Here is a 72,089-nt window from a genome sequence, read left to right on the forward strand (position 1 = left end):
AAACAATACGCATGAGCCGATGCTCATCACTGCCATGTGACATATACCTGTAGGTACACAGCACACGAACTGACTTACTAACATATATGTCGGGATATTTTTAAATGGACCTTTATATCTGAAAACATCTTATCTTCCAATGCACCTAAACTATCTTGGAAAAATGTATAGGCTAAAAATATATAGACTATCCACAAGCGTTATTAGTAATTCCATAATTCACTGTTGTAAACTTAATAAAAAATTATGTTTTCAAATGGCACTACGTCAAATTACTAAATATTCAGAACGCCTACATATTGGCGTACATCTCTCACATGAAGTTGTATTGCAAACTTTAAAACACAAGAAGGCGGATCATATACTCCGTAATCACGTTTGCAAAACAAGGAGATGGATAAAACCAGTTCCCAAGAGGATTCTCTTAAATTGACTTACACAAATACTGTATATGTATATGGGCTGACTAGACAACAATACTAAATATGAAATTTTATGCGTAATTATTCTAAACTAATACTTTACATCTTTCACACTGAAATATTCCAAGCATACATATTGCAACATCAGTTTTGGAATATTTCAATTTGAAATGATTATCTACAAATTTACTGATATGATGATCTTTTTAAGATTAATAGACACTTTGATTTCATCTAAAGATATTATTTTACGTTCAGACATTAAAAAGCACTCGAGTTAAATTTTCTCAAATCGTTGCAATCAAATAAAACAATAAATATCATAACAGAAAATGCCTTACTACTGAGAGACGTAGTACATTTTTAAAAAAAAAAAAAAAAAAAACATGATTTTTCATTTTTATATATTTTATTTTATATCCTAATAAATTCTTACACCAATATTACATTATTCTTCTACACAACGAAAACACATTTGAGTAAAAAATAAACCATACAATTGAAGCCAACATTAAAAATGATCTTATAAAAATCAGAATGATTCTTTAGAATTTTCAAAGAGGAAATTGTTTTTAATACTTCTTCCACAAGATATTTATTCCATGATTACGACGACATAACTGTTTCTTTTCTTCCTTTTTTTCTTAACCACATAGTACACAAGGCTGAAAAAGCATGCCTCTCTATCTTTAAAGAACTTTCTGTTTCTTTAACAGAAATTACAAATACGATAAATATTTCCTTAATTGTAAATTACATAACAAAGGCAACATCAAAAAGGAAATAGACCAACATTATTTGTATAAACGTATAATTCTTCAAAATCTGTACATATAAAGCATGTGCATATGGTCTGTCATGGATCCTGAAAAGCACATTACCTGTGCTAAATATTAACGGTAACTGATAAAACCATTTATTAAGTTATTCCTCAGATGAAATTGATGAAAGTCCAGTGCTTTTAGATCATTTAGTTTCAAAATACTTCATAACGTATTTCTTAATTTTTATCCTCCTGACAATTCTACCAACATATGAATATACATGTAAGTCCGCATTTCAACACATAAGACTATAACTGACATAAAAGCGCATGTTACACTGTGTACCTCGAAACATACACTCAGCTGTAAAATTCATACGCTTACAGTTTAGCAGCTTTTGATCCTTATTTATAATTATGAAATGAAGTGAGATTACAAAGCTATATAACGTATCATTAAACAAAGCACACAAATATATAATTTTAGAAATATGGCAACAGTGTATTGTGACTTAACAAAAAAGGTGCTTCACAACTATTCCAAAAAGTACGAAAAATATCTTAAGAAAATAATAGCCTACGTTTAACTTCTAATTTCTACACAACTGCATGTTACCTTGTTGGACATAGACTAGACAAGTTTCACTCCAATTCTTAGCTCATTTTGCACAGTATGATTCAAGTATTTTCGTGTGTAATAATCTTCCTGATTGGTAACTTCGTACACACAGCCAATAAGTTTACAGTTATATACAACGTATTGCTACGTTACTTCGGAAAGAAAAAAGAATCTCTTACGATTTTAATAGACAACAAACAGAAAGGTTATGTAAAAACCTTCATTTAAGGAGAACAAACCAGCACTGTGTCATGTGCTCGGGGTTTTATTTACTATAAAAATTATGTACCATTTTATTTTCAGTGTTATTGTAAAGGTTTACATACAGTATTGGGATTCATATAAGACTGATATGTCTCGGTGAAGTATTAATGAAAATTAGTGTTAAACTGAAAGAAAGAAAAAAGACGTTTGATTGTAATATAAAACAGTTACCTACACTTTAAACAGCGCAAAAGAAATCTCAAAATAAGTTGTTATCCTCATGGACACAAATTCTCGAACATTACACCCACCCACCCACACACACACACACACATTCACACACATAACATTCTAAACAAGCCATTTTAAATAAAATTATAATCTATTTCTTTTTACAATATATGACAAAGCTTTCAGTGAAACCACACACCTACTCACAGAAATATTCAGTCTTAAAGTACTAATATAAAAAAAAAATTGCAACAGGAATGTGAACTACTAAATTACCATACATCACATATGCCAATTCTCATTTAAAGATTCCGAAATACATAAATTCATATAAACCACGGGCATCATTGTATCTCTATAGAATGCAGAGCCTGTGACGCCTGGAGTGAAAAATGTGTCGCCTGCAAAAGTGTAATACTCATTCATTGCCCATTCGACCGCTTTTTTATAGGACATCTTAGTTTCTTCCTACTGTCACTTACCCTTACTTAGTGCAATACCTAGTCCTAAAAGGCCACCAATAGCTAATATGGCTCCTCCAGCCAAAGCCATACCTATAAGGCCTTCTGTAAAAGAAAAAAAGATAGTCATAAGTAACAAAATATAAGTTCCTTTCTTTACAATAAATAAAAACATTAGGTTCTACCTTTGCATTAATATTAATTATTATGATTACTACAGAAGAGAGAGGTATGAAAGTATGGTTACACTGAGAAGTTAGCGGTAATGGAATACCTGATTGTAGGACCTCACATATATTATAAATAGCTATCTGTGGTCTTTAAATAATGTAAGCAATTTCTGCCTGGGGACGTCTAACGTCGATATGGTAAGAAGAGAGACAGGTGTCACTCTAGATATTACGGAGTAGAATCACGATCAATAATGGTAAGGGTTTACGTCCCATATTCGTTAAAAGAAAACTGACTGCTTTAGCTAAATATCATGGACCTTTCTTTCGTGACAGAAGGAAGTATTATTCCAACAGAACATTGCCCACTCAAATACAACAGATAAAATGCAACGTGCTGTAAATGATTTATCGGTTTCCATAACCAGTAAGCTTAGTAAACTCGCTTTGATGCGTGTATCTGAAACTGGATGGGAAGCGGTCTCATATAAGAACTGGAAAATCACTCTCGCCCAGTTACGTTTCCAGATAGACAAAAAATGGTGATATATTTCTCAAGAGGACATGTAACATCTATACATCACTAATACCAGTTTAGTAGCTGGTGCTGCAGATAATTTTAGCCACTGAGAATTTGCAAATTATTAATGTAGTCCTTCATTCTAATGTGTATAATCATTTTGTCATTCCAATACATTTTTCTTCGCACTGGAAACGCTCTTTATATACTCTTGAGTGGTTACTAACGAACACTAAAAGCTCTTTAAGTTGATTGTTTTTTTCCCCAAATTTCTTGGGAATCAAAAAGTGGTTTGAAATTATACAACAAATTAACTTAGCAATGCCGAATGGCAGGATTTCCTATCAGTCGTTTCACCTGCCACCCCTTGAAAACAAATGGACCGTTCTGCCTGTCCTTATCCATGTTTATTCTTGGATGTATTTTCTTTCGATTTGTGTAGTTTTGAGTAGACATTAATGGTATAATAAAGCGGCTGCAGAGAAAACACAACGTTGTGCATCAAAAGGCGATAAAATGGCTTCGAGTACATCAAAGAAAACGTAAGTAGCAATACATTTCTTATTCTTATTATGATGTAATGCATGAGTAATGTTTAAAAGAGATTAAAGAACGTGTGCAAGTTGAAAGAGTGTGAGTATAAATAAAGGTTTTATTTAAATACAATAATTAAAATACTATGGCAGGAAATCCTGCCAGTCGGCATTTATGAGAACGAATTTTTAAGCTTTCTCCAAATTTCGTGCTTTTTTTCTGAATTCATGCTCTTCTTCGTATGGTTATCTCTTGTTTCCCCAAAAAATAAAAAATAATCAATTGTCTGCATTGCAGTAGCTGTGCAGGGACGGCGTTAAGGGTGGGCGGGGGTGGGCAACCGCCCACCCATCCGCCCACCCCCACAGAACACGGGTGTCATTAAGGGGGGACAGGAGGGGGCAATTGCCCCCACAAGAGTTTGAGGAATACATATACTTTATCGATTGTCTACTAATATATTAGTACAAACTGTGAAAGTCTTATGTTGTTGGTGTTCTTGCCCCCTCAGCGAAGTCTGAAATGACACCCCTGCAACAGAAGTAGAATAATGAAGGTGACCAGTGCCAGATTTAGGTTTGATGGGGCCCTAAGCTATTTAAGTTAATGGGGCCCTTTTATTTCTAGCTTTCTTTTTCAGCGACAAAATTTCGCCTTTTCTGTTTGAATATATGCTCTATGGTAATTTATGGATCTAATACATATCTAAATACATTTTCGTAAATATTTCGTTAACTTAACTTACTGTTTTGAATACATTACAGAAAAACTGTAAAATTTGTAAAATTAGCGTTAGTTTAATTTGGTACCAATAAAGTCCCTTGCCGGTCTACTCTGTTTTCTTTTTGCACCAACTATGATCAACGCTCCACGCAATGCTTCTACAATATGTGGAGACCGCATCATTTCTCATTTCAAGTTGTTTCTATTCAGTTGGGTAAAAGTTTGAAACGTTTCCAGGGATCCGTGTAAGTAAATACAGTCTAAATATTATCCAGGGTTGGTAATTACTGCCTAAAGCTCAACTAATCGTGTGAGCTTTTTCCAGGTCAGGTTACTCGAGTAACTCAAAATGGAATGCAACCCTCGAAGATTACGCAAGGTGTAACACGACACAAATTCGCTGGAAGCAGAGGCGAACCTAGAAGTTTAAAACTAGAGAAGGTCAACTAAAACCCAGATTATGATAGATATATCGTGAGTTTACTATAAACTTTCAAAAATATGTAACTAATGGCTTCAATTACTTTTGTCACAAAAAAACTGGGGTCTTAGACCTCTCTAGCCCCTGGCTAGATACGTCTCTGGCTGAAAATCATAAAAAATATCGTTAAAAAGACCTAACTGTTGCACTAAAATTATTATAAGACCTATAAATGTAGGTAGCATGTTTTTACTGCGACGTGAAAAGATGTTGGTATCTTGTCTTGCTATGTAGTAACTAGTGCCGATAACCTAACGCATTCAGCCTGCTGCATACTAACTTACACAAGGTAAATTCGGGTAGTTCTGAACGTAACAATACATAAAATACTGTTAATATATACAAACGAACGACTCATATGCCTAGAACGAATGGATGAAATCACTACTATTCGTGCTCCTATTCTTTCCTTTAGTCAGGGGCGGATCCATTCTGAATGTTTGGGGGGGGGGGGCAGTCGTTCGAAGTCAATAAGTTTTATTTTACGTTATAATACAAAGGTGGAAATTCTTAGGATAGGTTTTATTTTTAAAATAAAAACATATTCAATTCTGGGAGGCGATCGCCCCCTGGATCCGTCCCTGCCTTTAGTGATCCATTATTGCACTCTATAGATCACTATATGAGCTCCTCCGTGGCTAAGCGGTTAGCGTACGCACCTTTGGCGTGGGAAGTCCGGGTTCGATTCCCAGTGGGAGCTCATGTGGTTCGGATTCCACGTTAATCAGTAGGTCCCGTCTCATGTAGCCTCGCTGCTGAAAGGGACGTTAAACTCAAAATCAACACAACTCTATAGGATCACTATGAAAATCAGTGCCAAGTTCTGAAAGTTATGAAAATACTTCTGCACACTACTTTTCATACTTACGTACAGCGAAATAAAATAGCTATAATTTCGCGATGTAAAGATTATTGCCGCTTAGGGCTGTAATTCCTTTATATTTTACTATTATTTCACGAGCTTGTCGTTTCATGCCTTCTTCTTATGCATCCACTGTTACCAGACTTAATTTCTTATCGAATTCCAAATAGTACGTGAAAGGTAGCACTAGAGTTCTATCCGCATACAAGATACTGTATCACTTATGCTGTGAAGTCTTATTAAAGTAGCTAAGTGTAATGGCTGGAAAACAGGGCCCCGACTACAAATGGGGCTCTGAAATAAAATCCCCATTACAAGCGGAGCTGGTAAACGAGGGTTCCATTATAAGCGGGGCTGGGCAATAGAAATCCCATTGCAGGCGGGTTGGAAAACAGGCTCATGGAAAACTTGCTTCATGAGAGCTTAATACATAACAGTACAGAACACCGTTGTTGTATGTGCGTTTTATCTTATTTGCTCTTTCTTATTATTTGGAAATGACATCACAGCCACTTTTTCTTTTAAATTTTTGGGCTATAGCTTGTTTAGTTTATATGCAAATCCGGCACTGAAGGTGACATCCTGTACTTCAAAAGCAATAGGTATTACTTTCGATTGTAATGTAATAGGTTCTAAGATTCTGTTTAACTCTGCAATGCACAATGATTTTAAGACAGATACTTATAGTAATATAATGATGCCAAAAGTCGTGATTAATGAATTGAAGTTTAACACACACGCACAATCGTGCTATTGAAACGCCAGTGTTTGTATGTGCTGCACTGAAAACAAAAGTACTCTAAGTGCTTTTTAAAAAGTCGACTAAATAATGGACAGGACTGGCCAGTATCGTCTATTGTCTCATTTCAAAAATTGAGGGAGGAGAGTAGTGCTTTGTGTCAAGGGGGGCCCGAGGGGGCACGATTCTGGGGGCCCAAGGAGGCCCGGGCTCCCCCAAAGCTTATGTGCGCCCCGCATTTTATTTATGAATATACAATATTTGGCATAATTTGAATTAAATTTGTCTTAAAATTCTCATACATGCCTTCTGCATCTTAATTACCCCAACCCCCCCCCCCAAATTTACAGAGAAATTGGCGCCCTTGCTTTGTGTCGGCGCGATAGCTTCTTATAAGAGGGTTGCAACTTGCAATTGTTTATAGCAATGTACCACATGTCTTACCCGTGTGGCATTAAACAGATTTGTAAAAACCCTTATTATAGAATTGTTGAGTTGATCTCTGTTGCGTTCAGAAGTCTTGGCGGTCGGTGCTTGTTCAACTAATATGTCGAAAAAACTTATCAGCGATTTCTTCTCAGGCTCAGTGTCACTCTCGTGTTCAAAGAAGCGCGATTTTCAATCCGTTGACGTTAGTGATAATCCTTCTTCTTCAATGGGGAAAAAGACAAAAAAATACAAATACATGTGACAACCAGGATTCGCAATTTGAAGTGTTTGATTTCGAAGAAAGTGAAAATGAACTAGATGTTGGAGAGAGCGAAGACGACAGCGTTGCTTCTGAAGTTACTCATTTAAATATATTTTTTGTCTCTTGCTTTCTTGTAAAAATACTTCAAAGATAAAAATGTTTGCAGCAGCCTATTTTATCCTTGTTTTACTTTACCTACTTATTGTGTATTTTATGTTATTAACGAAAAGTAGAGTATTATCTGTTAGTCTGTGTTGTTTGAACCTTCTTTTATTTCTATGCATTCACGTGCATTCTTGGAGGGAGAGGAGATAAAGCTGTCTTGAACTTCATCGACTACACAGTACACACCGTTATTATTGTTTAAAACAAACTGAAAGTAGAGGTAGTGTGTGTGCCACGCGGAATTCGGTAGGTCGAGCATATTGCCACGAACTCCCGCGGCCCATCCTAAGTCCTGCATTTCTTCAGTCTCACCAGGTGAATGCTGGAATGGCACCTTTTATAAGGACAACGCAGCTGTTTTCCACATCCTTGTTTTTCCCCTATTTCGGTCTGAGCCTTAGCTAACTAAAGAGTATAAAAATTGAAATTTAATTATTGTCAAAAAATGTCTACATTGCCCAGTTCTCATTTTCATTGTCCGCCCACCCAGCAACTAGGTCCACCTCTTTCCGCCCACCCCATCAAGCGTTCCTGGCGCCGTCCCTGTGGCTGTGATATCATCACTCAATAGTTCTCAAAGTGGGGTTCGCAACATTGGCGAGTCCTGCGGACATTCAACCCGTGAAACTTATTCTCAGGTTCCCTGACATTCTACTCTCGAAACATGTTAAGACTAAGTTTGAACAAGTTTTCCAATGTTCATCTGTCAATTTCTTACCAGCATAAGAATTGCTATAGGCTTGGCGAAAATTTCTCTGAATAATACTGGTTCTCTTCTGAAATGCAAATACTTAAAGAAAGATATACTGTGACTTTGAAGATGACCGTGAAATTACTGATCTATGGAAAGGTCAGGCGCATAGCTAATAAATTTGAGAAAAAGAAAACGGTATTTTAATTTATGAAGTCTTATTTAGTGCTAGATTACATGTTAGTTATTTCATATTTTTAAGACTACTAACTTACGTACAACAAAAACATTCCGTCAATTGTTACATATTTTACTACATTCTCGCTAGAACAATAATGAACAAATTCTCAATTATTTGCTTTCCGAAGAAGCACCCTAGCTTGGTCTAGTGGCCAGTATGCTTGTCTTCGGTGCACGTGGTCACGGGCACGATTCGAGGGGGGGAAGGGGGGGGGACAATTGAACGAAAACCGTGGTTCGGATTCCACTCTAATCAATAGATCCATGTCTCCTTTAGCCACCACCCCGGTATAACCGGGGCACGATAAACTCAAACAAACCAAAAAAAAACTTTTTTCAAAGAAGAGTAATTAGTTTCACATCATCATGATTTTGTTAAAGTGTATAATTTCTAAACAGAATAGTCATTTTAAAAAAGTACTGTGATCTTCAAATAACAAGATATTCCATGTTTTATGTAGCTTGGTACTGATTTAATTTTTGATTCTTTCCAGACTTTCTCTCAACGATATTTATGATATTTTGATGGAAGATTTTGACAATGAGAACACGCAGTGCAGTGTAGCTATCTCACCACCTGCAAAGGATCCTGGAGGTGATACAGAATGAAGATTCAGATAAAACTGATATTGAGAATGAAGAATTACCCGAACATCTACCAAAGCGTGTTCTAGAAACAGAAGTAATGGAAAAACAACAAAAGAGTGACTGTCGCCAGTAACAAAATAAAGACAAATCCATTTGCTTCAAATGGAGCAGAAAGGATAAGAAAATAGAAATACCTGTTCCACGGCAAGTAGCAATATATATAATAAACATAAGGGAGGAGTGGATTGCAGTGACCAATATCAGGCATGGTATAGAGTTCGATCAAAGAAATGGTGATGGCAGTTTTTTGCATGGCGCGTTACCATCTCAGCTGTCAATGCTGTAGGAGAGAAAACATTCCACTTCTCGATTTTGTTATGGAAATAGCCCAGCAATTTGTTTTGTAATATGGAACGCCAAGAACAATCTGAGACCCCTGGGATCGGCTGAGAAAGTACACAGTTTTATGAAATATGATGGTCTTCATCATTGGATTATCAAATCCAATCTGAAAAATTCGAGATGCAAAGTTTGTTGTGGACGACCAATTTATAAGTGTTAAAAATGTGTTATTGGTCTCCACCCTGAGTACTTCAAGAGCAACCATATTGTGGTGAAGTGTACACAAGAATTCAAGATGTGTGAACTTAAATGGAAGGAAGCAAATAATGTGTAAAAAATTTAATAAATAAATAAATAATAATAATAATAATATTTTACTTTCAAAAGCATTCTACAGGGCGGAAAAATAACTACAAAACCGTGACGGTTCAAGTAAAAATAATAATAATAATAATAATGTTCATATATTTGTCGTGTGGCACGAAATCCTGCCAGACCTATTTAGTGTATTTTAGGCATCGGTGAGAAAAAGAACCACACAGACATTATTATAGACAAGGATGGGACAACGCTAAAAGAAGAGGAGCGAATAATAAGAAGATGGAAGGAATATATTGAAGAACTCTACAAAGGAGACAGAGAGAACGAAGAAGAGATAGAAAAGAAAAAGACGTCGATGAAAATGAATTAGAACCATCAATTTTCAGGGTGTCTACTAAAATTCCAAAATGAAATTTCGTGACTTTTTCGTGACCTTTTCTTTACTAAATCATAAAATTTCATAACATTTTCAAGAGCGAATTTGGGTGCGAATTAGGCCGATTTTCATCCATGCGTTACAAACGTACTTTGCTTGCGATTTGGTAGCGTCTAAAGTCGACCATAGACATTTTTGGTGGTGAATTTTGATGTTTTATAGAATACAATTTTCCAATCTCTACTTACATTTGCACAGATAAAACATCGTGATCCAAAAGCTAAATTTCGTGACTTTTTCGTGACTTTCATGACCGTTTTCTAATTTCGTGACTTTTTCGTGACATTCGTGACCGATAGACACCCTGATTTTACAGTGCGAATTTGACAATGCTTTGGAGAAAATGCAACTTGGTCAAGCCCCAGGAATAGATCAAATACCAAAGGAACTGATTAAGAATCTTGAAATAGCAACAAAGAAGAAACTATTTAATCTTATTAATGAAATGTACATTTCGGGAAAAATACCAAGAAACTTCGACAAAAGCATATTGGTGTCCATCCCTAATGGAAAAGGCGCACGGAAATGCGAAGAACACAGAACGTTAAGTTTGCTTTCCCATGCATCAAAAATACTGTGCAAAATTATCGCACAAAGAATAGAAGGAAAAATCGAAGAACGGCTATCCAAGGACCAGTTTGGATTCAGGAGGAAAAGCGGAACAAGGAAAGCAATACTGAGTCTGCAGTTGATCATGGAATAGCATATCAGAATAAACAAACCAATTGTGATAGCATTTGTTGATATAGAGAAAGCTTTTGACAATATAGATTGGAATATTATATTCAGAGCATTGAAGAATTTGAAAGTGGATTACAGAAACAGAAGAATAATATACCAACTTTATAGGAACCAGACAGCTGTTATAGGAAGAAATCAGAAGGAAGCAAGAATAAGTAAAGGAGTGAGGCAAGGATGTGGACTTGCACCTCTTCTGTTCAATGTCTATATAGAAGAGGCTATGAAAGAATTCTTTGATAAAAATAAAAAAGGCGTAAAAGTAAATGGCCAGGTTTTCAGCACAATAAGGTTTGCTGATGTAGTCGGGAAGCAGAATCTAGAAAAGTCTTCAAAATAAGGAGTTAGATCAACCCGAGAGTAAAAGCAACCGGTGGTCCTAAATCATCAAGTCCACTATCCTGATCATTTCTAGACCGCCGGTCACTTGATACGAGCGGAAAGTCCCTCCCGTACACCCCCTTCTCCTCTACTGAAGCTAAAATGTTAGCGTTTCTAATAAAAAGCCATATCTCCGAAACTAATCAAGATATTAATGAATTTCTTTTTCCGGTTTTATCTCTAAGGTGTGCTTTACGATTTGTCTATTCATGCTTTGGATAGATCCAACGGTTTTTCGGAAAATTTAACATAAACATTAAAAACTGACATATTTTGTTCTTAATTTTATCTTTTTTGCTCTGTATCTCCCAAATGAGTTGAGATATAGTAAAAACATCCCTAATTAAATTTGTAGAGTATTAAATTATCTTTCCAATAGTACCAATATTGTTAGGTTTACTTCCAGAAATAGCTGTACAGCGAGATAAGTTTGAAGGCAAGTGCGCTTTGATCGGAATTCTGATACTCCGAATGGCACCACTGAATTTCAGCTCACGTCTGTCAATAAAGATTTTGTTTCCGAGATAAAAACTTATTTTTTTTTTTTTTTTTTTTTTTTTTTTTTTTTTTTTTTCAATATTTGAAGAACGGTTCTCACCCTTTTCCCTTGAGCTCTCCTGCACTGTCTTGATCGATTCAGGATCTCCGGTCACTGGATACGACCGTGCGTTAAGCATCACAAAATTTTGAGATAAGTAGAGATATCTTTTATAGTGATAAAATCCATTTACAGTTGATATTCAGGATGATTTCTATTTTTCAACTCTATTTGTGTGCGGTATTTTCGCCAGTCGTTGAAAATAGTTCCTTGTTTCTTTAACTAAAATGTTTATCTTATAATGCAGGCATCAGAGCGTCAATGGCATTGAAAATAGCTATTTGAAGACCAAATGAAGCACAAAAGAAGACTTCGTAAACTAAATAAAATAAAAAAGGAGACTTTGCAGACCAACTCGCCTCTGATGAGGAACTTCACAAATCAACTTTCAGTCATACGTCAGAAAATGTAACATTTTTTATAGTGATTTACTCCTATCAAGATGCCGGTTAAGATTAGAAATAAAAAATATATTTATCTATTTTCCAATCTTCACAAATGATTAAAAGACATTTTTAATTTTCGAACATATATAAAGAAAGCTGAGGGACAACTCAACTGTAAAGTCTTCAGCAGAACAAAGCTTTTATTTCTGGTCCTGGATGGGAATATTCGGTAAATCTTGCTGTCTTTCTTGTGAATCCAATCATTCCTGAACTTACACTTCCCCATGGTATTTTACACTGTTTACTTCCCGACACATGAATTATTATAGTATCTATTGGCATCCGTTCCTGGAATTTTTCTAACGTAACAGCACAATTCATCACAAAAACACGGGTTAGACTTCAATAAGCACTAAAATATAAAATCTGGACTGAATATCGTAGGATTCAACTTCATGCAGGTTAAATGTACATGTATGATTTTTTTTATTTTATTTTTTTTTTATTTTTTTTATTTTTATACGTTAGATAATATGCAAGAAAGGTATATCATAAGATGGTAACAGAACGTACAAAATATGCCAACAAAAGGACTGTTTTAGAATGTTCCTACTTGCTACAACTCCATTGAAGTAATACAAGAACTAGAAATGCCCTAACAGGGAAATCTTGATGTTATCGAACTCGCATACATCAATAGATCCGCCATTTTAAGTGTGGCAAAATGCTAATGGTTTCGTAAGCCCCCTTACTAATCTTTTAGAATACACTGTTCAATTGTTTAAAAACATGCGAAAATTATACGTTTAAAACATTCAACGGCACTTGTAACAAAATATGATAAAAGTGAAGTGATTTCCTCACTTCTGTTACCCTATAATAGTCAATGTCATCATATGGATGTTGTTATTTAGTAACATTGAAGTAATATATACATGTACAATCAGGGACAAAAAAATCGAGCACTCCCCGTATAACATATACGAGGAGTGTCCGACGTTTTTGTCCCTGACTGTACTTATATTTGACATTCGTGTATCATTGTATAGTCACGGAGACTCAATAGGTGTCTTCATTTGTTTACTCATGAAGATCGGATATATGGATTTTATTTGCTCGTACACATCAGTTAATTGAAACTTACGGAATACATCACCTTAGAGAAGAAATTCTCAAATCGAAGGCTACAATGAGACTACACTCGAATTTACACTGCGACATAGCGAAAGGTATATCTAGTTCTTATATTACCTCAATTTACAACTAATTAAATTAGGATTCCCAGTTATTTTGCAAGTACGAATTCCCTTAGTTTTCCAGATCATGATTTATAAATTTCCGATTCTACATATAATTTAAAAAGGCATCTATATTTTCCTCTTGCTACGGGTTGATTCTGCATGAACATTTCGACGCATGAGAACCAGAGGAACGTAACTCCATTTTCGTAGGTTTACAGGTGAGAGGACAAAAATATTATTTTCTTAGAAAGATGTGTTTTTAATAAGATGGTAATTGAGCTACATTACAACAGATGATCGACAAGGAGAACAGATAGCGTTACGTTTCATTTACACCAAGTGAGGCTTTCAAAATTGTGTCCAAACATGAAAACGAAAACCCTATTTTTGGAGTTACGTTCCTCTGGTTCTCATGCGACGATTTATATAGTCGCTAAGCCGTAACATTATTTTTAAGTCGGAATGTTAAACAAACAAAGTCTTCTGTAGCGAAATAAAGGTTTAGAAACTGGATTTGAGAAGTATAAATCCATATTTAAAATTCTTTTAGTTTTCCAGGTTTTTAAAGGTTTCTATGGCTATGATCAAATTCTATGACTTTGAATTTCCTCACTTTCCGGTTTACCAGGTCGATGGGAACCCTGTTTAATAAAGAGAGGTGGTAACCTGTTCCCTTGTAGTTAACAAAAAAGGTAACAACACAGAAGGGTCACCCTGGCAACCTCCTTCTAGGGAGACAGAAATCCCTCCAACCTCCCACACAAACACACACACTATATTTATTGCCTTGCATTTATGTCATTTTCTATTCATCATCATTATTATTTTCTTTTATTTAATTACTGACGTTTTCCAGTACATTGGCCACAATCCAAACAATATGACTAAGTAAGGATAAAAAAAAAAAAAAAAAAAAAAAAAAAGACTAAGTAGACTAATGTTTCAAAAATAGAGACTGATAGACACTTCGGCCAAAAAAAGATACTTTTAGATGAAAACGAGACTCGCTCCGATGCCTGTATAATGAAAAAGCAGAAAATATATGCAAGAACATATGTAAAGATGTCTTAAGTGAGGGCAAACACAATTACCCCCTGAAGGGTATTTCTAAAATCAAGAATGGGCCTGTATTTTCTCAATTGTCACTTTAAAAAATGTTTTTGCAGAAGCCTCAATAACTCTATTTGTATGTAATTTATGAGAATATTACATCGAACTTCATTAAATATTTACTAATTACTGGAAACAAGCAGAACTATAATAATATTCAACATTATCATATCAAATCTGCGCAAAATATTTGCAAAATTACATATTTCTTTAGTATTTTGAATCCTCATCAGATGAATCATTTTCTGTTAAGTAAATAAGTGTTCATAAGTAAGTTATAACGCTTGTTACCATTACAGCTACAGGTTCTAATGCACTCCACTAAAGCCCGCGCACACTTGCAATTGTCCCACGTATGTTTACATGTACAAGAATTTAACTCTGGGCAACTTTTAGGCATAGATTCCTGAGTGCTCCTCGTAGTTCGCCAACCAAAATGTTCGGCTTGAAGGAAGTCAATATTCGAGTCACTGGCGTGTCGTCAAATGCATGTTTGAAGATGTGCTCGCTTGATGTTGAGCGTGGAAGAAGGTCTGCTTGTTTTGTGACCGACCACATCAGCACAGACAGCACTGATCGAAGATTTTTGTGAATCGGTGTAGAGCGCTTTCGTCTCACCTACCTACGTTGCCAGATCCTAATTTCGTTAGCAAGTATGATTTTTTTTTAAATATACATTCTATGCTTTCTTTTTTCCAGTTTCTGCGAACTGACTGGTGGTGATTTGGTTGATATTTTAGTAAAATGTGTGCTGAACTTTCTAAACAGGGCGTGCTCACGAATTGATGGTTTATTCGACCATTTCAGTCCATGTTCTATTAAAGGAGGGACAAGATTTAGGCGAACAGCAAGCACTTACTGACTGATTCGGAGAAGTATTGAAGGTCGAGATTGTCCGCTTCCTCAGCAGTGGAAATGTTTTATTGATTTGACTGAAAACAAATCTGACCTTGCAGCATTTCTTTCTTTAGGTCTGATTAGGTTCTATAGGTAACGACGAACAGAACAGTTAGTTATGACATCAGGATGATTTACAGATTTATTTCACGTGGAGTCATCACAAGAAGACCTACCATTTCGAAAATTTAATCATGAACAGGCTGATACGAGGATAGTACTTCACGCATACCATACTTCAGGAAACGGTTATACGCAACTGCTCATTGACTGCAAAGACATCAATGTTCTTACTCCCTTTATACATTTTTAAAACAATTAAGGTAGAAGAAATATGGATGTCTACTAGAGCAGCAATAAAATTACAATTTATTCGAATCCACACAATTGTGAATGAGCTCAACGATGAAATATGACATTCCTTGCAAGCATTCCATGTACTTACTGAAAGCAACACCACCAGTCAGTTCGCAGGAATTGGAAAAATGAAAGCATGGAATGTATGTTTTTAAAAAATCATACTTGCTAAGTAACATCGGATCTGGTAATGTAGGTAGGTGAGACGAAAGCGCGTGCAGAAGAATTTGTGGTGAATCTCTACACCGACTCACAATAATTATCGATCAATGCTGTCTGTGTTGAAATGGTCGGTCACAAAAACTTACACCAACGAAGGATGCTCTAATGCTCCACATCAAGTGAGCACACCTTAGTAAGTATTTAATGAAGTTCGATGTAATATTCTCATAAATTACATACAAACATAGTTATTGAGGTTTCTGCAAAAACATTTTTAAAGTGACCATTGAGGAAATACAGGCCCATTCTTGATTTTAGAAATACCCTTCAGGTGTACAACGATGTTATCAATCACCCTATATATCACCTGTAAATGGTGTTTGCCCTCACTTAAGACATCTTTACATATATTATTGCATTATTTATATTTTATGCTTTCTCGTTATGGTAAGATAAACATTTTACTTAAAGAAATAAGGAATTATTTTCAACAATTGGTGGAAATACCGCACACAAATAGAACTGAACAAGAATTTTAGGAATGATACAAAAATGCATCAAAAAATTGCTATCTTGGCCATATTAGTTTTAGGATCAGCGGCCAGAAAAGTCTGGAACGACCCCTAAATCGAGTTTTCATATTTTTTACGGAATAAGCACATCATTTTGAGTTAAGTGATAGTTTGGGTTTGGCTACATTATACGTACCGGTATGTAGTTCTTCAGATATAAGGCGTACAACAAAATGTTTGATTAAATAAATATATTGAATTTTGTGGATAAGGGGCTACAAAATTTTTGAACGGCAGCTAAATCGAGTTTTCATATTTTTTTCACGGAATAAACACATCATACTGAGTAAATTGTTAGTTTTTCTATGTAGTTCTCAAAATATGGGGCGTACAAGAAAGTGTTTGATTGAATGATATATATTTAATTTTGTGGATCAGGGGCCACGAAATTTTTGAACGGCCCCTAAATCGAGTTTTCGTATTTTTTACGAAATAAGTGCGTCATACTGATTTAAGTGATAATTTGGGTTTGGCTACACTATATGTAGTTCTCGAGATATAAGGCTTACAAGATAATTTTTGCCTGAAATAGATTGGATCTTTTGATCCAAAAATAGGAATCAACGTGAATATCAACTGTAAATGGAATTTATCACTATAAAAGACATCTCTACTTATTTCAAAATTTTGTGATCCTCAACGCACGGTCGTATCAAGTGACCGGAGATCTAAAAATGATCATGAAGTGCAAGAGAGTTCAAAGGAGGGGCGAGAATTGTTCTTCAAATATTGGGAAAAAAATTAGCTTTTACCTCGGAAACAAAAACTTTATTGACAGACGTGAGCTGAAATTCAATGGTGTCGTTCGGAGTATCAGCATTCGATTCAAAGCGCACTTGCCTTCAAACTTATCTCGCTGTACAGCTAGTTCTGGAAGTAAACCTAACAATATTGGTACTATTGGAAAGATAATTTAATACTCTACAAATTTAATTAGGGATTTTTTTACTATATCTCAACTCATTGGGGAGATACAGAGTAAAAAAGAAAATATTAAGGACAAAATATGACAGTTTTCAATGTTTATATTAAATTTTCCAAAAAACAGTTGGGTCTATCCAAAGCATGAATAGACAAGATCGTAAAGCACACCTTAGAGATAAAACCGGAAAAAGAAATTCATTAATATCTTGATTAGTTTCGGAGATATGACCTTTTATTAGAAACGCTAATTTTTTTAGCTTCAGTAGAAGGGGGAGGAGGTGTACGGGGGGACCTTCCGCTCGTATCAAGTGACCGGCGGTCTAGAAATGATCAGAATAGTGGGCTTGATGATTTAGGACCACCGGTTGCTTTTACTCTCTCGGATTGTAACGAAACCTAATAACCACGTGTTCTACCTCCGGACTAATGACATAGCATTGATAGCGGAGAACGAAAATGACTTGCAGGAAGCACTTTCCAACTTGAACGATCAACTGAAAAAAGCATGCAAAATGAAGATAAATAAGAAGAAAACCAAAGTGATAATATGGATGCACGAGAGCAGGACAGGAAAAGGCAATCGTATGGCTAGATGGACAGAAAATCGAAGAAGTTAAGACGTCCCCCTATTTAAAAAGTCAAATAACCTCGGATGGAAGAAGTGAAAAAGACGTAAGTTCCAGAATAGCGCAGGCTAAACAAGCATGCAATAAGAAAAGAGAACTACTAACATCAAGAAATGTGTCGTTGGAGGTTTGTAAACGATTTATTAAAGCCCTGGTAAGGAGCGTCGCGATATACGGATCAGAGACCTGGACATTGAGAAAAGCTGAAATATCCAAGCTGGAAGCATTTGAAATGTGGTGTTGGCGCAGAATGCTGCGCATATCATGGACCGAAAGGAAAAGGAATGAAGACGTACTAAGGGAAGCTAACGAAGGACGACAGATCATGAACATAATAGGAAAAAGAAGAAACAGTATGCTTGGCCATCTTACTCGGCACTCCGATTGGATCACCGTGCTGATAGAAGAAAAGGAAGAAGGAAAAACAGGAAGAGAAAGACCAAGGACAGAATATCTAGACGCAGTTACGAAGAAAAGGCCTTATCAAAGTATAAACAGCTCTCCCAAGCGAGAGAAAAGTTTTAAAATTTTCATGTTGCCTACCAACCTATGGTTAAGGTGAACAAGAAGAGAAGATAGTGTAAAAATCGCTTTTAATATGATCAGTGTAGCATAAAATCAAAGGAATAAAGTAAATTTCTACAAAACATTAGCTTTTATTGTTTCAGCATTAATGGGTTAAATATACGAGGCCTGCCGGAAAAGTATCCGATCACGGTCCCGGAAAATCAATACTCACCTAGCATTTTCGTCGTCCTAATCCCCTTTAAACTAGTTCTCTCCCGCTTTCACACATCGAGTTTGGTGGTCTTTCAATGCTCGAAAGAGGCATAAAACTCCTCATTGAGAAGCGCTACAACAGCAGTCGTCGCGTTGCACTAGACCTCTCGAGTGAGCAAATGGGTCTCTATCTGGTACCTTTTAATTCTCGCGAACAGACAAAATTCCCCGAGGCTATACCCGGAAAGTTGGGAGCTTGACGAAACATCGAAATCGTGTGCTGTGCTAAAAAGGACAACCACATGAGCTGCATGGATGGAATTATTATCCTGGTGCAGTCGTCGGAGCTTTGAAGTAGACAGGTCTCGTCATTTCGGACAAAGAGCGTCATGTAAATGACGGACAATGTCTAAAGAGAAGTTCTTTGTACGTGTACGTTCTTCCTCTATGTATTCATGACACAGCCACAGTAACCAAAGAATACAATCAACATTGGTTTGATTTTGTTAGGCACCTACCGATCTTCTCTGCGACATCGCGAGTTTTGACAGGCCTTGGCGAGGTCAGATGTATCCACGGAGTTCTCGCGTTCCATCCGTATACCCATTCCTTAACTTTTAGCCGACTCAATGCCGCAGAAGAGCAACTAATATAAACCACTCCTCCACAACAGCAGATACAAATGAAAGTAGAGGTCTCTTTGTTTTATTTTAGCTTATACAACAATTTGTGAGATGATTACAGTGTGTTACATCAATGGTAAAGAAAAGTATTATTATTATTTAGTTTAGTAGGTTACAGTTCTCTTGCAAAGAAAGTTGGCTGTATGCTTTGAAGTACACTGAATCGCTGTATACTTTGAGAAGTACACTGAATAAAATAAAAAATAGTAGGAGCACAATAATGAGAGCATAATACATGTTTTTAGTTTTATCGATTTTAATCGACAACCGATTAATAAACGGAGACTAATCACAATTTATAAACAATGAGCACACAAATAATAAAACAGAAATAAACATCTTTTGCATAACAGTCTGTTGATTATCGATTACTGACAATAGGTAATCGATACGTTATCAGTCTGACGATGTGTGAATCAAAACATTCACAATCTACTCACATTGCTGAATAGTTCCAACAACAAAGAATGTGTAATAATAACTACGCACATTTGTAGTTACTAGAAGTGGCTAGCTTTACCAATTTTGTTGTATCATAAGGGAATATAAAATGGGGCATACCTTTTTCCATTCGTTTCTTAATAAGGGATTCCAAATTTTGAACCTGCTGGTTTCCTGGTTCTATTTGCAGAAAAGCTCGTGCAAACTTCAAAGCCTTTGTATATTCCTAAAACAAGAAATATGAATCAAAGAACTAGCTTAAAACGAACGAACATTATTAATTAATGAGTCATTATACAAATGAAGCTTGCGTAAAATAATGATAGCACATCTCAAAGGCTGCAAATTTCAACTCTGGGACATCATATACACATACAAAAAGAAACACACAAAAAGTAAGTATGGACATGGACACGATTTACAACTATTTCTGTTCTTCCTAATTACCCAGGTAATGAAGATTTATTTTATTTTTATTTTTTTATTTATGTATACTTAGGGTACATATTGATTGATTGATTGGGAAGCGAGTTATGGGGACGGCATCAGAGTGGTTGTGTGTCCCGGTTACGACTGACACGGCTACTCGACATATATATTGAATAAATGAATAAATTTCTTACCTTTATAATCTATTTCAATGAACTGTTATTAAATAATTTCAACATACTCCGTTGTTTTCTCCATTAATCCATAAATTAGTTCTATTCATGTATTGAATAGGTATCCTTCTACAGCATCCATACGTGAATGACCAGATAAAAACTCGACTAATTGGTCTAATTTGACAATCCACCTACGTATGTAATTATGTCATTATTCATGCCAGCGAGGAAGAAGTAACCTTAGATTACCTACCCACGGCAGGTTATCAAATATCGAAATAACTAGTTTACTACGGAGCGATCTGTTCGAAAACTATTAAATTATTTTACAAAATTTCGAAACCTTTCCGAACGAAGACAGAACTATATGTTTAAGAACAGAAAGTAACTACGAACCAAATCGGGACGCTTCTTTTTTAGAAAAAGGGACATTTTATCACCGACCCGAAGCTCATTTTTTCGAATTTAAAAGGAAATTGGAAAAGACAGTGTTGATTTCAAACTTTATTAACCGAGCCTCGTATATAGAGGAACAATCTCGAAGTCTTCTTTATCAGTTTGGTATTTTGTACATTTGTGTTGGTGAGCCTCACTTCGATTCTACGGCCATATATGGTCGAGAAGCAGGGCCTTTGTTCACGTGATAGTAACATGCTTGGAGACTGTTTTCTTATCCCTAACTTTCGGGACATTCGCATTTCCACCTACGCACTGTGGTAATTGAGTGCTGATTGGTTAATGACTCTGCTCCTGAAGAAAAACCAGCAACATGTAAACTATGTTTCGGCAAGGGAAACTCCAGTCGTGCCAGCGTCTACGAGGACGCACGCACTCAGTGAGTCCGCCACCCTTGAGTGTAAGCCGGGTGTGCTATTTAAGTTAATTCGCGCACTTGTATTATCGAAAGTTGGCTCCCCTCACTCTTTCTGGGTCGAGCATTAAAAGTAACTTTATAATTATATCGGAGTGAGCCGTAGTCAAATGCTATATTATTAGTGTAATGAAGCTCTTAGTTTTGTGAAACAAATGACTCGCAGGTCGTTGAATCATAAAAGAATTACGTCAGTGTGGATAATCGTTGAGTGCTACCAATAGGAAATTACAGCAGGTTCTTGGAATTAACCAACACCCTCCTAAAACTACTCTGGCTCCAGTACAGGAATTTTTCTATGGACCTCTTTACATACAGTTTGAACTCGACGCCAGGACCCGAGTGGTATCAGCAGCGAACCAACTGACCGGTCGAAGACGGATTGTGAGTAAGTGAAACCTTAATTTATTAATTGAGCCACCTAGCCACCTTTTCATTAAAAAAATAAATAAATAAATAAATAAATAAAAAATAAAACAAGAGGTTAACACATTTATAAAAGATAGTCAGTAAAAGTTGTATGCTCAGTTGTAATCTTTTAATGTCCTCTTAATTTGTGTAAATCATATTCAGTATCATTATATTGTTTGCACAGTTTAATCAGGTTTTTTGTGATTTGTATCGTAGGATAACTTTTATTCGTTAATGTCTGTGCTTCAGTTAATCATCTACACATATTTCTATTTTTTTACGGTACCTATGTTTTATCTACCGTTCTTTCCTAGCTTCGGTTTACGATAAAATGTAGGTGCGGATGGAATTGTGATTTTGCCGTAGTAAAGCTGGGATGAATGTATTAAATGAGTGACAGAGACAGAGACAGAGACAGAGAGAGAGAGAGAGAGAGAGAAAGAGAGGGATGTGTAGACACGAGGAAAGTCAAAAACTAATTTGAGCGTTATGCTTATATTTACTAAATTTTAACAACAACAAAAACACGATTTCAATTTCATGTCCCGTTTGCACTTTTCTCGAGTCACAAGGCGACTTTCTGAAGGGAGAGAGAGAGAGAGAGAGAGAGAAATGACAATCCCGTCCCGTTAAAAACGAAACATTTGGTCACTCTACCGTAAAATATTCAGACTGGGTGCAAGCCACGGCATGTAAACTGGACTCGCATTACATTCGTGCTTGGCTGGCATTTCGCAGGACATAATCCAGCATATGTTTCCAAATTAGCTATGAATTACTGAAGAAGACGTCATAGTATGCTTAAATGATTTAACATAAAAGAAATAAAGTCTTTGAACCCGATACTAGTCAAATGAAAGTATTTAAACTTTTTTTTTTTGGCTGATTTGAAGTTTGTCTCTTTATAGCATTGGATATATAAGAGACTTGAAGCTAAAACTTAATTTTGCGACCAAATCACATGAGCTCCGTTTGGGAATCAATCCTCCGCAGAAGGGGCCTATGCTAACCATACATCCATGAGTACTTCTTTAGCAAACGTAAGATCATTATATATTAAATTATAATTATTTTTACATATAGAAGATTGTTATTATTATTATTATTATTTACACAAGAGCAACACACATTACTTAAAATATGTGTGCATGTATACGAGAACTGATTTACCACTCCAGATACTAATCCGCCAGGGCAAAAACTGGAAAACTTTTAAAGTAGCTATTGCGATTAATAATGTAACTAATAGTAATATTATGTACACTTATAAGATAATTCTGCCTAACTTCTCTGATAAATAATGAAAAACGCAATTTAGTAGACATCTAAAGCTTTCAGTGGGTATAATAAACCATAAAATAAATATACATCTTAAAGAAAAGAATTGGCAACATTATTCTGGGATAAAAATGGAGTCGTACTCATAGACTACCTGCCCAAGGGTCAGACTTTGCTGCAGAGTATCATTCTGCATTACTTACAAAACTGAAAGTGCAATGTCACGAAAAAAGAAATATATTCTTTCAGGACAATGTTGTCCATCAAGCACGGCCTAACATAACTAACATTGCATGATCTATGGTTTCAATGTCCTATAGCATCCTCCTTATTCCCCAGATCTAAATCCATCAGACTACTACTTATTCCCATACTCAAGCAACATTTGAAAGGATGCTATTTTGGATCTGATAAGGAGGTGATTAGCAGTCCAGAAAATATATATATATATATATATATATATATATATGTATGTATGTGAGAATAAATTCATATGAATATCCCAGTTACGATAAAAAGGCTAGGATATGTAATACCATGATAATGTATATTTCTCGAAACTATATTTGCACGCCTACATTTTTCGAAGATCCTTAAAATAGGAAGTTTGGCAACAGTGCATTCGACGGAGGGAGATTCGTAGTAGTGAAGCATTCCCAACACACTTCGCTGTTTGAAATATTCAACTCTTATTTTGCTATTTAATGCAATGTTCCTTGCAGAACAAAACAGTACCTTAGCAAATGCAGAAATCTTTCTTATAGTTAAAGAAGATACGCATATTTTTTTGAATAAAAAATAAATGCGTGTTAAGTTTATTCTTTGTGTTGGGATTTAAAATATTTGAATCTGGTTATTTATTTTTTTCATTTTCTGGTGTTCTTGGCTTACAGTTTCAGGTTTTGATTCCTTTCCTTCTTTCTTCAGAAGTCATGGTTTAGAAAGTCGACACCTGATTACTGTTTGTATCTGACGATTTCCTAAATCCCAAGGAAACAAATAAACTACGCGCTTTTTCTTTTTTTTTTTTTTCTTTCTTTAAATGTACATAGATGATACTAAATTATAGTTTAGAACGATAGTAAAAGTGTATTGTTCATTTTTTTATTAAAATATTAAATTGTGTCAATCTATCTGAGGAAAAAAAAGAAAAGAAATATCCTGAGAACAGTGTAAAATAACTCCTTAATTTTCTAACTTTAAAGACCTCCAATAAGTGTGACTTAAATACCTGTTCATCCTATGCTTAACATTAAATATGTGATTAATTAAAGCTTTGTTTCATTCGAGTTCAATACCTCGTGCAACAGTAAGGCTATATGAGAGGTGATTAACGTGGGATCTGAACCACATAAGCTCTCACCGACAATCAGACCCGAGTCTCCCGCGCCACAGATGCGTGCGCTAACCATATGGCCATGAGGGAGCTCTTAACTTTTTAACTGATACTTAAACTATACCTGATAATTCTGTTGAAAGAAATATGATCATTACATCATTTCAAGAACAAATTTTGCTGACACTATTAATCTGGATACTAAAGCACTTCTGTTGGTGAACATTAATATTTATACAAACCATTCGTTGATACTAGAAGGCATCCATTCATCCATCGATTTGTCCTTTCCTTGCCTCTTGAATGACAATTTTTTTCTTGGAATATTTTTAGAATGTGGTAATATTTTTGGGTGTTAAAAGAAAGAGAGATGAAAGAAACAATTATTGCTCTATAAAAATGGGTTTTTTTAAAAGCCCAAAACTTCCAAGGGAAAAGTTACATTCCAAGCCCTTGTATTTCTATGCCGTACACAGACACATTACATGAATTCAATCCTAGATTTTTACGAAAGTTTATTTTTATTAATTAATGTACTAACTTACTTTTAACCTAGCATTTCCAATGGCTAAGTAGTACAAATAATCTCTTTTTCCTTCTGCATCTTCACTTTGGAATAATTCTTCCAATAAGATTATTCCTTTCCTAATATCCGCAGGATACCGACTACGCACTAAACACCATGCATACTCGAATTGCGCCTTTGGTGTGACACTTCCTTTGTATAGCTGCTCATGATATATCTGTTCAAATTTCTGAAAAAAGAAAATACAATATAATACATATGTTTATACGTAACAAATTATTAGTGCGCATTTCAAAATATAATAATATCACATGAGGGGATTTCCACTAACAACAACTATTAGAGCTCCCTCGTGGCTATGTGAACAGCGTACGTGCTTTGGAGGAGACATTTCCCGGTGAGACTCAAATAGCTCGGTTTCCATGTTAAGATGTACGTCCACGTCTCACATATTCTAACCGTTGAGACAGACGGTAAACTATAACAAACAACTAATTAACAACAACAATTTTTCCAACTTGAACAGTAGATACCTTTCACGAAGTATGAGGAGTTAATAACACGCACTTATTTCTTTATTTTTGAGTTTTACATCCCACAGTTGCGCCCTTTAGGAGAGACGATGAGGAATGATTATCACTAAGGCCCGGATTTGTATGTAAAAACATATTTTTCCAAACACGTACAAGCAAAAAACATAGTTTATTATCCCAATTAAGAGTCTGCAAGTGTAAATTACAAATTTTATTTCACATAAAAATACATATTATCTGAAAAAACTTATGTAAACAAATATTTTGGATATTTTGGTAATAAATACATATTTTTAATAATTTTCCGTTATTTTATTGTAAATTTCACAACGAATTTTTCTTAAATTTCTCTCGAAATAAATTAATAACGGGAAAAGAATAGGCTACATACAGGGGTTGGACAAAAAAATCTAAAACGTTTTCAAAAGTGTGAAAATCGTACCCAGTATGGGGTGGGGCCTCCTTTTGCGTCCAAAACAGCTTGGATCCGATGTGGAATGGACGTATATAGCTCCTAAATCGTGGTGTGTGGAATTTTGTACCATTGTTCCTCCAAAACATGCTCCAGTTCCTTCAGGGATGCTGGTGGAGGGTAATGAGACCGAACACGCCTTTCTACCTCAGACCAACATGGCTCAATGATGTTCAGATCTGGTGATTGTGGGACCCAGGGAAGGTGTGATAGCTCCTGATCATGCTCCAAAAACCATGATTTCACCGTTGTTGCAGCATGACACGGTGCCAAATCATCTTGGTAGATGCCATCACCATCAGGGAACAATATTTGGGCCATGGGTAGAACCTGGTCCCCCAAAATGGCCTCATACGCCTTAGCATTCATCATTCCATGCAGGGCTATGATGGGACCTGCAGAAAACCACGATATCACTATCCATACTGTAACAGAATCAACCCCATGCTTTACAGTTGGGAGCAGACAGTCTGTATCATAGGCCTGCGACGGTGTTTTCCATACGTAAACACGACCGGTTGTTGGAAACACCGGCAAGGTGAAGGTCGATTCATCGGACCACATTACGTATTTCCACTGCTCATGAATCCACGCCTTGTGGTCCTTGCACCACTGGATACGCCTCTTCGTATTTACTGCTGTAACCAGGGGGTTGACGATAGCGGCTCTGCCATGAATGTTCATTCTATGAAGTTCCCGTCTCACTGTTTTCCATGAAACCTGGTTCTGTAGGCTGGAATTGAGTTCAGACGTAATTTTCATTGCAGTGGTCTTCTTTTAGCTGCTACAATCCGTTTTAATGCCCTCCGCTCCCTATCTGACAGGAATGTTTTTCGACCACTGCTGTGCTTTGCAGACATCGTTGACCCATGAATTGTGTATGCCCTCGTGACATTGGACACAGTGCCTTTCGATACCCCCACAATGTTCGCCAGTTGCCACTGAAGTTCCAACCAGACGGGCACCAACGATCATGACTCTTTGGAAGTCTGCCAGGTCGCCCATTTTACCGCACCACTTTCACACCACGACACTCACAGGTGAACTGGTTACTGCTGACTTAAGAGGAAGGTCCACATAACACAACTGAAAACAAAAAATGATTGGCAACCGCAATACGTGTTGTACAGTGGAGGGCCAAACTTACGTGTCCTGTATGAAGTGTTTTTAAATTTTTTAGTCTACCCCCTGTAAATCTATCCATGGTATTTATAAGCAATTTACCACCTGTAGAAACAGCGTCGTCATAAATTCTGCTTATCAATGCTGGGCTAACTTGTGGCAAACAAAGAGCTTCTAAAGGAGCTCTTTGTATTAAAGTGAATAAGTTAGTGTCAAATGGGGGAAAAAATCGTAAAATCGCCAACTAGAATTGAACCTTTCAAAGAAACAAGTTTGGTCTTTCACTTCCTCCAATACCCGTAACCACGCGATGTGGTACCTGGCTTAATGTAGTACTATGTTACGTGGAGAACTTTGAAGCATTTGTATCTGTAGTAACGAAACTAAACCCAGACGATGTTTTATACATTGTAATTGTTCAAAATTCAGTAAGTGACAGAGGCTTGAAACGTGACTTGGCTTTCATATCTTTCAATTTCGATTTCTTGACTCACTTATAAAGAAACTAGAAACTGCGGGAGATTTATTGGGTACTTCGGTTAAACAAGTACAGGAAGTACAGTGCATTGAAAGAATGCTCAATGTTCTTTCTGCTTCGAAAGCTGAAGTCGTAAGAAAAAAAAAAAAAAAAAAAAAAATACGGATTTGTTTGAGAAAAACATTGGTTATAAAACCCTATGTAGAATTTCTGAAGTATTGGAAGGCCAAAACACAAGTGAAATTGATGGTGTGAATATTAGTAATATGTCACTTTTAAAATACGCGAGGTTAATGTTATAATGTACCTAGAACGTCCCTTTTCTCAATTGAAGGCATTATTCCGTGACAATAGGCATGGCTTTGCGATGGACAATTTGGAGAAGATGTTAGTTATTTACTGTAATGCCTGTAGAATTTCGACATCTGATGAAAAGAAGCTATTTGTGAGCACCATTGTTTATTTTTCATACGTTGGATATTTTCCCATACTTTTCCTTGTTATTTTTTGTTAAATATTTTTTAATTTTTAGCACACAAAAATCTGGGCCCTAATAATCACGAAATGAATGATGGAAGGACAATATAAATAATAACCTATACCCTAAACGGAATTCGAGCTCGAGACAGACATGGTGATGGGCAGCCTCATGTCTTAAACCGATCGACCAAACGATGGTTTTACTAACAAGCATATCAATTAATTTTACGTTTTTTGACTTATGAGCAATTTGCTCTTCGTATATTAAACCTGGGTTCGATTTATTTACTTTCTTAAAAGAATTGAGTTGGGATGTGTTTTATTAGCCAAGTATTACTTAACTTACCAACTTTACTAGCGACTGCCAGAGAATGTACAAACTACTCTCGGTCTGTTCTCAACCTTCAATAGATTGATATGCTTCTGGATACATGAACATGCGCTACAGTAACAACAAAGGTTCAAACACATACATACTTCAACAACCTTATCTTGTCGTACCTTCTACACCAACCATTTTCTCAAGCTACATCCCTTTACATATTAGTCTCCATCACATAAAGAGAACCACAACTGGTACAATTCATCTCCAGACAGGTAGAGGGGTGGGTAACACTATATGAGAGAATCTGAGAAACACATATTTTCTTTTAATTTATAAATTAAAAAAATGTGTACCCAGCACATCAAAATTGACCATGTGCAAGCCAATGATGAACGTCATATTAAAAAAAAAAAAAAAAAAAAAAAAAACTTTAAGCTAATAGATGAATATTTTGTTTAAAAGTGTAGTTATTACTACATAGCATAAACAAGTAAATCTAGATATGTGTTCAAAACCAATCATTGTACAACAATTACAAAGCAAGTATTTTTGAGTTTCTTTTCTGAAAAATTCTGAAAACATTACAAGAGTTGTAGATCAAAAGTGCTACACATCCTGTAAACAAGAACATAACATTTTGCCTCTGGATTTTGTAACCAAGTTTTGAAAATGTGCAAACACATCTCCTGTACTAAAAATGAAGCAACATGTGCCCAACATTAGGTCAACCACTGTGATTTCGCTGAGGATTGGTCTCTTATTCTACCAGAACTACAGGGCAGAATAGCGAAATATTAATTTTTACAGCGAAGACCTTCTGCAACAATGAGACAAAAGTTTCCTAACTGTAAGTAATAATGACAGGATACGATTCTTCTCACTGCTTGTTGTTATTTCAGAAGACCAAAGAAAACCTTGGTGTTAAACCAACCACTACTAGCACAATCTCAAATCGGGCTTCCGCTTTCAACTCTATAAACTTTCAAAATTAGCATCTCCCTCAGAATATATTTGTAGTACAAGTGGACATGGAAAAGGACCATGTGATGGGGTCAAGGGTCTAGTGAAACATTATGTCATCATACACACACCTCGACGCCTGTAATGTACACCATTCAGTACAATTAAGTGTATATTTTTTATGAACAAAAGCACTAGAATATTTTCAGTTTTTAATGCAAGTTAAAAATTTTACTTGCTGTTTTCCAATTCCAGTGTAGTGTTATCACTGCTATTCGGTTTTCGTAATTACCCTATTCCATTTTGTCTATAGGCTTACATATAGAAGTATATCCCTTTCTACTGAAGCACTCACAATAAGTCATCGTACATTCACAGCTAGCTTTATTTATTTTGCGGACAGCATTGTAGTCTCTAGACCTTTGTGGGCAGTATTATAGCTAAACTACGTATAATACTAAAAAATTTATTCATTCCAATTTGATTTACGTAATTTTCTTTCCATAGCACTAAACTTCGAAAATGATTCTTTTAAACTTCGTTCCGCAATTCAGAGGCAAAGTGGCGTGTGCTTCTTTTTAAAATATAAAGTACTCTTTGATACATACAGTAAAACCTGTGAACTTGGCCACCTGCTTATCTTGGCCTGGTTCGTGTTGAACCTGCATTTTCCCATAAGATATTCGTTACTTATTACTCTGTAAGTTGGCCACCTGTCTATCTTGGAAGTTGGCCACATTGAAGCAATGTTTACCTATGATGATAATGATAAATTTACCTGCGAATCTTGGCCACGCAAAATACCGTTTTGTTATTTTTCTTATTCCCATATGAGAGGCAGATGTTCTGTATTTGTGACTGGCCACAAAGAAACATGGATTTGCACGATTTGTCCTTGGAGGTCAATGGCCAGAACACTACCCTCATAAAGGATTGGTGAAGGAAGATGTGAATATGAAAAAGCACGTACAGGAATTCAGAAAATGGTTATATCTATTTATTTACCCTGTCTGTTTTGGAAAAACAATTAGTTATATCAGCTCCTTTCATCAGTGGGGAGCTTTAGTAATTCCGGAAAATTCTCAAGGTTAAAGTTAACCATGTAAATTGTCAAGTATTGGCACCTGACGGCTTGTGGAAAGGTAGCGGAAGTTTGGAGATATGAATTCCCATAAGATTTTCTTAAAACATATTTTGCTCCGAGGAAACACTTGTAGCTCATTAACAAGAAGTAGTTAACTACAAAATTAGAACGTGTATATGTGCTAAGAAGAATAAAGGAAGTTCGTTTAGAATGAATTATGATGAATAAATTTGTATAATAACTGATTTGCTATTTTTTTGAAAGGTATCTATAGAAAATATTTGTCACTGTCGAAAACAAAGACATATAAATTGCACATAAATTGTTCAATTTATAATTTTGCTTTTCTTGTTTTCAATCTGAAATGAAATCTTTACGTCCCACGTTTATGCCGGGGAGGAAATGAAATGAAATCTTTGAGTTTTACGCCCCACGGTTATGCCGGTTAGGCTAAAGGAGACGGTGATTATGAGAAATGAATGAAATGGTGGAATGAAGAAAGTGGGAGGAAACGGGAGAACCCCGAGAAAACCCACACACACGGTGTTTGTCCACCACAAAGTTCACTTGGCGGGGGCTGGGAGTTTATGCCGGGAAGGCTAAAGGGGACGGCGATAATGAGAAATGAGTAAAATGGTGGAATGAAGAAAGTGGGAGAAAACGGGAGAACCCCGAGGAAACCCACGCACACAGTATCTGTCCACCACAAAGTTCACTTGACGAGAGCTGGGATCGAACCAGAGACCCCATGCACCAGAAGTGAACGTTCTACCACTGAACCACTGCGGCCCCTGTTTTCAATCTAAATAATTCAGTAACGGTATGCTACAATATCAATTTCAATAAACTGCGTGAATATGTTACTATTATATGGTTGTGTTATTGCGCTTTCAATCCGAATAACTAAGAGTACCAGATTAGTTTTCAGGAAGATAAAGGTACATATATTAAACATACTGTAGTACTTTTTTCTAGTACGTACATTGTTATAATTACTCTATATACATGATTTAAAAGTAGCTATGCTGCCACTGCTTATTAAAATTTTACAATTAAGTAATACTAGAAATCCTATCTAAAAATTACACCAATCACACATTTTCTGTAAGTTGGCCACCTGTCTAAGTTGGTCACTTTTCAATGGAACCGATGGTGGCCAACATAGACAGGTTTCACTGTACTTTTGTAATATTTTCCATTTTTCAAGATTTGTGTTTCTGGGCAAAAATTAAAAAAAAAAAAAAAAAATGCTTTGTAATTGCTGTACAAAAATTTGTTTTGAGCACGTCTAAATGTACTTCTTTCTAAATAAATAAATAAATAAAAAGATTCAGCATCTGAGAAACGTTTTGCGATATTTACAATTTTTTAAAACTATGACGTTCAACAACGGTCACCACACTGACTTGCTGTCTTCGATACATAAAAAAAAAAAAAAAAAAAAAAACTGTTTTTTTCTTAGATTTCCTTACAGTTTCACATGTTCAAATATCAGGAAAATCAGCTGACTTCTATTTTTATTGCCTGTCTGGGGATGGATTCGGCCACCTAAATATTGAACACCATTTCAACGAACTTAGCCAGTTATGGCTCATTTCAGACATTTAACCTAACACACACTATAAACATTACATGGTAACACTATTTACTTGTTCTTGCACACCTCAGCCTAAGTAACACCTTGTCCGATACTTCTCGATAATATCTAACCTTAACTGATAAAACCTTTAGTGTTTTGGAAGTGTAATTGGAAGTATTTAATTTTTACTTAGAGGAAATTGTGAAGCGTCTATAGGAGCACATGAACTGGATGGAATTTTTTAAATGAAAATAGCAAAGAAGAAATCTTGAAAATTTAAATAAAGTACTAATAGTGACACCGAAAACTTATTCTCGTATTAGAAACTCGAAGTTATTAGTGCCAGTGACCCGAAAAACAAGGTTACGAAAGCAGGAAAGGGAAACTGAAAATAAAGAGTAGTGTACTTAATAACAAATAAACATGTAGATTATTTACGTAGAGTCAGGTACGGCTAATTTGAGCAAAAAAAAAAAAAAAAAAAAACATACACACTTCTGCCATGCCTAATGTATTATTAATGCTAGGAAGACAATATGAGTGATTCCATTTCAAATCGTCCAGGGTGGTCCACACGACTGTCTCCGATTTAGCTTATTTTTTAAAATAAGAAACTACATACAAAATTATTAGACCCATATTTTTTCTTTTTGCTGAAAAAAAATTTTCTTCGATATACAGCCTTCCAAAATGGTCGCCCTCCTCTCGGATTGCTCGAAAAACTGAAAAACATGTCAAATTAAAAGCTCTATTGCAGAGAAACGAATGTACTTGGTAACATAATCGCAATAGTAGGAAGAGTATAAAGTTGTATGTTTCGTTGGAGGGCCAAAATTCGTCTATTGGTCCAATAGGAATCGCGCAATTCACTCGCAATGTTGCCAACTTTGGTGAAATTTTTGCTAACTTCAAACATTTTTTTTTCTGTCCTCACGAGCAATATCAACCATCTGCTTCTAGCATCGAAATCCATAAGGTCTCTTGAATATGTAAAGGACTTACGTTTCTGATTATTACATCCCACGTTACAGCATGATGAAAAGCTGAAAATTCCATTAAGACGCCATGTTTGGACGCCATTTTCTCAAAAAAAAAAACCTTTTAAAAATCTGAATATTTTACATGTATTGGAGAAGTACCTAAGTATTTAATATCCGTTAACCGTTCATGCGGCTGCAGCCTCTAACATTCGTAATTAATTATTGAAATTTCGATTTTTGTACTTGAAATGTAAATATTTCCTATGGGCATTTAGGTCCTATACACAAGGCGATTTGAAAGGGAGAATGAAAATTTTGGGAGATGAATCCTGACATCAAATCCAGTAGAAAAGTTCCTATAAACATGAGTCGAATTCTGCTTCGTTTTCGAGTTACAGAGTTTCCAACTCGGGAGCCAAAATCGGTTCGGGACAATAGAAAATAAAATATATATTTCGTGTTAAATCAGAAACTGTGTGTTAAAGCTTTGCTAAAGTTCATAAAGTTGATTTGTATCTATATGAGAATTTTTACGTGCGTTGCAATTCGGTTGGCAGTATTGCCAACTTGGTAGAACTTTTTTTTTCTAAATGACACTACGTGGATTTTATTTGATATTTGGTATTCATTAATGATTGCAAACATCACATGACGCACAATTTTCCCTACATCACCGTAGTTTTCGAAAACTTAAATGTATTTCATTAAAAGGTTTTATCTCGCGCGTTATTGATTGTTTGTGTAATTCGGTGTCGTGAACATCGTCCTAGTGTTCTCTGGAACCATGAAAATTGTTTTCACTGGTAGCATGACATTGTAGTGCACTAGTTAAGTGTTTGTGTGAATAACAATGGGGAAGTCCTATTACAGTAAGGACCGTATTAAATGTATTGATGATTCTAAAAGGCATAAGATAATGTGTTGGTTATAATGTGTTGATTATGGTAAAAGCCGTAAGAGGATTGTGCACAGAAAGAATTCTTGCCAAAAAATTTATCTTGCGGTAAAATATATGGATTGAGTACAATATCAGCCGAAACGTACTATTAGGGGAGGATTATTATTTGTGCCCTGTACACAAAGCGATTTGAAAGGCTGTGAGAAGAATTTTGAGAGGTGAATCCTTCACCGTAGTCTAGGTTTCACCGATAACGGCCGTTTTAATGGGGACACATTCATGTTTAGCATGTTAACTGTCTGGTTAATGGTTTCCAAATCTACATTAAGAGGAAGCAATTCTTTATCTTGCTGGTGTATAATTTCATATTTACATCATCTTTCGTGGTCACAAATATCTCACATACATTCACGTTGTTCACGGTAAATATTCAAAGTACCCTTCACACAAATAATCATCCTCTCCTAATACTACGTTGTGGCAGACGCGCTGTACGCAATACATATATTTTACCGCAAGATGAAATGTTTGTCAAGAATTCTTTCTGTACACAATTATCTTACAGAATTTTAGACTTTAGAATCATCAACATATTTAATACGGTCCTTACCGTACTGTAATTGGTCTTCCCCATTGTTATTCACACAAACATTGTAACTAGTGGACTACAATGTCATATTACCAGTGAAAACAATTTTCATGGTTCTAGAGAACACTAGGACGATGTTCACGACACCGAATCTCGTAAGATACTGTTTCGTTGTTGCAGCAGAAATTCTTGAACAAATTCGAACTTGATGCATGGAGTTAGGAGAGGTTTTGCAATAATAAAAAAAATGTTTCTTATTCTTTATTATTATTATTATTATTATTATTATGACAACTTACACAGACGTAGTTTTTATTCGACATTTTGGTTTTACTAATGATGGCAAACATCAAGTGAAATTCACACTTAATGTTGCAAACTATCAATAACGCGCGAGATAAACCTTTTAATGAAATACATGTAGTTTTCGAAAACTGTGGTGACATGGGGAAAATTGTGCTTCATGCGATGTTTGCAATCATTAATGAATACCAAATATCAAATAAAAACCACGTAGTGTCATTTGGAAACAAAAGTTTTACCAAGTTAGCAACACTGCCAATCGAATTGCAACGCACGTAAAAATTATCATATTGATACAGAACAACTTTCTGAACTTCATCATAACTTTAGCACATAGTTCTGATTTAACACGAAGTTTATATTTTATTTTCCATTGTCGCGAGGAGATTTTGGGTAGCGAGTTGGAAACCCTGTAACTCGAAAACGAAGTGGAATTCGACTCATGTTTATAGGAACTTTTCTACTGGATTTGATGTCAGGATTCATCTCGCAAAGTTTTTATACTCCCTTTCAAATCGCCTTGTGTATAGGACCAAAGTGCCCATATTAAATGTTCACATTTCAAGTACAAAAATCGAAATTCCAATAATTAATTGCGAATGTTAGGGGCTGCAGCCACATGAACGGTTAACGGATATTAAATACTTAGGTACTTCTCCAATACATGTAAAATATTCAGATTTTTAAAAGGTGGGGTTTTTGAGAAAATGGCGTCCAAACATGGCGTCTTAATGGAATTTTCAGCTTTTCATCATGCTGTAACGTGGGATGTAATAATCAGAAACGTAAGTCCTTTACATATTCAAGAGACCTTATGGATTTCGATGCTAGAAGCAGATGGTTGATATTGCTCGTGAGGACAGAAAAAAAAATGTTTGAAGTTAGCAAAAATTTCACCAAAGTTGGCAACATTGCGAGTGAATTGCGCGATTCCTATTGGACCAATAGACGAATTTTGGCCCTCCAACGAAACATACAACTTTATACTCTTCCTACTATTGCGATTATGTTACTAAGTACATTCGTTTCTCTACAACAGAACTTTTAATTTGACATGTTTTTCAGTTTTTCGAGCAATCCGAGAGGGGGGCGGCCATTTTGGAAGGCTGTATATCGAAGGAAAATTTTTTTTCAGCAAAAAGAAAAAATATGGGTCTAATAATATTGCATGTAGATCCCATATAAAAAAAAATAAATGAAATCTGAGACTATGATGGGGACCAATTGTGGCTTGCCTGGACGATTTGAAATGGAATCGGTCATATTATATATATATATCAGAATATAGTGAACTGAGATCTTTATTAGATTTCATCATCTGAATATCATATTTCAAAAGGGATTCTGCATTAAAAAATAAAAACAATGTATTATAATAGATCACACTTGGGGCTACCCCGGGACATGCTTAATACTCAAGTCAAGTGCTCATATGAATGTGATAGGTTATTGCAAGACAGTCGCGGACATCCTCTGTCAGAAAAAAGTTTGGTGACTGTGATCGATAGTTTTCTTCTACAGTATCTATTCAAAATCAGTACGACAGTCCAGAAAATGATGGAAACTTTATCTGCATGCATGCAGTTTTTGTGTATATATATATACGACCTTTTCCGGTAAGAATTAAACACGTAAAGCTTTAAAGAATGGGCTAGATATTATCGACGATACACAAATTAGCTGTTTATATTATTGTGTTATTTATCTGAATAATGATACACTTTTAATCTTTTATAATAATAATAATAAATTAGAACATGAACAGAAAAGAAGTGTATTTCAATGGTTATAACAGCTGTCTCACAACAGTCCCATTATTTTGACAGCTCCTACCCCTCCAAGGCTGCTTCAGACGTGGAAATTTTTGATGCAGGTACTCTTTAATGCCTACTACCTGCTAATATTTTGGATTAGCGTAAATAATTCAAGATTTATAATAAATGATTCCTGACAGAAAACAAAAGTTTTGTATGCGTGTCATAAATGGATGGGGGAAGGTAGAAGGAAACTTTTGTTTTACCAGAGGTCAGTGGTCAAGAATGTTTTTCATATATGTGTATAACAATCACTCACTGGGCTAACATTCAGTAATTTTTAGAAGTCTCTAGTGTACATCGCTTTAATTCTATTGAATGTCTTATATTAGCTCCTCTTTTTACGGGGTCTCATAATAATCCCACTGAGCCAATATATAACACCTTACAGAGATAATGGATGGTACACGTGAGGTTCATAGTCGGTGGACATCTCTCTATGCAGAGTCTCCTTCATAGTGACATTAGTTAAACTTGAGGTCTCACTTGGAGTGCAATAATTCAGTGTGTAAAGACTGATAATTACGTATTTCCCCTCAACAGCACATATGGAATGCCTTATAACTATCATGAACGATTGTAACTAGTAATTCTCAATGTTAATGTAAAAACTGTGGTACGCGGCATAGTTTTACGTTTAAACCTTGAATGGCTACCATGGTTTCATTGTTTTATTCAAAAACTCAACACTGTTTTCATTACTAATTCAGTTCAAGAATAATGATGAGTGATACTCAGAGTAACAGGTTCATGATTCTTATATGAATTATAATGTATTCTCAAGCTCTGGATTTGCTTGTACAGTCATTTCCTTCGTCTTTTATGTACTTGAGATCAAATTCATTATAAATGTAACAAATCTTAGTTATTAACTAATAATATACAATCTATATGGCCCCAAGGTAGCTTTGGTCTCAATTTTTCAAATAACGTGAAGTTAAGTGTATAACATTATTAACCACGTTATTTTTAATAGTTCAATAAGATCAACCCTCCCCCACTGTTTTAGGAGATTATGTTGAGAGGTAAATACTACATTGTGAGAGAAACACATTCTTACATAGAGCATAAACGATACGGACCACAGCACCGAACTTTCTTGCTCCCATGCCTTGAATTCAACCATGTCTCTTACTATTATTCATTGATTTATGAAATATTAACAAAATTACAATACGTGTTTACGGAAAGATTTGTCCGAAGAAAACACATCCCTATAGTGCATTTATTCATGAGAAGACTTGTCTTATTTTATGGTTGTTAATGAAAAGTGAACAAAATTGAGTAAGTCGCTTTTGAGAGAATGGAAGAGAACTCTCCCCTAACACTAACTTATCCTATACATATAAACTCGGTAAAAATACTGTGTGTTAACCTTTTGTAATTTTAATGAAATCTCTCCGTGTGACAGTACAAATATATTGGTATAATACTGAACAAAATATCAAATTTTGAGTATGACATTCAAAGTTCAAACGTGTAGGCTCAAAGAAAACAATTTGTAACCATTGAGAATGACATTTCATAGATAAATATTCTGATTATTACTGGTAAATTGTCAAAACCGATCCTTAAAGAACAGGGCCGAATGTTGACTAATGTATTTCCTGAAGCTGTAAAAATCCTGAAGCTGTAAAAATAATTGAAAAACACTAAAACATTGATGCTGCTCTACGCTCGACTAGTTTTGACCTATTTATTAACCCTCCAATACGCGCGCGGGCTACTATTGTAGCCCAGTGTTTTTATTTTCCTTGCCGCAAAGTAATTCGAGATGATAAATCAAAGGGTGTCTGTGTACCTTTCTATCAACTATCATTCTGCGTGTTTAGTGCGTGGTTAAACGTAAAATCGAAAAGACCTCATTGTTATTCTGCTTGAAAGTCTCATGGGCTACATCTGTAGCCCGCGCGACTATTGATGTCACGGGTGTTCCAAAGCGTCAAAGTTTTTTGATTATAGTTTGAGTGTTGATCAGATGGTCAATGAGTTTGCAAAATGCCAATTCTGATGAGGAATGTTTTCTAGTTGGCGATAGTTAGCATTTTGAGTCCGCAAAAATGCATTTTTCGGACACAGAAGTAGTTAATATTCAGATATGATTGAGAATTCCGGGCGGCAGGAATTACTGATACCTGTTGATAATAGTACACTGCTGGAAATTGGTATAAAGGCAGAGGGACATTTGAAAATAGAAGAAGGCAAGAATGTCGAGGATGGTTAAAGATGATATATTTACAAAGTAACATTGTAGACTGTACAAAATCAAAGGCATATCGTTTGCTAATACGTCACCGACACGCGTAGTTTACACAAAAATAGAAATTAAACCATTTTCGGGTGGAAATTATTATAAAGGCACCTATTGTCTTTGCCAAAAAATAAAAATACAGTGTACGGTACAGTATGGAAAATAAATGTTTAGTACTTGATTGACCCTAATTTCTTCTAAATGAGTTGGAATATACGCTTCGGCATTGTGTTTATGAGATATGATAGTTGTTGCAGTGGAATCACTGACCACTTTTCTCGTATCGCGTTTTTCAACTCAGCATCCGTCCCAAATTGCCGACCATTGCGATAAACATTGCGCGCAAGGATTCCCCAGAGGTTTTCTATCGGGTTAAGATCCGGGCTTCTCGCTGGCCACTCCATAACTTTGATGCCCTTACCTTCAAACCACATTCGGGTTGCTGCTGCCCTATGGCTAGCATCGTTTCCTGCTGGAAAATCAGGTTCTGATCGTCCAACTCCTCATACATCCGCAGCAATTCTATTTCTAACATGTCTATGTACGTAGATGAATTCATTTTGATGTTGAGCCATGCAATGTTGGATGTACCTTTAACACAAAACGCTGCCCAAATCATAACACTTCCTCCACCAAAATTTCTGCTCATTTGCACTTGCTCCTCTTTCTTAAGGTCATGCCAATAGTATTGAAAACCATCCGGACTATCTAAATTGAACTTCTTCTCATCACTAAACACAACGTGATTCCATTCGGATGTCCACGACATATGTGTTTCCGCAAACTGGAGTCGCGCCTGCTTGTGCGTCGCACTAAGGGGTGGTTTACACTTCAGTTTCTTGAATATAAGATGTGGATCTTGATTCAAAATTTGACGCACTCTTGTGGATGTGACAGGTAAGTTGCAAGCAGCAACAATTTGGGAAGATGACATACTTCCAGCCCTTGCCTTGCGCACAACTAATCGTTTCGCAGCCTCCGAAAGTTTTCTTGTTTTACCATACTTCCCGTTCTTTCCGTATTGTGCACCCAATCGAACGTAATTATTAATTACACAACTTGAACGATTTAGCTGTTTTGCAATTTGCCGATTTGACAGGCCCATATCCTTGTACGCAAAGACACCTGCTTGTTCCCCACTCGACAACAATTTTCCACGAGGCATGGCCCACACAAGCTCACAGACGTTCGCACCCGCACTTCCCTTATCGCACTGTGTCAGCTGATTCTCAAAGTGGCAACAGGAGTAATGCTGAACGTGTAGAGGGCGCCAAACAACAAGTAACCATGGGTGCCTTTATACCAATTTCCACCCTACAATCGTCTCATTTCGCTTTTTGTGTAAATTATGCGTGCCAGTGACGTATTAGCAAACGATATGCTTTTGGTTTTGTATAGTCTACAATATTACTTTGTAAATATATCATCTTTATCCATCTTCGGCATTCTTGCCTTCTCCTATTATCAAATGTCCTTCTGCCTTTATACCAATTTCCGGCACTGTAGTAAAGGCAGTTCTGAAGTAAATTATTATGTAGTAAAAGACGATCTCAAATGGAAAAAAGTCACTCCTGCCCGTAATATTTGCGCTCGTCTCATAATATTGTGCTTCGTTTTCCAGGACCTAAAGGTGGGGGTAGGTCTGCGTTGTCGGAGATTGAATACCTAGAAGTGCTTTCAGATGCAAACATTTGAGACAAGGTTGATTCCACCAATATTTACATTGACAGTGTTAGATTGAAATTTGTATTTAACCGTGATGCAAAACTTACAGACGAGACTTTACGTGCCCTTATTGACATTTTGATGCTTCTTTGATGAGTGGTCAATGCTTGAAGGAAAGTGTGGATTGACCACTCACCACATTTGTGCAGAACATGCATAGAATTAAAAGGGCATGAACACGGAAACATAAAAAGAAAAATATATGAGTGTAAATAGTATATGTAAAATTATTCAAAATCGTAATCAAACTTTGATACCAGAAACTCGTTATTCTGAAAAGGTATATGTTTTATGAATAATACGTTACTTGTAATATTTGTAAATTTTTTGAAAAATTATACTTAAATTTTAAAGAATTCTAACACACATGTTTAAGATGAAGGAAAGTTTAAAATACGCGAGATTGGTCTATTCATTGATAATTACAGATAACTTTTAGTCTTATTCCTGTATCTTTTTTGAAAAATGAATGGTGTTGGTCTTCTATGTATATACACAGCTTTCAAAATAAACACATTTCTCAAATTGTGTATAAAACCCTTAAAACAGTTTATAAAAACAATTCTCTACAAGAAAGACAGAAATATTAACAAAGCTAGGCAACATAATAAAATAAAAACAAATGGGCTACAGTGGTAGCCCGCGCGACTACCCACGTCACAAAAATCCGCGCGCGTATTGCAGGGTTAAGATGCTATTCGATTAGACAACTTCCTGTTATACATTTGAGCCCTATACTTAGGCTAATTTCATATGTAAGTATATGATCTTTGATGTATTTTTATTTAACAAACTTTAATTTGGAAGCTGATTTTTTATATTTACTTTGAATGGCCATAAGCAGAACCAGAATGGCCAAAATGGTGAAATATGCAATATATATATATATATATATTTTTTTTTAAACCAACTTTTAACCTTTTCAGGACGGGCAGGGATTTCAAGAAAATCGTAGACCTTTACTTTGGCGGCCCTAGCACCCCTCCTAATTCTTCCATGGGTATGAATTATACCTTGTTGGAAAGCTTATGAGACAAAGATTCTAGTAAGATAACCTTTGAGGCTACCGTACCTAACCCGTAGAAGAAGAAGAAAGAAAAAGTGAAAAAAATATTTTTTTTCGAAATTTGTGAGAGTCTGGCAACACTGTTTCTAGTCGTACGCTAGAAAAAATATTCTGACCTGTAGGCCAGACATTGATAATAATTATACCAAAAAATGACGGGCAAAGGTACAATAGCTAGGTAAAAAAAAAATCGGAAGATAGAATCTAGGTGAATCATCCTGTTAATATTTTCCCAAGAAATTTTCGTCTACTCTTACGTTGGCAGGCTTGGCGACGCCCCTAAATGTCACACATAAACAAACCATACCTCGTTGGAAACCTTATAGAACAGACATTTCAGCAAAGTAACTTTCGTGTCTCTCGGACCAAATTAGTAAAAGAAGAAGAAGACGAAAATCATTTTTTTCTCTTCAAAAATACAATTCTTCAGATTTTGTCAGACTGTGGCAACGCTGATATATACCGTACGCAAGCAAAAAAAAAAAATCTCAGATTCACGCCAGATGCTGGAAACAATGATATCAAAAAATGAAGGGTTTAGATTCAATACGAATGGAGGGAAAAATTCTGAACACCGAGCCTACGTGAATCATCCTGTATTTTTTCGATAGATTGTGGTATACGCTAACATTGGCAAGTCTGGTGATGCCCCTAATTGTCACAAGCATATCATCTATCCCTCGTTGGAAACCTTATGAGACACCCATTTCAACAGGGTAACTTTCGTGTCTCTCGGACCAAACTAGTAAAAGAAGAAGAAGACGAAAGCCAAAATTTTTGCGAAAAAATCTATTTTTTCCAAATTTGTCCGACTATGGCAACACTGGTATCTGTCGTACGCAAGGAAAAAAATTCTTGCATTTACGCCAGACATTGGGAACAATGATATTAAAAAATGAAGGGTTTAGGTACAATAGGAATGGAGGAAAAAATTCGGAACCCCGAACCTACGTGAATCATCCTGTATTTTGTTCGAGAGATTGTGGTATACGCTAACATTGGCAGGCTTGGCCACGCTCCTAATTGTTACAAACATATCAGCTATACCTCGTTGGAATCCGTATAACACACACATTCCAACAAGGCAAGTTTCGTGTCTCTTGGGCTAAATTAGTAAAAGAAGAAGACGACGAAAATAAAAATTTTGGTTGGAAAATCCATTTTTTAAAAATTTGTCGTACTATGGCAACGCTGTTATTTCTCGTACGCAAGAAAAAAAAATCTCACATTTACGCCAGACATTGGGAACAATGATATAAAAAAAAATGAATGGTGTAGGTGTAATAGAAATGGAGGAAAAAATTCGGAGCACCGAATCTACGTGGATCATCCTATATTTTTTTCGATAGATTGTGGTATACGCTAATATCGGCAGGCTTGGCCACGCTCCTAATTGTCACAAACATATCAGCTGTACCTCGTTGGAAAGCTTATGGAACAAATATTCCAACAAGATAACTTTCGTGTCTGTCGGGCCAAACTAGTAAAGGAAAAAGAAGACAAAAATGAAAATTTTGGGTGGAAAATAAAGTTTTTCGAAATTTGTCGGACTATGGCAACACTGTTGTTTGTCGTATGCAAGAAAAATAATTCTCACATTTACTCCCGTTATTGTGAACAATTGTGCAAAAAATAAACCGTGTAAGTGCAGTAGGAATGCACTATTACTAACGGCAGAGAATAAACTCGACCACCTAATATTCTTCGTCGCAAGATCATTGCTTTTCTTTCCTTTTGCTTCGTCAGGAAGATTTTTTTCTAAAACTAAATAACTTGTCAAAGGAGGGAGTTGAAAGAAATGCATATTTACGACCCTTAGATTCAACTGATAGCTACAGCTGACTCTGACCAGGCTAAAAATAGAATGGTGCGTTCTGAGGTGATAACTGTTTTCCTTTCGCTCTCTCTCTCTCTCTCTGTCTGTGTGTGTGTGTGTGTGTGTGTGTATGTCTGTTCAATAAGTTATCTTGTTGGAATGTTTGTTCTATAAGCTTTCCAACGAGGTATAGCTGATATGTTTTTGACAATTAGGAGCGTGGCCAAGTCTGCCAATGTTAGCTTATACCACAATCTCTCGAAAACATACAGGATGATTCACGTAGGGTCGGCGTTCCGAATTTTTTTCTTCACTCCTATTCCACCTAAACCCTTAATTTTTCTACATCGATGTTTCCAATGTCTGGCGCAAATGTGAGAATTATTTTCCTTGCGTACGACAAGTAACAGTGTTGCCATAGTCCGACAAATTTCGAAAAATTTTAATTTCCCCCAAAATTTTGACTTTCGTCTTCTTCTTCTTTTACTGGTTTGGCCCGAGACACACAAAAGTTACCTTGTTGGAATGTTTGTACAATAAGCTTTCCAACGAGGTATAGCTGATATGCTTGTGACAATTAGGAGCGTGGCCAAACCTGCCGATATTAGCGTATACCACAATCTATCGAAAAAAATACAGGATGATTCACGTATGTTCGAGGTTCCGAATTTTTTTCTTCACTCATATTGCACCTACACCATTCATTTTTTTATATCATTGTTCCCAATGTCTGGCGTAAATGTGAGATTTTTTTTCCTTGCGTACGACAAATAACAGCGTTGCCAAAGTCTGACAAATTTCGAAAAATTTGATTTTCCACCCAAAATTTTGACTTTCGTCGTCTTCTTCTTTTACTGGTTTGGCCCGAGACACACAAAAGTTACCTTGTTCAAATGTTTGTTCCATAAGCTTTCCAACGAGGTGTAGCTGATATGCTTGTGACAATTAGGAGCGTAGCCAAGCCTGCCGATATTAGCGTATACCACAATCTATCGAAAAAAATAGAGGATGATTCACGTAGGTTCGAGGTTCCGAATTTTTTTCTTCACTCCTATTGCACTTACACCATTCATTTTTTTATATCGTTGTTCCCAATGTCTGGCCTAAATGTGAGATTTTTTTTCCTTGTGTACGAAAAATAACAGAGTTGCCATAGTCCGACAAATTTCGAAAAATTTGATTTTCCACCCAAAATTTTGACTTTCGTCTTCTTCTTCTTTTACTGGTTTGGCCCGAGACACACAAAAGTTACATTGTTGGAATGGCTAATCTATAAGGTTTTCAACGAGGTATGGTTTGTGTGTCTGTGATACTTACGAATGTCGCTAGGGCTGTCAACGTTAGAGTACATTACAGTGGATAATGAATAATACACAGGATGTGTCACGTAGGTGTGGGGTTCTGAATTTCTTTTTCCATTTGTATTGAACCGATGGGTTTGACTTTTGTGTATCATTGTCCCAAATATCTGTCGTAAATGTGAGATTTTTTTTCTTGCGTACGATGAATAACAATGTTGCCAGAGTTCCTCAAATTTGAAATATATTTTTTTGTCTTTATAAGAAAATATACAATAAGAAAAAGGGTAAATTCAATACCCGTCCTATTCACCCCTCTCAAGCCCAAAAGTCATGGAGTCGGTATGGCTAGTTAGTATGTTCATTTGTCTCTATGGATGCCATTTTTTACCCTTGTAGCTCCATCAGGGGGGATACCTCCCCCCAAATTCTGAAGGGAGAGAGGGAACACTATAAACACCCAACTTTGCCCCCCCCCCCTTCACGGAGGGACCCATTACATGAATGATATACACAGGATTAGAAAGTTCCATCCTTTCTGAAGAGATACATACCAAAATCATATCTCTAGATTAATTAGGAGCTGAGCTAGAGAGGTTTGAATTGCTGGCTCAAGGGTTGAGCCGTTCGTCCTGAAAAGGTTAAAACAATAGATAATGATTTAATATGTAAAATGTGTTCACAAGAGTTCAAATTAGAAGTATACTTTTTTCAAACCTTAAGTAGTGTTATATATATAGTCCCTAAAGTGGCAACAACCGGTGCCTCCACGCTTTCGAAAAACAAGCAGAAACTGAAATCGCTGTCACCGGTAATGCCAAAATCTCCTGACTCGTCCATTTCTTTTTTTTTTTCTTCTTCTTTCTTTTTTAAACTCAGAACAAAGTGGATTCAATATACCGTAGTATAATAGTAAAAAAGAAAAAAAAAATCATATCTACGAGAGTATTCTTAAGGAAAGAAACAGTAAAAACATTGTACAAAATATTACATACAGTTGTCCATCGTACTTTTATTCTGCATTTATTTTATTTTATTATACATTAATATTAAGTACGAAATGAATATTTTATCCCATTGTAAGTTCTGCAGTTTAGAGTTCTTTAACAGTTTAACAACCCGAAGTATTTTATTTCCATCGTTAAATATGCAAGTTTAGAGATCAAATTCTAGGTGTAATAAATGCATTACTGGACCAAGAATCGATCTCGGCTTACCATGCCGGTGCATTATTTTTACCCACTATCACATCTTCTGCAAAAGATAGCTATAACCCACCCAATACACAATTTCGCCCAGGACGATATCAATTACAAGTGATTCTGAAAACCTTATCAAAATTTGCACTTTCCATCATAGTACGGACGAAAAATTACGTAAAAGCAAAATGCTTAGGAGTAATAAATATATATCTGTGTTTTACACTGTAAGCGGATAACGTATACAGATAGAATAAGAATATGAGGACACTATTACGTAATCTTTCTTCGCAAACATAGTATCCTCACGCCCAGGGTTGTCAAAAACCATGTTTTTTTATTGGAAAAGCCAAAAAAAGTTATTTTTGTTTTAACCTGGTTTTTTGGGTTTAAACCAGTTTTTTTTTTTTTGTTTAAATAATTTGCTCTATGTATTTATATTACATATGGACAGAAATAAGTTTGTTTCGCCTTGGTGTTATTATGCAACAACCGGGTTATGCTGGAAGGGGTCACATAAGCTTAAAGCGGAATCCAAACCGCTTCTCTGCTTACATCCAAAAGAAATTCTCCTCCAATGAACTCAAAACCGGAACTAATTCGTCAGAAGTGCGATACGTTTGCCGACTCACTCACGAATGGCTCCTGATGAAAATACATTGTACCGATCTTTACATATTTAATATAATTGTCTAATTATCACGAGTCATTTCAGAAGAACAAAAAGATAAACAGTTGCACAAGTGAAACCATCATACAAAATTACATACGGACAACTTCAAAATATTGCAGAGTACAAAAAAACTAAGTCAGTCCAAGTTAGTTCACTACGACTTTTATTAGTCCAAGTTAAAGAAATAAAACGATTTAATTTGTATATCAGTAAGAAAAGTGAATAAAGATGCGAATTATTTGAGTACACTTTGGCTCTGAAACATTTATACATAAATAGATACCAAATATACTTGTGATTTCAATAAATGCCTCTGGTCGGGTTTGTAGGACCCCCCTCCCCCGCCCCCCAAAAAAAGGCATTTCAATGTATTTTATCAATAGTAAACTAAATATTATTAAAACGAAACAATATTCAAATTTTTTCTTTGATTGCAGTTGCATAACAATAATAACAAAGTATAAAAAATTCACAAAACGAACATATACAAAACTTTATATATATAAAAAAACTGCTTTTGTAGTATAATCTCTTGAAGTAATGAATGGGGAATTTAGGTCTGAATATAATACAAATATTATACGGGAGTGAAACGTGATAACCCACAAATGTGTGTTCATCAGGATTGTACATACACTTACACTTTTACGAACATAATTCGTTTTTGCTTTAAACCAGTTTTTTTTATTATTATTATTATTATTATTATTTTTTTTTTTTTTTTTTTTTAACCAGCTGGTTTAAACCAGCCAATAGTGCTCACGCCTTATATACATTTTTGTTGTTGGAATATGCCACTAACCCACTTGGAACAAGAAAAATTGAAGAGCATCACCAGAAATAATTTGTCAGAAATTACGATTATTTCACTATTTCCTACAGCCATGGCTTATTTTCTTGGAGTCTGTCCATAAGGTGTGTACAGATTTATAGTAGGCCATGAACAATACGCCATAAATAATATCCCTGCAGGCTTGTAAATGAGCGCGCTCGATTTTCGTGAGTGTTATCATGAGCTAACTCGTTTTGAAAATGTGAGCGTGAGTTAACTCGAAATATAGGTGAGTTTGAGCGAAAACTACGCTCAATTCACGATTATTGTTATTTTCACAAAATATTGTAATTAGCCATATGTAAGTTTATTTTTGTCCGATCTGTGAGAAGAGACTTAACATTCTAATAGTGTCATTCATTAAACAAATGACGCACGGTCAGGAAGAATAGCGCAAGAAATGTTCCTCAAGGCAACAGAAAGTACATTTTAGAATCTCGTTTATATCAAGAAATTGGTGTGTTTGTATCAAGTTTGTGCAGAAACAGGATAAGTATGCGTGATCCAAAAAAAGAATAAATGCTTTGGCTTGTTTATAACAGAAACTACATTTAAGGAAACCAAGAAAAACGTAAGCATTGTTGTAAGCTGTATATTTTGTATTATGAAAATCTCTGTACCAAAGATTTCATCAATTAATGCGTGTCATCATACTGAGACGGATTTTACATAACTTATATATAATTTTGTTAACTTATTTCTGATCTGTTTTGCGGTATTTCTAATAATAATAGTAAAGAGATTAGCTGAGCACCATTAAGTGTTTCTTTTTGCAGCTAGTTAGCTGCAATGATGGCAGAATCTAATAATGATTTTGAATATTATGGTATTGTGTTGTGCCCAATTTATTTATTGAAATTCTAAAGCGTATAAGCACACATGGAAAATAAAGAAACAAAAAAGTCAGGTTTGAATTTTGACTACGTGGCTGAAAAGAAGACGGCCTTGTCCATTTAAATTCAGGCAGATTTTAGAAAATCTGCCAGGGTGATGTCTCAGATACCCATCATACACTATCCTGTAATATAGTGCTCTAGATACAAAATGATGAGACCCATATTATTTTGTTTCGGAGAAAAAAATGTTGAGCCGACTTAGGCAGCTTCAAAGTTCGAGGGCCATTTTGCCATAAGTTTTGGCGCCAAAATATATAAATGGCTGTTTCTCAGGAACTATGAAAGATATTTTAGTCGGGTGTTTTGTATTTGAAAGGTAATGGAAAGGCCTTGCAAATGCATGCACAACAAACCTCATATACAGCGTTTGGGATGTGCTATTAATGAAAATACAAAAAAAATACCCCCCTTTTGGAGCCCCAAAATCTCGAAAAGGCCACCCTAAAAAAATATGTAAGTTGCAGGACAGTCACAGCAATATCTCACGTTGCACATCTATAAATTACAGAGGGTGTATATTCCTGGGCAAGGAAAACCGATGGCGACTAGTACCGCAAGAGATGATGACGTTCTAAGGACGGGGACCTACAGGTTAACATAGCATCTGACTCACGTGTCTTCACCGGTATCGATCCCGGCACCCCTTAATCACAAGGCAAAGAGTGTGGGAAGAAAAAAGAAGCAAATATCAGACTTTAACAAGGTCAGAGCAGTTCACTTCTGGCACATAGTGGGGCTCGAACCCGTATCACTGAAACACATGCAGGCCTGAGTAAGTACCTGAGTTGTTGTGTAGTTCAAGATCAGATTACGAATGGAGTACCAAAAGAGCAACCATAGTATTGAAGTTACCAGAAAGATGCTTGTTAGTAAAACTTTACTATGCGTTAAACAATAACGCTGGTACCATTTGTGAATATCTCCGATAATAGGATTAAGTCTTGGTCCCATTACATAATGTACGTTAAAAAAAATGGCGAGAAAGTTTGAGGAGACCGGTATGTTAGCGTTGAGATCAGGAAGAGGTCATAAGAGTGTAACACAAGAAGAAGTTCAAAATGTTCGTAAAGAAATCCATGCCATCGTGGAGAAATCCGTGAGTAACAGTACCGTGGTAAGTGCGAAGGCAGTGTCGAAACATCTGAACATACTCTATGCAACTGTGTGGAAAATTCTTCGCAAAGTGCTGCATTAGTATCCTTACAAGGTAACAATAAAACTTCAATTGCGTCCCGCAGATGCCGATGTTCGTCCCGGAATTTTAAGGGGAGCTTCAGCCCAAAAGCCCCCGTGTACCGCCACTGATTACGGAGTATTAATTTCATTTATAATCAATGCCACGAAACTAACAGGAGAGGTAATTACAGCCTTTCTTATCAATAAGGATCACTAGTAGAGATGCAAGGGCTCGAAAAAAAAAACAGGCTTTTTCGAAAAAAAAACTCTGTTTTTTCAGCTTCGTTTTTTTGCTTGGGAATTTTTGGGCTTTTTTCAAAATTCTGCTTTAAATTGATAAACCAGATTTTGTTTCGCTTCTCTACAACACAAAAAGTCATTTAATTAGTGGTTGATGCCGATAATAATATAAAACCTCGAAAATAAAGCACGAATTTCGAAAAGATATTTCAAAGAGTTTTACTTCTCAACATATTTACATTATGAATTCCAAAGGATTAACCAATGTATATAATAAGATTTTTTTAAACTCCTACATACAAAAGTACGCAGGGTTGGCATGAACCATAGTTGTTTTTGAAAATGCCAAAAACCCGTTTTGGGGGGGCACTTTAAACTTTTTTTTTTTTGGTTTAAACCAGGTTTTTTTGGTTTAGATAATTTGCTTTATGTATTTATATTACATATTGACAAAAATAATTTTGTTTCGCCTTGGTGTTATTATGCAACAACGCGGTTATGCTGGAAGAGGTCACATAAGCTTAAAGAAGTCCAGTCAGTAAATCTCTTAAATTGGGAAACTCCCGCCCTAGCGATCGGGAAAATCCCGTCATTACTCTAAATGTAAAACAATAACGGAAAAATCCTGTTATTGCTTTGCATGTAAAATTTAAAGGTCAACGTATCATAATCAGTACGCTAAAACTGAGGTATTAAATTACAAATTCAATATGTAGATATCATTCATTAAATTAGAAGTCCAATCCAAGCTAATATTGGAAGCTACGTAGGCACTCGATAAATTTTGCCAATTTCTATCAATATATTTAAGCAACCTTGGCTTCTTTATAAAGCAACAGGCATTCAGGCATGCAGAAATATACAATTTGGTTTCGTTTCGCATGTTCAGGCTTAACATCCTTACGTAAAACCGAGGTTATCAAGGAGAAGACTTTCGCTTAAAGTGACATTCGAACCGCTACTTCGTTTACGCCTGAAAAAACGGTTGTGGTTCGACCAAGAATTGAACATGGGACACCTTGATTAAAAGGTGAAAAGGAAATAAAACTAATACAGATGGTTTGATGTGGGGAAACGTCACCATGAAGTTCACACGATTCGCGCTTTTCGTTCTTTTATTCTTTTTGGTTTAAACCAGTTGTTTATTTAAAAAAAGAAAGAAAAAAAACAGCTAGTGTAAACCAGCCAACCCTAAAAGTAAATACTTCTCTAAAAATACACAAATATCTAGCAAAATTCTATGTAGTATTTTTCAAAATATTCCATACCCCCTTTTTGGAACAAAATAAAATTAAAATCAAACATAAGAAAAATACTTAGATTTATATGACACACTTAAAGGCTGCACATCTAGAGCTTTTGGTTTTGTGTATTCTTGAAATTCTAGTTTTATATAACCACCATCACCGTTTACTCAGTCCTCAAGTTTTCTGAATTTTTAACAAGAGGGATTCAACATATTAAGGGTGTGAGGCAAGAACATGGTAACCCACAATTTTACTATTTTAAGAAATTAGAGATTTTCTGCTGTATAATCCATTTTCAAAGTCGGAAAGCTGAGTTTTCACATAAGACTATACATGAAGGATTAAACGAAGCGGTATGCGTTGCTGCCTATCTGGTGCTGCATGACTTAGCAATTGAAAATTTGTTAATTACCATGTTTTTAGCTCACACCCTTCATATCATTATGGAACTCTCCCCACCCCACCACCACAAAAAAAAAAAAAAAAAAAAAAAAAAAGACTACGGAATATATTTAAGTTAAGATAAATACAACTGCTCAACAAACATGACTCAGTGGAGCTTTTGCGCTTCTATCGGGAAGTCCGGGATTCAACTCAGCATTCGACCATTCTGAAAAAGCTTTTCTTCATTCCATCTGTGAACTTGAAATAGTGCGTGTACTATGAGTTGGCCGACTTCCTTTCTTATTGTTTTTATATCGTTATTATTACTAATTACCAGCAGTGGCGGTTTTTCGAAGGTTAGGGGGGCGGTCTTTCGGACTGAAGCCTGTTCCCCAAAATTACGGAATGTCTAAAACAAACGAAATATCTATTAGTCATGCCTTTACTGATAAACTGTAAGCTCCCGTCAAATAAAAATTACGAATGTTTAGAAAAACTAAACATTAGGAACAAAAAAAAACTCCCAAAATAATTTTCTAAATTCGCCACTGATTCTCAGTATAAAATGATCTTCAAGGTTGTATCCTGAAGATTATTGCGAAATATATAAACGAAACGAAATATTAGTTATGCCTGTACTCATAAACTTCAAACTCCTCCCAAATAAAATTAGGACATTTTAGAAAACGAAACAATCAGAGAAACCCCTTCCAAAGTACTTTTCTAAATCCGCTACTGATTATTTGTATAAATTAGTATTCAAGGTTGTATTCGGAAAATCATTGCTAAATCGCTGCACAGCTACAGTATAACAGAAATGTGGAAGTAGGGTTTGACAGATATATTGAAAAACGTACGCTTTGACGGATATATAGAAAAACGTAAGTTTAACTTTTGCGCTAGAAGCTAGAGTACTAAGCTCTTAGAAACGAAACACGGATGACAAACTGAAATGATCCCGAGAAGAAAAAAATGTCAATAACTCAAAAGTTAAAATAAAGTTAAATAGCCTCTAAAATTGCTCTCAAATACTACATTCTTCACGTTAGCTTTAATTCGTAAAGCATGTGCTCCATCCATCTTGATGGTAAATTTTAGAGCGAAATATGGCATTTAGGTCATGGAATTCTTATCTAACTATAGAATATACTATAAGAAAGTTATTTAGATAGAAAAATCATGAAAATGAAAAAAGCAAAAATTTCCAAAATTCTCGTTTTTTTCCCCCAAAAAGCCAGCTTTTTATGTGAAAAAACCATCGATTCAAAAAAGCCGGCTTTTTTGCATCTCTAATCACTAGTGTCGTTTTTCTTCCAGGCTGCACTTACTATTATCCATTTACTGAAAGGTGGCTTCTGACAGATATCTGCACACGTTGTAAACAAAACGAGAGGGAGGATTGTTCGCCAATCGCAGCAGCATTCTTTCACGCCGTTGCTAGGCAACGAAGGTCACTGACCGCGCTGTTGCCGGTAATTGAGAGTTAAAATCTTCTGTGGAATAGTTGTTTTAGTGTGAGGTTAAATAGTTTCTTTTGGTTAGTTCCTCTGTTTGTGTGGTGTGTTCTTTTCAAATTAATAATGATTTTTGGTTGTGAATATCTTCTGTGTGTGCTGTGTTCTTTTCAAATTTATAATCATTTTTGTTTGTGAATAGTGTGTGCTGTGATTACAAAATAAATATGACGACTGAAAATGCTGAAACAATAATGAAAAACAAACGTGGTTCAACATATAGAAGTGAGTCACGGGAAATGATATATAACGCTCGGTGCTACTTCGAAGACGAAAAAAATAATAAAGGACCCCTCTTTCCCGTAGAACAGGTACTTAAACGCACTTCCAATTGTTTGAAAATCTGTGAACGAACTGTTATACGTGTAGCTGCAGAGAAATTCGGGGGCACTAATGATAATCCTTCGGTATCCCTTACAACACCTGGGAAAAAGAGATCAAGAGCAAGTCCAAGTAGATGGTTTCACGGAAAATGCAATTCTCCGAACAGAAGAAGTATCCCACTTTAAATTCTCTCCTTGAATCACTACGGAAAGATAGTTTATTTACGGGTGGGAAGTCAACTCTGTAGAAATTACTTAAAAAGATGGGGTTTCGATACAAGACATTTTCAGGAAGGAAAATTTTATTAGAGAGGGAGGATATAGTAGTTATGCGTTGTCGTTTTTTGAGGGAAATGGCAAATGTCGAACCCAAGAAAATATGGCTTGACGAAACATGGGTCAATGCTAACCACTCACATAGCAAATGCTGGATGATTCAACATCAAAGAGTACAATGCCTGTCCCAATTGGTAAAGGAGGGAGATTGATTTGCTACATGCAGGTAAGTGTGAGGGATTCATACCGAAGTCGTCTTCTGTTTAGATCACGTAAGACGACAGATTACCACGAAGAAAAGACAGGTGATAAATTCAAAGACTGGTTCCAGAATGCATTGCTACCAAATATAAAAGCAAATTCGATTATAGTGATGGACAATGCTCTTCCTCATTCTGTCGTTTGGGAAAGGGTCCCTACATCTAAAAGCACAAAATCTGAACTTCTGGCTTGGCTTAAAAATAAAAAAGTGAAGAGGTTATCTGATAATATATACAGAGCCGAACTACTGGAATTAGTAAATTCTATGAAACCCCGTTTCCACAAATACGAGGTAGACGAAACAGCACGAAGCCATGGGCACAAAGTAGGTCGGCTGCCCCCGTATCATTGTCAATTTAATGCGATTGAATTAATATGGGCTCAAATTAAGAAACACATTGCGAACAAAAATTCAACATTTAAACTGACAGATGTTGAAGTTTTAATTAGGGAAGCAATTCAGCAAGATACTCCACACAACTGGGCTGATGTTGTCACCCACACATTATCGTTAATTAATGATGCACGTCAACTTGAGGGAATACTGGAGGAACGCGTCCAAGAGTTGGTCATAAACTTAGGCGAAGATAGCAGCAGTGATTCCACTGATTCAGACAGTAATTATGATTTTGAATCACCTCTATCCAAACGGTAAGAATTTTACTTTTTTTTTTAACAGCTGAATAATAATTCATTTGGTTTTTGTTTGTCATGGTTTAATAGAAACAGCCATTTGTGTGCGAACAGACCTGTATCCATGAGAAGTGTAGGGGTTCATCTTCCTAATTTTTTCTTATTCCTCTTAGTACGGAAAACATCTTAATAATATTGTTCAATCAGGCTACTTCGAACTTTCTTCCCTATCCCTTCCTGTTTAATGTTACTAACGAAGCGAGAAATTTATAGTCTCGTTTTCGAGACAAGACAGGAAATTCCATGAGTCTCGTGAGCAACACTAGTTCATTTAATTATTATATCTGAAACACTGTTTCTACTATTACATGATTCACAATATAAAAACTATAAATTGATAAAGTGATTATACGAATACAATGAAGAGCATTTACCAACGTTTAAAGACCTTCAAGTCATTGCATAACATACTCCAATAATAAATATGGTTTGAATGTTGATATACAAGACCCTTCGTAACCTCTCTGAAGAATTTTGATGATTTCTAGGTGAAATGGAGAAACATATCAGGACATAGACTTAATTTATCAAAACGAGACGAGAAAAGCTTCCTCGTGAATCGAGACGAGAAAAAATTACGCGAGATCGATACGAGACGAGATTTCTATAATGTTTACGAGACGACACGAGAAAAATCATATTTCTCGTCTCATCTCGTGGGCAAGGCTATTCCCCTTCAAACTTCAAGATTTTGGTTGGCTATTTGTCTGTGCGCGAAAGACAATAACGAAAGTGATTAAATAAAATAGTTGATTAATCTTTTAAAAGTATAATATGAAACCAAGCCCAGTATAAATGCATGGAGCAAATTATTTAAACCAAAAAAACCTGGTTTAAACCCCCCCCAAAAAAAAAAACGGGTTTAAACCAAAAATCCTGGTTTTTTTCAATAAAAACAATGGTTTCTGCCAATCCTGGTCAGAAGCCACCTTTCAGTAAATCGAGAATAGGCGTTGTACAGCGCCACAAATACTTCTAGTGGCGAAAATTGAAACTAATTTTGTTTTCTACATCAATCGCTTCTGCATGTTTCCAAATATACTCCTACCAACTTTGGTTGCATTCTGTCAAATGGTTACCTGTTCAGAGTTCTCTGAACAGCGATACTTATTTTATGATAACCTTGTAGGAAGTGACTTATTACGCGCACACCCTTTATCGCTGTCGTGCCAAACTTGCAGCCACCCCGCCACATATCACGTTGGCCCTAGCCTCGTTATGCCCGGAACTGATTAAATGCAAAATAAACTTGTAGTGATTATTCTGGTTATTTCAAATTTATATATGGTTGTTTCCTTACATTTATATCCAGTGGTTTGTCATACATATGGACAGCTTAAAATAGTTCCACTGAAAGCTACACAGATTATTTGACTAAAAATTGGATTTTTGTACATGATACTTATTATACCCTCTTTTTAAAGTAATATATTTTACCGTAAAATATCAATTTGTATGCTGAATCGTTCTCAATGTGCACCATTATAAATATTTTTCGTTATGACATCATCAGATGGTTTTATTTGTAATTCGCCTTATGTTGAGCGTCATGTTGAGCTAGCTCAAATAAAAATTTAGCGTGAGCTAAGCGCGCTGCTTTTAAACACCTTGACTTCGAGCTTGAGTTAACTCACTTTTTACCCTCTGAGTTTGAGCTGAGCTTAGCTCGTTTCAAAAGTGAGCGTTTGCAACCCTGTATCCCAGCATACTTATATGCCATTAAAAGAATTACTCTGAGAAAAACATGAACTGAATTTGACTGACTGAATGGATGAGATTGCATCTACACCAGTTCAGAGCAGGACAAAGCAGCAGGGCCCGCGCAAGAGTGCGTTTTTACGAGCAGGCGCGTTAGCTAAGATGGATATAAATATAAAGCAAGGTATCTGCGAGAAACATGCACCAACATGTGCTACGTGATCACCAGAAACTATTTTTGCATTAAGTTATATATGTATAGTAATGAACGATACTTATTAAGTCTGCTATGTTCATAGATGGTAAATTACACACCCTCTGTAAATAAGTCCTTTAAAGTTTATTTCTGGGTCCCTGTAACGCATTGTATTTTCAATACGTTAAGGATTAAATAAGATTAGGTTCATATTTCTGGAGCTGCTCTTCGGCATCTACTCCCTCTTACTGAATCGATTTCAATGTAAATTTTAATTAAAATGTCCCAGCATTTTTATTCTGGATTAACTGTTGTATCGCCGGACCAATTTAAGGAAATTTACCGAGTAACCTGAAGAAATTATTTTAGTTTCTGAGGAAGAATGAGTGAAAGTCAGGTGAAAAGAGTAGTTGAAGTTAAGAAGGTAGTTGTTGATGTTGGTGTTTCTGATAATGTAAGCGGCAGTGTATATGGAGGCGGACGGGACTATTTGGCGAAGAAGTACACTTGTCTGATTTAGTGGCGGGAAAGACAATGTGGAAACTTGCGCATATTTGTCAAGATAGTGACATATCGTGTCTGAGTTTTATCGGATTACACAAAAATAACGTGAGTTATTGCAATTGTGAGAGACAGTGTATTAGAGCACTGGAGACGAAGGAACAGTGTTTAGAGGGTTATTTAGCGGGGTATTTATTTAAGGAAACAAAAGGGTTATGTTTAGCAGAACGGGTCCAGAAGCACGTAAAAAGCACAAAAATTACGGGAGAAATGGATAATGCAAGTACTTAGACGTAGCATAACGTAACCAAAACTAACCTAATATGAACAGAAATACGCGAAATTCTATCATCTTCTTGGAAAGTTATGCTGGACCCCTATACTAACATAAACTAACCTAACCTAAATTAAACTAATCTAAAATCACCTAAACTAACCCAATATCAACAGAAATTACCGAAATTGTAACATTTTTTAGAAACATTTGCTGGACCCCTTCTGCTAAACATTACCCAAAGAAAACTCCCCATATTGTACACGATTTTCTACTTGAAATAGGAAAAGTTCACACGCTTCTGTTTTGAAGGTAAGTGACTGCAAACGATTCATCTGGCCGGTTCCCATTCAACCTAACCTAGCCTAATTTAGTACATTCTGGTAATCTTTTCCTATTTTCGTGTGGTCCGGCGATACAGACAGCAGAGAGGTCATATTCTGCACTAAAATAATAACGGATGCATACTTAAGCCAATATTTAGTTGAAGGGGGCAGTCAGTCTTTTTTTGAATCGAGAAAAAGTTACAATTTCGCTAATTTCTGTTAATATTAGGTTCATTTGGTACTTGACATGGCATTATCTGAGCAGACGGCTCTACCAAATTTTCACACATTTATTGCATTTCCCGGTTTCTTCTTGCAGAGCATGTACTAAATGAGGAGCTAATGCACAAACCACGAACCAACTTGCTAGGTGGCCACTAAAAGCACGAATGTTATCTAACCGAGTCAGGGCAGGAGCGCAGCTGGGAGGAGGCGCGTCAGCGACGGGTGGCATACGCATAAATAAGGATAATGGAAAAATACATAAAATATCCGCAATAATTTTCACCTTTAAAAACACTTAAATAATCGTAATAGCTCTTACTTTCAAAATGACTTCACTGGTTTCCCGGGTACAAATGGCCCGCTGCGTGGAGAAATTCGTCTGTTTTTAATTTTTACTTCTTTTCCACATTTCGCATAGTTGATTTTACGTTTCAATATACAATGACGCTGCAAAAACTTTATAATATGACACTCTTTATTACACAATTCTTTGTAATAACATCGTATGTTTGCATTATATCCATCGCAAATGTCTATTGCTAACATGAACAGAACATTCCCGCCGTTTATTTCCACCTTTTTCGCATTTTTGTATTCTTTCGCTTCAGTAAATAGTTACTTAGAATACGTTCACTCCCATTCAAAATGTATTTCAATATGATATCTAATGACAGAAATTACTTATATTCACACTATACTTCTTTTATAAAAAGTGTTTGACATCGTATTTTACCTAAAAATTTTTGATTTTGATAGAGTTCGAACGAACCCTTTTCAATTAGCTCTCACCTTCATCTACACATAAACCCATACAGTATTTTTTTTCAAACAATCCACAATTGTTTCACATGTTATGTCCTATGCAATTAAAATACTGTAGTAATACGTATACTCGAATTTACAGGAATTTCAGTAATTACTCAGAATAAAGGTTTACGCATTTTTAAAAGTAGAAATATGTAGCCAACATGTATTTGAAAGGCTACAGTGAATATTCTTAAAGGCAACAGATTTAGCAGAAAATTATATATAGACTCTATTCTAAATCTCCACCAGAATTTATACGGAAATTCTAGAAAATTTACTTGCAATTTAGACCATATTAACAGTAAGAGAAACCAGTTAATGTTCTAGTAGATAAAACTAGACTTAATGACTTTTGCAATGTTAAATCCAAACCGCGCATACAAACATCCACTGATTTCTTGTTTCACTGAATTATTGCATAAGTCTTACACAAATGCGTAAGCAATTAGCGAACAGCTATTTTTAACTCAATCTCAATTGTATATTACAATACATATCATGTAACATCAAAAAATAGTACTAGTAGCTGAAATAATAACGAATGTTTATTTTTCGAGCTACTTTTAACACAATACTTATTAAAAGCAACTTACTTTCAAATCATCTGTAGATACCACTTCATCCAAAACATCCTCCATGATTTTGTTCTTCACTGACATCACAGACTGCTAACTTTTTAACTCTTAATCACAGAATAATACAAGGAATAGAGTGTCTTGGTTCTCCGCTGAGCAATATAATATTTACTTCATAGATGATACATATAGAAGTGTTCAGAAGCATACTTTTCCAAAACTTTTATTATACTAATCCACAAGAAATAAACTCCAAATATGTCTCAAGAGCTGTTGTAATTTACATTTTTAAAGACTTTTATAAGAACGTGTGAATACGAAAAAGTTTTCAGATACGAAGACAAGTGTCTCATTCTGTACAGGTTTGTGTCAAAATTGTAATAATGCTATAGCACTTTGAGGCCTTTGTGTCAGCTTTTGCATTGCGTTGCAGATCGCCAGAAGACGACCCGCTCAGGAGAGTAATGCTCCCGAAGTACTATTTTTCGCGCGCTACTCTATCAGGGGCGTCATTTAGGGAGGGCAGGAGGGGGAAATTGCCCCCCCAAGAGTTTGAGAAATACATATACTTTAATAGATTGTCTACTAAAAAACTAGTACAAAATGTGAAAGTCTTATGTCTGTGTTGTTCTTTCCCCCCTCAAGCGAAGTCTGAAATGACGCCCCTGTACTCTATCCAGCTGTTTTTCGCACTATCCTAGCCAGCTGTTTTAAGTGGGTCACAAAATTTATATTATGGAGTACAAGAGGAACAAAACGAACCCTATGTCATGGAGTACAAGGGGAATAAAACGAGCCCTGCGAGGCTTCTATACCGTTCCTACTACTACTACTACTTATCTGCACAAAAGTAAGTAAATCACTTTTTTTGAGTATTTTCATCTTATTTTAATTTAATAAGTGCTATAAAGATAAAAAAAACTTACCTTGGGCCAGGGGCGGATCCAGGACGGACTTCTGGGGTGGCGATGGGTTGTAATACTGCTACTTAGATCTACTTTAAAGAGGTCCAAACTCTGGGATGGGTTTTATTTATATATAAAATAATAAAGTTTCCTCTTCTGGGGGGGCGATCGAACCGATCGACCCCCTTGGATCCGCTCCTGCCTTGGTCCGGTTTTGAACTCATGCCAAAAGAGAATTTCGTTACTAGCATAAAGCTCTAGCCCACTTGGCCACGAAGACCGACAGCAGCAATCGTTTGATTTCTGCTATTTGAATGCAATGTGGCAAGAAATTGATAACGACAACCAATCAGAACTGTGTTTTTCGTTCCAACTTTCGGGAGCATTTTGCCTCCTGAGCTATTCCTGCCAGAAGTTGGAAACACTGGCACGGAATGAGACCCCAAATACGTTAGGAGCCCAGTACAGCATCAAATGTCAGTTTGCTGTAATCTTGTGTTTATTCAGTTTGAATTAATTCTAAAATGGCAACGAAATTGAATATTTTAAATATGATAAGGTAATCAAAAGATATTTTTGTTTGTCGTGTTCTCTAGCAAAGTGGCGTGAAGAAACATAGAGTTAAACAGGGGCCTCATTTAGAGCAGGCAGGAGTGGACAATTGCCCCCCCCCCCCTCAAGAGTTTAAGGGATACATATACTTTAATCGATTGTCTATTAATATATTAGTACGAAACGTGAAAGTCGTATGTCGATGGTGTTCTTGCCCTCTTCAAGCGAAATCTGAAATGACGCTCCTGGATTTAAATGAAGGACATAATGGGCGCACATAAACTCACCGTAGCACAAATATTATTTATATGTCTTGCCCTTTTGGCTAAACACAACTAAAGCTATATTGGCAGTGTGTTGGGAGATCGAACTTTTTAAAGGAGCGAGATGACTTTGTTGTGTATTGAGCCTGAAACGTTCATTAAATTAGATGCCTACATTTTTCCATGAACATAAATCTACACGTTACTTTTAAACTCTTGCTCTCCTTACATACACTGGGTTCAGTCACTTGCCCACTTTTTTTTTTTTTTTTTTTTCTGGATTTGAGACTTTTCTTCTTAATTTCGAGCGATGACAGAAACGAAGCGTGAAGGAAGTCTTGTGATTCGAAATTTCAACAGGTTTACAAGTTCCATGCCACCTATATACCGAAAAAGTAATTTTCTGATGTTCATCCCTATTTATGTGCACATGCCCCTTTAATATCCGGTCAAAAGTACTGTACAGTGTGTTTGAAAAAGAACTCAATAGTTTTAATGCGCCCTAGAATCTGTACAAAGTGACATTCACTATTCTAGTTTGTGGTGTTTGATTCATCAACTCTCCAAGTTTGGTTCCCCTGCAGTTGGCAGGTCTGCTTGACCTTGAGACGGCACCGGTGCTGTTTTTTTTCCTCTGTTTCCTCAGTTCAGTCCAGGCAGGCGTTCAGTGCAAAGTAACTCAGCAACAATATGTACTCCGCAACAGAAAGCGCAGTGTGTTATTTGGCTCTTGAAAACTTAGTCCGTTATATCAGTGCACCGTAATTTTAGACGTCAGTATGGTGGTGAACCATTTACAACAAAAACTATCCGTCATTGGCTAAAGTCTTTCAAGGAAACCGGTAGTGTTTTAAAAGCAAAATCACCAGGTAGACCGAGAACTTCTGAAGATGTTGTTGAACAGATCCGTGTTTCTTGTGTTCGGAGCCCGAAGAAGTCATTGGTCAGACGTAGTCTACAATAAGGAGTGCCTAAAGGTACTGTGTATGATGTTGTGCGTAAAAGACTTAAGTTGCGCGCCTACAAATTGCAATTACATGAAATTAAACCTACTGAGAACATCGAAAGGTATGAGTTTGCTGCTGACTTTCTACATAGAATTGATGATGTCAATTAAAAAAAAAAAAAAAAAAAAAAAGATTCTCTTTTCTGATGAGGCTACATTTCACGTCAGTGAATAGTGTTGCCACGAGACGCGAGAGGAGACGAAACCATTTTGGCGAGACACGAGACGAGACGAGACATCTCGTGAAATGTCTCGTTTCGTCTCGTGTCTCGAAAATGCAAATGTGGCGGGAAAGACCAAGATTGAAGTTGCCAGTGGTCATATAGATTGCAAAAGAAAAATCCCCTTTGTGAGAAAAGATTTTGAAAGGCCTTCATAGAAAAGTGTCCTCTGTCTATTGAATGAAACAATCGTGATAGATGAGCTTCCAGAAATATCATCCTTAATGTCTTGTCCCAAATTCTCCTTGCTGTAAACTGAGGAATTCTCTATTTTTTTTTATTTCTGGCTGGAATGATGAAAACAAAGCAAAGACAGGGAAGATTTTTACAAGCTCAAGAAACCAAACTACCACCACTATCCATTCAATTTGAAAACTGGATACACTCTTCACAGTGGTCTTTATTCTTTTTGCTAAATGCACCGAAAATGGCAATTGAAGCACGTCATATTTCAACTAAAACTTTTTCTCCTCTCTCTCGCGCGCGTGCACACCCACAAACATACACACATACTTTTACCATTTTACCAATCGTTAGCTTAGGGACATTTACAATATACAGCAGTCGTGTTGTAAAATTCAGCTCTTCGTTTGGAAGCCGGGCGAAGGACGAAGAAAGTCAAGATATTGTCGACGAACCCTTCAAATTGTTTGCACTCAGTAAATTTATGATACTAACGATAACACTGGAGGTGAAGAGGTTTCACAGGGGGTCTTTGTTTTGTTCCGCGGAAATGCTGGATCTGACCAGAGTGCGAAATTGCACTCTGCTTGCATGTTGAGATGAGCGGAATACTTCCCTTTCCTAGTGAATAATATTAATTAGAACCTGAATTATCTTCAGAAACGGTTTCCTACAGGCACGTAAAATCTTTCGAACTTGATAAGTGTAAAGAAAATTTGGTATAATATTCATGGAACTCCGTTGAAAGCAGAAAATATCATGAGAACGGGCAAAATTCGAACACTGAAGAACATAATCAACAAAAAGAAATCGGACACCAAACCATATTCTCCCCAAATTTTTCAGACTGAAATCTTATCCCGCACGATTTCGCCCCCTGACACTGATACGAAAAGACAAGTGCTGTTAAAATCTATACACATGAACCTTCCGGGACTCAACCCAGGGTCTTCGAGCCTATGGTATATCGCCGTAGACCGCTCGGCTTTGTATGAATGTGTACGTTGTACGATCGCGAATAGATCACGACAATATAAGAAAATGTTTTAAAAAGTATCCATCATTAATCGAAAATGGCCACCCAAAAATCATTTTTTTTACACCACTAGCTAATCTGGATGTACCGTCATGAGTATGTTACACAAACGGAGCGAACACCATATATGGGCACAGACCCCGCTGGTATGGGGACAAATTTGTAAAATGGGGGTGTAGAATGTCCCCCAAGCATTCTTTCCTCCGATTTGTCGTTCAGCTTCCAGTACTATGGCATTTTAAATAGAGCTTATTGTGCAGTAACCTATAAAATTTCAATTAAATACTTATATCAAAAACGAACTAACACTATGGTCTATGGAACCCGGAGGTTCAATGCCGCGTTCACAAAAGCTCTCCACTGACTTCTATCCTTAGCTAACTGCATCCAGTTTCTACTTTGTATTCCAATCTCTGCGAGATCCATCTTAATATTATCCTCCCATCTGCGCCTAGGTCTTCCTAATGGTCGTTTTCTGATTAGCTTTCCAGTCAAGACTTTGAAAGCGTTTCTACTTTCTTCCATTCTAGATACATGACCCGCCCACCTAAGAGTCCTAGACTTGACGACCCTAACAATGTTGGGTAAACCGTATAAATTATGTAGTTCCTCGTTATGAAGTTTCCGCCATTCCCTATTCCCGTTCCTCTTGGGTCCGAATATTCGTCTCAGGATCTTGTTCTCAAATACTTTCAGTCTATGTTCTTCCCTCAAAGTAAGCGACCATGTTTCGCAACCATACAGAACAACAGGCATGATTATCATTTTGTATATTTTAAGCTTCAGATTCCTCGACAGAATTCGCGACGACAAGAGATTTTGAACCGAATAGTAACACAAATTCCCTGCTTTTAGTCTACATTTAATTTCTTCGTGAATATGATTTTCCTCTGTTAATACTGATCCTACTTTTATTACTCAATAAAACTATTGTTCCAAGCTATTATATATATATAATTGCAACAAATCTAAACATGCTAAATTGGAAAGTAGTTTTTGGATTGGTCTGGGTTAACACTGCAAAACCTAAAAGCTGGAGTATATGAAATCAAAGTATATACCTAGGTAGGCTATATCTTTCTGGGATATATGAAATCAAGTGTTTTCGTCTTCGTTGTACCTATGAGGATTTCACTGTATATTCGTGTATTGAAACTCGTGAAATAAATTTCAATGTTTCAGAATGTAAAGAAAAAGAAGTCAGGATCGAGGAGAATCAGACAACTAACAGCAGAGAAATATTATGTTGTAAGCTATTTGTCCTTGCCTTGTGAGTTTTTTCAATTTATTTTTAAGACGTTTAGGCAACTTTGGCTCACGCTGAATGGATGATGATGGGAAAATTAGTAGAATGAAGAAAGTGGTAGGATACAAGGCAACTCCTAGAAAACAGACACACTCGTTTTTTTTTTTTTTTTTTTTTTTTTTTTTTTTTTTTACCACAAAGCTCACATGGCACTAATCGAGATCAAACCGACTACCACACGCACCAAAGGTGAATGATTCAGGGTGTACTTTTTTTTTTTTTTTTTTTAGCTACCGTGACATTTCTTGTCTTGTGTGTTCTGGGTAATAACTTTGTTGTATCTTGATAATCATTGTGCAGTCTACTACATTTTACTTTCTTTCATATGATATGCCACAATATTTTACGACAAGACGAGACGAGACAAACGAGACGAGACAGTTTGTATATTTTAAGCTTCAGATTCCTCGACAGAATTCGCGACGAGACGAGCATATCTTTTCGAGACGAGACACGAGACGAGACATGCTTTGCACGAGACAAGACAAGCCTGCCTGAAGTCTCGTCTCGTCTCGTCTTGTGGCATCGCTATCAGTGGAACAGTTAATCGTCAGAACTGCAGAATTTGGGGGGGGGGGGCAGAGCATCCACATGAAGTTATTCAGCATCAACGTGACTCTCCCAAACTTAATGTCTGGTGCGGTTTGATGGAAGATCATGTGATTGGTCCTTTCATTTTTGTAGAAAAAACAATAAATGAGGACGTTTACTATGACATGTTTACAGAGTTTGTCTTTCCCCAAATGGACGATATTGAGGCGGAAAATGGGCTTGTGTTTTTTCAACGAGATGGCGCCCCACCTCATTACAGTAATCATGTGCGTGCGGCTCTTGACACTCGCTTTCTTGGAAGGTGGATAGGCAGGACTGGCCCAATAGCTTGGACACCACAAAGCCCAGACTTAACGCCACTGGACTTTTTTCTTTTAAGGCAACATAAAACAAGTTTTATATAGTGAAAAGATCAGAGACATCAATCAGTTACGGGAAAGAATCGTCGCAGCGGTTGGGACAGTTACACCTGAAATGGTGAATACGTGGGGAGAAGTGGAATATCGTCTCGGCGTGTGCAGGCTACAAATGGATCCCACGTTGAAGTCTACCAACATTAAACAAAACTTAAAAGAATTCTCTTTCATTATATGTACTCATTGATGTAAGTTTTCATTCATTTTCTAGTTAAATTTATACTTAAAACTAGGGAGTTCTTTTTGAAACACCGTGTATAAAGTTATGGTTGTCGTAAGATTCTCCAGTTTCTTTAACCTCCTTCACATTCATTCTTAGGTAATTGTACTTATATTCCATGAACTGTCACTTGTTTTCTCACACTCGTATTAACTCTTTTAGCGTAACTTCAATCATTCAGACAAACATTGTCCTTGTCTTCTTTCCACCCATCCCACTTGTTCATTGTGAAACATAATTTAGATTCTGTCTTCTCGTTCTGTATTGTGTATTTCTCTCTTTTTCCCCCGGGCGCTCAGTCATCAGCTTTTGTAAGTGTTCATCTTTTCCTCACATGTCGCTTGCATGCCAAGTGGCGTAATTCCAAAATCGATTTTTTAAAGGACAAAACTAGTTCAATATCTAATGCGTAATTCATATGGGTGTTAATGAACTAGATCGACAAACTGAAACAGATGATTCCTCACATCAAAATAAGGAAAAAAGTTCATAAGGACCTGTGATTACAAGTATATAGTTTCAGAGCTAGGGCTGTCCAAACTTTGGAGCGAATTTCTCCAAAGCTATTAGCCATTGAGCTGAGGCGGCATGTTATTGTCTTATACTTGTAATCTGCTCTATCCAAAAATGCATGATTCCGAATCGTTCGGTGGCGGAGTAAGGGAGTCCCCCACAGGAGTCCCGGATATTCCTTTAGGGAAGATGGGTCCGATTTATGACACATGGAACGATGTCCCAGCAAGTAACAAAAAGTCATTGACAGACAATTCATATTTTGAACAAAAAATGAGATATTTAAGTTTTATATTCCATGGTTATGCTGGCTAGGCTAAAGGAGACGGTGATGATGAAAAATTAATAAAATGGTGGAACGAAGAAAGTGGGTGCAACTTGTTTCTCATCTATCGAGGGGGTAAGAGAAAACACACGTCAACAGCAGCGCCAGCAAGGGCACACTTGAAATAGAAAGTCTCTACCATTCAGTTACCATGAATCCCTTTTCTTCTCCCACGTAGCGAATAAGTGATTGTTGACAACGTAGGGGAGGTTGTCAACATAAAAGCAACAATACTGGTTATGTAACAAAAAGAGCGAGAAATCGTATTAAGGAGGTAGATATACCAAGAAGAATTGATAATTTATCCTCCCAGATTTGTTTTAAACAAACTAACATTTCACAGTTTTGCCTCTTACGGTTAGACTAACAGAGGCGATGGTTAAGGAAATATGAAAAGAGTTGAACGAATTAGATATACTTTACGAAGGGTGAGCCGCGAGGAAACCCATGGACACTCCGCGCATGTCGGTGACCAACATGAAAAGTTCCTTGGCCATGTGAGTCTCGTGGTAGGTAGTAATAGGAAAAAGGACACATGGTATTGCCAGGCAGTCACAATGGTGAGAGTGTCATTGAACGGATCAGAGATGATCAAACCAGCACTTACACAATGTCATGGAATAGCACACGGATATGTCTGGGAACAATAGTACAATCTACACTAAACGTAATTTTCCTCCCTTTACCTCCTCCTTCCCTCTTTGATCTATGAACATATGAGGTTATATATCACATGGACAGAGAAAACAAATTGTAAATAAATCCAAAACTCGTTGTTCATGGGTGCACTAACAATGGCCATTACGAGTGAATAATACCACGCACCACCTTGTAATCAAGGAATTCCGGTTTCATTTCCTAGAGGCTACAAGATGTTTAAGCCAACGGTAGGTCATGACCTTCTTTGAAGTGGTATTGTTACTGCGAAAAGTCTAACACTATAACATAACGAAGAAATTAAAAAACGTACCTGTACCTAGGGTAGTCCCTAAAACGGTAAACAAAAAGGAAAATAGCAACATATTTTATTTCGAACACAAGGATCCTTGGATCTGGCAGTCTATAACCTGTGGTGCTATTCAGCCGGTTCGCACTGATTCGGGCGAACCGGTTGTTAAAATATTTCGAGTTCGCAGAACCGTTTGTTAAACCGAGATAAACTACATACATGCATACACACACACACACACACACACACATCACCAAGCCAAGCATGAAAGAAAGAAGCCAAAGTATGTGTTTAAACCTGGAAGAACTCATTTTCAGAATTTAAAAACCATGCATATCGTTTGTTCACGATTATTCTCATAAAATTTTCATTTGTTTAGAATTTATAAACAAATTATATCATAAAACAAAATGGGCGATGGCAACTTCACGTAGCGGAACCCATTTTTGGCAATCAAAAATAAACCATGCAGATAAGATTTCTGTATCTTTTGTATTTCTATTAGCATAACAAGTGTTTGCATTGCAAATTTCAGCTGGAAGGGAGAGCTTGTAGAATACAAATTTTTCACAACCAAAAACAATTGACCCATTTGAAGAACATTACTTTGCTTTGTACATATGAGAAGATTAATGGAGGGCGGGGAACGGTAAATTTTCTTTTAAATGTCTTTGTTCTTAGAAATTCTTACAGGGTTATATGTAAATATCTCAGAAGAAGGTATATTCCTTATCTCAAATGCTCAGATATCAAGGATGACAGCTGGGATCATATGAGTGAAGTAGTGAAAGTTGTTTATATTTGAAATTCATACATACCATTATTAACAATTGTCGATCCATTGATGGATGAATGTATTTTTTGTCAAACATCCATCTTCGATAATTCGTTTCCAAGATATTCGAAGTGCAACATAACTTCGTCACAACATTTTTACGCTGTGTAGGTCGCTACATGTCACAAGAGAATTACAGATGGTGATCAGAAAAATGGAAACACCTGTAGTTGGCAACACGTCAGATGTATGGGTTGGCAGTGGTGTCGTGGCGCCCGCAGCGCCGGACCGCTGGTGGTGGTGTGTTAGGTCGGTCTCCATACTACGTTAGGCGCAGTGGAACAGCAGTGTCCAGTGGCTGCAGCAGACGGAGATAGTGTAAAATGGGAGACCTCTCAGATTTTCAGAGGGCAAATTGTTGGTGCGCGGTTATGTGGAGTGAGTGTGGCGGCAGTGGCTACTGTGTTAGGTGTGTCGTGTGGGACAGTGCCGAAGGTGATGACGGCCTACACAACACACGGGAAAACCACATCGGGGAAGCGGAACCGTGGGCGGAAGAAAATCATGAGTGACAGGTCACGCCGGGTATTAAAGCGCATTATCACGCAGAACCGTCGTGCCACTGCGGAGCAAGTGACGGAGGAACTCAATCAGCACGTCCCTCACCCTGTTTCGACAATCACAGTCCGCCGCGAATTACATGACATGAACTTACGGGGTCGTGTTGCACGGGTCAAACCGCTCATCAGGGACCATAACGCTTTCGCACGCCGCAAATGGTGCCGCGACCATGCAACTTGGACCGTTGAGGACTGGAAACGTGTGATATGGTCGCATGACTCATCCTTCACCCTATTCCCAACCACGGGCCGTGTTTATGTGTTTAGAACGCCCAAAGAAGCTTATGATCTGCAGTGTCTCCGCCCAACTGTGAAACATGGCGGCGGCTCGGTGATGCTGTGGGTTGCCATATCATGGTTTTCATTGGGTCCTGTGGTCACACTTAGCGGACGAATCACTGCCAACGATTATGTCGCAATTTTAGGAGACCACTTGCATCCTATGGTCCGGATGTTGTTCCCGGACAATGACGCCATCTTCCAGGATGATAATGCACCCATTCACACAGCTGGCGTTGTTGCATCGTGGTTTGAGGAACATCGGGATGAAGTTCAATACCTCCCCTGGCCCGCCCAATCCTCAGATCTCAACATAATTGAACATCTGTGGTCCGTCTTGGAAACACGACTCTGGCGACGATTTCCACCTCCATCCTCTCTCACAGAACTGGCCGATGCCCTGCACGAGGAATGTTGTAAAATTCCACTTGCTACCTTCACGACCTCTATGCCTCCATCCCACGTAGCATCAAGGCTGTTCTGAAGGCGAAAGGTGGCCCGACACCATATTAATCTGGTAAGTTGCAATTTCGTTTAGGTGTTTCCATTTTTCCGATCACCATCTGTATATCTATCTACTATATCTCTCAGATACACAACACACACACACACACACACACACACACACACATATATATATATATATATATATATATATATATATATATATATATATATATATATATATATATATGTGTGTGTGTGTGTGTGTGTGTGTGTGTGTGTGTGTGTGTATACATAGAGAGAAAAAGAGAACCGGTTGTTAAAAAATTAGAAAAGCACCACTGTCTATAACCGTATACATGTGAAGTCATACATAAACTATTAAAAGGCATATGTCAGCAATATGTGATTGTTGTGCAAGCGATTCCCAGAAGACATAAGGGATTCCCAGACATACTGAGACGTAACGGTTTCTCCAAGATATGCAAAATATAAACCTTGACAGAATGCGTTAATGGGAAGTCGATCTAGAGGCCAGATGGGGGTCATTATATCAACTGTGCTTGATTGTATAACAACAAAAAATAAATAGCAACATCAGTGAAATGAGGACATCACTGCATATACAAGAATTAGCTATAAACGCACCTCTAGAGAAGATGCTCAAAACACCGTCCTCTGGCGACAAAACATAAATTGCAACGACGAAGCAATGAGTCCCCAACACGTGTTAACGTGTGGTGTACCTCTCTGATGCTATAGCTAGTGGTGACAATTCTTACAACTAGCTCTTCTTCAGACAGTTCCGGTGTTTCGTAGACCAGGGCTTTTATATGCCCCCACAGAAAAAAAATATAATGGGTTTAGGTCCGGTGAACAAGCAGGCCATCTCACGGGACCATCTCGCCCTATCCATTGCCTCGGATAAACATGATTCAGATATATTGGCACGTTGTGTCGTTACAAGCGTGGACGGAACTCCATCATGTTGGAACCAAACAAGCTGACGAAGTTCTAGCAGAATCTCCTCCAAGAGTTTTGGTAGAATGCTTACCAAGAAATAAGAATAAAACTGTCCAGTTATTTGAGCTTTTAAAAGATATGGGCCTATGTAATTTCCCAAAATACCAGCCCAGATATTCACTGTGAACGTGTATGGGTGACCGATATGCCGTGAGGATTTTCCTCGTCCCATACATGTCTATTTCGACTATTCAACACAATACATTTTGTAAAGCACGCTTCTTCACTAAAGAGTATCTGCGTGGGAAATACAGGATTATGTTCACACATTCGATGATACCTCACTCACAGAAGTTTGCACGTGGACCGTAATCATTGTACGTGGGCTGTACTTTTGATGCGCAATTAATTGCTGTTCACATAATATTTGCCATACAGTGACATGATTTGTTCCTCGCACTCGCAAAAGAGATCTTGTGCTCACCGACGGTTCTTGTGCTATTGCTTCTAGTACATCCTGTTCTAAATCAGGAGTCCTGACAGTCCGCGGAACACCAGTGTCGCGCGTATCCGGTAGTACAGACCCACTTCGGCATGGTCGCTCAAAGATATTCGCAAACATAAAATTATGAGGTGTTTGTCTCGCGGGGTATCTTGCTTGATATAATCTGGCTGCCGCTCCCTCACAGCTACCAGCTTCGCCATACACGGAAACTATATCCACCAGTTCTTCAATTTCATAGTTGACCGTTTTGACCTACCACTCAATAATGCCGATGTGGTTGAATAGTATGCTGAGTGAACAGAACTGACAGACAGGGTTGCAAAAGTAACGTAACACAAAACAACCTGCTGCTGACATCTCGCGGATATTGGACATACGAATTCAATTCCATTCAAGTTATATTACTCTGATACCTAACAACATGATAGCAGGGTGTTATTTGGGGAGGCAGGGTGCAATTGCCCCTACATGCGTTTCAGAATTACATATACTTTCACCACTTGTCTATTAATATTAGTGATGAGCGCAAGAGTCTTGGTCTTGCAATTTTTGCAAGTGACTCTTGCATAAGAGTCTTGCACAAGAACCGGCTCAGTGGTAGAGCGTTCATCTTTGGTGCTGGGGTCAATGCTTCGATCCCAGCTTGCACCATGTGAGCTTTTTTGGTGGATAGATACCGTGTGCTTAGGTTTTCTCGGGGTTTTCCCGTTTACTCCCACTTTCTTCATTCCACTATTTCATTCGTTTCTCATCATCAGCATCTCTCTTAGCCTCGGTGCATAATCGTGGCGGTAAAACTAGATACTACATCATTTCAAACATATTAGTGGTGTTCCTTTTCAATAACTAAACAGAAATGTAGTATTGAACACCGGTAATTCCGTACACCATAGGTGCCGAG

The 72,089-nt window shown here is 36.6% G+C and overlaps 1 protein-coding gene across 1 annotated transcript; it reads right to left on the minus strand.

The window, feature by feature from the left end:
- Nucleotides 1-812: 812 nt before the first annotated feature.
- On the minus strand, nt 813-59,438 carry Fis1 (Mitochondrial fission 1 protein). Its single transcript, XM_081769016.1, has 4 exons — nt 59,174-59,438; nt 25,086-25,295; nt 20,160-20,265; nt 813-2,805 (listed from the first exon to the last, which is right to left on the minus strand). Exons 1-4 carry the CDS (start codon nt 59,237-59,239, stop codon nt 2,714-2,716), a joined length of 474 nt encoding a protein of 157 aa, XP_081625142.1. The 5' UTR covers nt 59,240-59,438; the 3' UTR covers nt 813-2,713.
- Nucleotides 59,439-72,089: the final 12,651 nt, after the last annotated feature.

The sequence above is a fragment of the Thermobia domestica genome, chromosome 8 (assembly GCF_964235325.1).
Source record: "Thermobia domestica chromosome 8, izTheDome1.hap1.1, whole genome shotgun sequence".
NCBI classification, from domain to species: domain Eukaryota; kingdom Metazoa; phylum Arthropoda; class Insecta; order Zygentoma; family Lepismatidae; genus Thermobia; species Thermobia domestica.

Coding starts and splice junctions, on each gene's coding strand:
- Fis1 (XM_081769016.1), bottom strand. CDS start 59,239: ATGTCAGTGAAGAACAAAATCATGGAGGATGTTTTGGATGAAGTGGTA. Junction 20,266..25,085: donor TTGGAAATGCTAGGTTAAAA/GTAAGTTAGTAC, acceptor TTCTTGTTTTAG/GAATATACAAAGGCTTTGAA. Junction 2,806..20,159: donor TAAGAAACGAATGGAAAAAG/GTATGCCCCATT, acceptor TTTCTTTTACAG/AAGGCCTTATAGGTATGGCT.